At 42.6% G+C, this 72,089-nt stretch overlaps 2 protein-coding genes across 2 annotated transcripts; both read right to left on the bottom strand.

Moving 5' to 3' along the window:
* Positions 1-1,517: 1,517 nt before the first annotated feature.
* On the bottom strand, positions 1,518-9,771 carry LOC140069246 (low affinity immunoglobulin gamma Fc region receptor III-A-like). The gene is made up of 6 exons (XM_072114710.1): positions 9,515-9,771; positions 9,172-9,435; positions 7,966-8,118; positions 5,768-5,842; positions 5,476-5,501; positions 1,518-2,609 (listed from the first exon to the last, which is right to left on the bottom strand). The coding sequence occupies exons 1-6, from the start codon at positions 9,681-9,683 to the stop codon at positions 2,517-2,519; spliced, it is 780 nt and encodes a 259-aa protein (XP_071970811.1). The 5' UTR covers positions 9,684-9,771; the 3' UTR covers positions 1,518-2,516.
* Positions 9,772-21,178: 11,407 nt separating this feature from the next.
* LOC140069224 (Fc receptor-like protein 5) lies at positions 21,179-65,631 on the bottom strand. The gene is made up of 12 exons (XM_072114683.1): positions 65,549-65,631; positions 47,432-47,452; positions 43,088-43,357; positions 38,688-38,945; positions 37,409-37,690; positions 33,720-34,001; positions 32,701-33,012; positions 32,249-32,377; positions 30,373-30,450; positions 22,253-22,321; positions 21,978-22,015; positions 21,179-21,483 (listed from the first exon to the last, which is right to left on the bottom strand). The coding sequence occupies exons 1-12, from the start codon at positions 65,619-65,621 to the stop codon at positions 21,322-21,324; spliced, it is 1,974 nt and encodes a 657-aa protein (XP_071970784.1). The 5' UTR covers positions 65,622-65,631; the 3' UTR covers positions 21,179-21,321.
* Between the last annotated feature and the right edge of the window lie 6,458 nt (positions 65,632-72,089).

Genomic DNA, 72,089 nt, shown 5'->3' with positions numbered 1-72,089 from the left:
CCTTTCCTGTGTGATACTGTCTGCTGAGCTGTGTATCTAATCCTTTCCTGTGTGATACTGTCTGCTGAGCTGTGTATCTAATCCTATCCTGTGTGATACTGTCTGCTGAGCTGTGTATCTAATCCTTTCCTGTGTGATACTGTCTGCTGAGCTGTGTATCTAATCCTATCCTGTGTGATACTGACTGCTGAGCTGTGTATCTAATCCTATCCTGTGTGATACAGTCTGCTGAGCTGTGTATCTAATCCTAGCATGTGTGATATTGTCTGCTGAGCTGTGTATCTAATCCTATCCTGTGTGATACTGTCTGCTGAGCTGTGTATCTAATCCTATCATGTGTGATACTGTCTGCTGAGCTGTGTATCTAATCCTCTCCTGTGTGATACTGACTGCTGAGCTGTGTATCTAATCCTCTCCTGTGTGATACTGCCTGCTGAGCTGTGTATCTAATCCTATCCTGTGTGATACAGTCTGCTGAGCTGTGTATCTAATTCTATCCTGTGTGATACTCTCTGCTGAGCTGTGTATCTAATCCTCTCCTGTGTGATACTGACTGCTGAGCTGTGTATCTAATCCTCTCCTATGTGATACTGCCTGCTGAGCTGTGTATCTAATCCTATCCTGTGTGATACTGTCTGCTGAGCTGTGTATCTAATCCTCTCCTGTGTGATACTGTCTACTGAGCTGTGTATCTAATCCTATCCTGTGCGATACTGTCTGCTGGACTGTGTATCTAATCCTATCCTGTGTGATACAGTCTGCTGAGCTGTGTATCTAATCCTATACTGTGTGATACTGACTGCTGAGCTGTGTATCTAATCCTCTCCTGTGTGATACTGTCTACTGAGCTGTGTATCTAATCCTATCCTGTGCGATACTGTCTGCTGGACTGTGTATCTAATCCTATCCTGTGTGATACTGACTGCTGAGCTGTGTATCTAATCCTCTCCTATGTGATACTGCCTGCTGAGCTGTGTATCTAATCCTATCCTGTGTGATACTGTCTGCTGAGCTGTGTATCTAATCCTATCCTGTGTGATACAGTCTGCTGAGCTGTGTATCTAATCCTATCCTGTGTGATACTGTCTGCTGAGCTGTGTATATAATCCTATCCTGTGTGATACTGCTGAGCTGTGTATCTAATCCTATCCTGTGTGATACTGCTGAGCTGTGTATCTAATCCTATCCTGTGTGATACTGTCTGCTGAGCTGTGTATCTAATCCTATCCTGTCTCAGGGAACTACACATCAGTACAATCCTCCTTCTACATTGCAGTTTAGATGATGATGTTCTTGTTTGTGTTTTTTATATTATTAAGTAAATCTTTATTTTTCTATTTCTATTGTTATTTTCTTCTGATTATAAATCTACAGGACGGTTCTTCTAATGTCACCAGTAAAATCCTTAGGGTTACGACACTGTCAAGGAGAGGAATTTAAGGGAGTGGCCAAAATCCACACTGCGCCTCATGTCATCTGAGGACAAGGTGCCCTCTGGTGGAGAAATGCAAACTATGTTCAAAAACTGGAATTTTTATTTAGAAAATTTTATATTTACAGGAAAAGAAAATGACATCAAAAGAAAACATTTGGTGGTGAGGTCCGGAGAGCATATCCTATAGATTCCTAAGACCTCGAGACCTTCAAAAATTTCTTTGTATCTAATCCTGATTGTCTCATCGTAGGAGATCTTTGGTGAATGAACCCCTCATTGACAGATCAATCCACTTCATAGGTCTGTAGCATGGCTGAATAAATCTAGGAGAATGGTGAGTTGAGCCTCTTGCCTCAGGCAGCACCACCTGAGGCAGCAATATATGGGGCAGCATAAGGGGTGCAGTCACCTAAATGTAGTGTTTCTACACACCTGATTCTCCAAAGTGATGCTCTACAAACTTCTAAATCCTAAATTCCATAGAAACCTATTACAACACAACAATCTTAACAAAGAGTCCACATCTGGACCGTATAACATTGTCCTCATGTCCTCCATAGTCAAGAAGCAATTGAAACCAGCTGTAGTAGATGTTCTAGCCATGTTTGGTGTCATCTACTCATCCAACTCCATCAGGATGGAAGCTCAGTGAAGAACGGTGAAGCTCCGTGAAGAACGATGAAACTCCATGAAGAACGGTGAAGCTCATTGAAGAATGGTGAAGCTCCATGAAGAACGATGAAGCTCGTTGAAGAATGGTGAAGCTCCGTGAAGAACGATGAAGCTCGGTGAAGAATGGTGAAGCTCCATGAAGAACGATGAAGCTCGTTGAAGAATGGTGAAGCTCCGTGAAGAACGATGAAGCTCGTTGAAGAATGGTGAAGCTCCGTGAAGAACGATGAAGCTCGTTGAAGAATGGTGACGCTCCGTGAAGAACGGTGAAGCTCGTTGAAAAACGGTGAAGCTCCGTGAAGAACGATGAAGCTTGTTGAAGAATGGTGAAGCTCCGTGAAGAACGGTGAAGCTCGTTGAAAAACGGTGAAGCTCCGTGAAGAACGATGAAGTTCGTTGAAGAACATCTCTATAGAGTGGTGAATGTGATGCGTCTTCCTTCCACCTCGCTGACTGCTGATGGAGCTTCGGTCACCAGGGAATATATAATGGAGTAGTCATGCTGGAAGTCAGAACAGATGATGTTAATACGATTGCCCCCCCATACACAACATGTCTCATATTCACAAGGTATAACAAAGGGAACTCTTCATCCTAAGGGGCATCTTAGCAGCATAGTCTTCACTAAGAGTTTTTTTTCTTCTGATGGAGCCTTCACTTTCGACAATTTGTTTCTTCACAAGGCGTCTTCTCCTCTTCTGAAAAGTCTCTACTTCTGCTGAAGCCTTGTCTCGTGAGTAAATGCTCCAGTTTTCTGTCTGACGTTGCACTTCTTGTACATGTATTTATCAAGTGTCTAAGCCACAATTTTGCATCTTTAACAAAGTGCACCAAAGAATAATGGTGCCCACTTCCCGAGCAGTGCGGGGGGCACCAGATTCATGTAGACCGTACACCAGTTTTGATGAATCTGGCGCCCCCTGCACACTCCACAGGTAATTGCACCTAGTACATCTAGTTTTGATAAATGTGGACCATTAAGTTTTGCTGAAAGGTCTCATCTTCTAAGAAAGTCTCATCCTAGTTGTTTCTTCTTCCCTTCCATCGGAGGTGAGGGGGGTTTTCTATAAAATAAACTTAAGGCTGCTGTTTGTTATGTTAAGCTGAGGAATATTTTAGGGAACAGGAGACGGTTTTAGTTCCTGAATTTTTAATGCTGCCACATGAGTTCACTGTAAAGGGGCCCACTGATGCTCTGTCGCCCAAGGGGCCCACTGAAACCTGGAGCCGACCCTGTCTAGCTCCCACCATCCTGAGCAATGATTTTCACTATTTTAGCACCCAATGGGGCACATTTACTTACCTGTCCCTGGCGCGTTCCCCCATGTGCATTGTCCGACGATTCACTAAAATCGTGCGCCCATATCCTGCATGTGTCGCTTCCCCGCTCAGGTCCCTGGAGTTCACCTTCTTCTTCCTGGTGCATGTAAGTGCATTGTCCGTGTATAATGCGGTGTGCGGGGAGTCACTAAAATCGTGCGCCCATATCCTGCATGTGTCACTTCCCCGCTCAGGTCCCCGGAGTTCACCTTCTTCTTCCTGGTGCATGTAAGTGCATTGGATTGCGATACAATTTGAATCTTAAATCCCGCGCTCAGTCCGAATCAGTCAGATCGTCTGACGGCACAACCCCCGATTTCTGTCGCATGAAAGCCGGTTAAATACCCGTGAAAGCAGCACAAATCCCAAAAACCTTGGAAAACCTGGCGATCCGCGGACCCTAATTAAATAAGCCCCAATATGCCAACTAGGCCTTCAACTTTCATGTGCTGCTACAAGGGTGTGTGCCTAAGCTCTGGACCATAGCAAATCCCAAATGTTGATGGAGATGGCGGCGCTCGCGATAAGGATCTTCAGTCCTCACCCATCATGTCCTTTTGCATATACAATCCATTACATCCCCGTCAGATGGATTGTATACACAAAAGGACATTATGACGGAGGACTGAAGATCCTTATTGCGAGCGCCGCCATCTCCATCAACATTTGGGATTTGCTATTGTAACTTCTCCGGACCTTGGAACGGGGACAGTGGCAGCAATGGACTGCTGCAATGTTTGATGCCTGATACATATGTGGAAAAGGTGAGAGTCTAACTATCACTCTGGATATAAGAATTTCACCTATGTTATTACACGAGGGTCTGCGCCCCCGTGTCTGCTTCTTTCTTTTACTGCCCGAGGGATCCCCTGATTCGCAGATCCAGGAAATCCAGAATATTTGTAATCTCTGCACCAACCACCTGTAAGGAGCCTAATTAGAATTTTAAAGGAAATGAAACCACTCGAAAACCAAAAAATAACCTACAAATACTCACCTCTGCTCCTCTTCATCTTGATCCCGACACTGTCCGTCTCTAGTCTTGCCACGGCGGGATCACCTCGAAAAGAAACTTATAATTGCAGCACGAAGTGCAGGGACAAGATGTCCGGTGCTCCAGGCTGCTAATTATGCACGCCCCGGCACCTTCCTTTCCCCTGCCTCTCACATGACGTCATCTTTCATACTCCCAGCATGGGAAGGGAAGGTGCCGGGGCGTGCATAATTAGCAGCCTGGAGCACCGGACATCTTGTCCCTGCACTTCGTGCTGCAATTATACATTTCTTTTCTATGTGATCCCGCGGTGTCAAGACTAGCGACGGACAGTGCCAGGATCAAGATAAAGAGGAGCAGAGGTGAGTATTTATAGTTTTTTTTGGTTTTTAAGTTGTTGATTTCTTTTAAGTTTCAAACTTATTGTTACTAATTTCTCAGGAATGGTGAGGGCTAAATTTATGAATCCAATAAGGACCTCGTTACTAATAGGTCTTCTCATGGAGTACTCTGACTTCCTTTCACAGGTCACTTCAATTCAAGTCTCTTCTTCTGTCTGTACTTTTAATCAAGAAGTATATCTTGAGGAGGTCTCCTCTTCATATGAAATGTCTCTTCTGATGGAGCTTCCGACTCTTTTGACACTTCTGCTTTAAGATAGTGGCCTTTCCGTCAAATAGACTTTTCAAGGTCTTTTCTGTGGTCATCCTCTAACCAGCCTCCAATGAGAGTTTTAATTTCTCATAAAGACACTTCTTCTGACATTCTTAGACTGTTTCCTCCTCCTCTGAGGTGCGGGAATGACCTACCTAACGAGATTAACATTTGGACCGTTTCTGGTAAACTCATTGATCTCCTTGCCACCAGTCAATCAGACGAGGTTCACTTGAAAGGACAATATCAAAACTTATCTATGTTACATCTAAAACAAATAGATAATTTTCCATACTATTTATCCCACATGGGCACCACAACCCTTTAGGCCATTTCTTTTTTTTTACCTTTTCGATAACAGTTTAATACAATTCTAAATTAACTTAGAAAAATTACTTACGGTATCTGGTCTGTGAGTGGCTGAAACTGGAATGAAAATTCAAAAAAAATGGATTAATTTTCTCCCCTTTGCTATAACATTATACTGATATGGTTCCCAGAGAACGTCCAACATTTTGACCAAAAAACTATGACCTTATATTGGTTGGAGACATTTTTGGGTGGGGTTTCCGTAGAACATGGTATATGATAGGACTCCATCTAGTGTTGCATTCTCCAGACTCATCGATGATGAAATATCACTGGGACACTCCAACCTGTGTAAGGTTTAAGAATATAAGGAAACCACCAACCTCTCTTTAGATGGTTTATATCTACAGACGTGTAGTACATGTCAACGTCTTCCTCCGAGCATCTTCTCCCAGATTCTGAAAATTCAATCCACAAAGATGATGGTAGTTAATTTCTGGTTGAACACAAAACGTTTCTGAATTGTTCTTATTGGTAAGTGAAATTTCAATATCCTTAGAGGGATCCTGCGTTTAGATGGGATTCTTTATTATTCAAATCCCATGATACAACTAAAAAATCCATTCCAAATATACCCCCTCAAAGACCTACCAGAGAGCACAGGACATTCATGTCCACATAAGCCACTCCCTTTTCGGAGGTGGGAGCTGAGCGGAGTGAGCACAGTTTAGACACAGTGGGGGTCATTTACTAAGGGCCCGATTCACGTTTTTTCCGACGTCTTACCCGAATATTTCCAATTTGCGGCAATTTCCCCTGAATTGCCCCGGGATTTTGGCGCACGCGATTGGATTTTGGCGCATCGGTGCCGGCGTGCACGTGACAGAAATGGGGGGCGTGGCCAAAAGAAAAGCCGACGGATTCGGAAAAACCGCGCATTTAAAAAAAAAAAATCTGTCGCGAAGCTTGCACTTACCTTCACTCAGCCCGAGCCGGTGAACTCCAGCGCGTTCCGATGCTTTTCAGTGCAGCAGCGCCACCTGGTGGACGTTGGAGGAACTACCTTAATAAATCCCGGCCGGACCCGAATCCAGCGCAGAGAACGCTCCGCTGGATCGCGAATGGACCGGGTAAGTAAATCTGCCCCAGTGGAGTCAGCAGGGGCTCTGATGACGCCCCCAGACTCACTTAAATATTTTTTTAAATAACCAAGGGTATATGAAGGATAGTTCTGAAGAGGAGGTAAAAATCTACATAAGTATTAAGAATTGAAACCTGACTTGTGTTATCAGTCAGAATAGAGACCATTTGAAGATGCCTCTAATATGGTTCGTAATCCAAGTCAACGCTCTATGAGGGGTTGGACATTGTCCTAGACGCATCGGGGGTCATTTATGATCAATTTTCAAATAGAAAACTGGAGGAAATTAATTTTTTTCCCTTGCTGCGCTTGTGGCGCCTTCATTTATGAAATGTCAGCACCACGATATTGGTGTTTTCCGACACTCGCAACTTGTGCTTGGTTTGGGCGCAAAATTATGGTGCCACTCATGAATCATAGACTTTTCCAGCGCGTCGATTTTTCCAACTCATTTTTTTGATGCAAAATTAGAAGCTAGAAGCAAGTCGAGGGAGTTGTATTTCACCTTCATAAATGGGGAGACAGTTCTAAACCTTTGTGTTCTTGCGCCGAATCATTAATCCCTTTGCGCAACAAACTTAAATCCCACTGAAAATGATAGCACGCTTCCTGCACCATCTTGCTCCCGAATTAATAAGTGCCCCCAATCTAGTCTTATAGTGACACCAGAAAGAACGTGTTTTTTTTCTTCTGGAGTAGAGAATTTTTTTCTTAGGGTGCATTTTATCATAGGCTTCCCGTGTAGTAGATCTCCACCAGAAGAACCTGTATCTTTCAAAATCTCCATACTGCCATGGGTACTGCAGACATAGGCCCCCAAGAAGTTGTTACCTCTACCATCTGGGCCAACAATGGTGGTGACTGGTGGAGATCCAAAGTATAAAACTTATTCTGTAGGCAGCAATAGCGGTAGAAGGAAAAAACTGTCTTTATGGTAGCATCTAGATGGTCAATGTCAAACTCAGATTATGAGACATATTGTAGATACCCTCATACATTGTCCACCAATTTTTTCCAACATGGCTGATAACCCAAGTCAAGTTTCCATTTTATGAAGGTTCTACTGGGCAGCTACCACTGGAAAGACACTTTTCTTCCTTTTGAAGTAGAAATTTTTGCATAATTTTGACTCCAATCAACAGAACCAGCACCTCCAGAGAGCTAGGTGTCATATACACAATGCTACACTCATCCTGTATCTGCTAAGTTTACTACATAAACTATATAGGAACTAGACCTCAGATAAAAGATCCAAGTAATGTGTAATGGTTTGATGGATATTATTCAATAATATGCACATTAGGATAGTTAGCAAGTCTGGACCCTTTGTATATTTGCTATCAAAGTTGAAAGGAACTTTGCCCACCCATAACTCATGTTGGAGAAAAACATGGATGTACTGTAGATTACTTTAAATACATTGATAATTGGAAGCCTCACCTGTGATGGTAAACTTCTGGTGGCAACAACAATGTCCCAGCTTGTGTCTGCTCCTGAAGATCAGAAGAACGGTAGAGAGCAGGAGAAGAAAGGAGACCACCAAAATCCAAGGAAGTGTTGATGACTTTCCACCAAGATTTGTGTGAGGCTTCTCTGTGGTTACAAAGTCAGGCATCAGTCACTTTACCACAGGTCTAAAAGATTCTTAATGACCACGTACTGATGTACTACTATGCATCTCCAGTTGGACCAACACCTGGTCAACTTGCTTAGGATTCTTAAGATTTCAGCTATCCGCAGTGAGAACAGTCTGGTTGTTGGGTATCCCACTGATATTGACAACAGTAATGACCGTCACATATCCCCTATGCAGGTCCTGTTCTCCGTTCACAGTTTAAGGGATTCATGAAGATGGTTCAACATCTATCCTGTACCCTGGAAACCCTCTATAGCAGGAATAATATATGAATGGAATAACCCAACCTAAGGAAAACCAACTTTGACCTGCCACAGAGGCCTCTCGGTGGAAGGGTGGACCTATTCACTTGGCCCCGAGGGTCTGTTGTAAATGTCTACATGTTGACGTCCAAACTCTACTCTTCTTCACAGAAGACTAGAAATGTTGCTGATTAAGGATTTCGCTCACTTTTTATCTTATGTCCATGTCTACGAGGGGAACTAACCTATATGTAGATTTCTGAAGAGGTTCTTCACACCAGAAATTTATGGCATACAAAGGAGACCAGAGTTCTTTATGCAAGTCATCTAGAACTCTACGGCAAACCCGAAATTGCTGATAACAGAGATAAGCAGAGTGCAGGTTTATAGCTACTTCTATAGATCGTGAGACCTGTAAGACGCCCTGGAGATGTTCTACTAGAGTTCAGCAATCATTATATTTAGACTTACAGGAAGCTCGGCATGAACCAGAACTGAGCATATAATTATCACCTTTCAGGTCCACTACAACATCAAGCTATTATTACATGTGCTTAGATCTACCGGAAGAAGGAGGTCAGAGAAATTACTGTAAGAGAAGTGCGTAAAAAATTTATAAAATCGATAAGAAAGGTTCATTGGAGAAACCTTCCACTGAAATGACTGTATACATTGAGTATGTTGTGACTGTAATATCTCATTTAGCCCCACAGTGTTACTATCAAGGGTATATAGAGGTTACCTGACTGTACAAAGTTATAACTTTACCTTGGACGGACACAGTTGTCTTGGCACTGAACATCTTATACTTCTCATGGAGGAATATTTGTTGGGAGCAGCTGTAGGACCCAGCCACACTCTGGTTGACACTCGGAAAATGTAACTCGTTGTCATCGACGGAAAAGTGGATCATCATTTTATCCTTGAAGAAGGTCGTATTTGTCGATATGTTGTAACTTGCAAAAGTGTGACATCTCAAAGTCAAGGGTTCCCCTATATAAATGAGCGGAGGAGCCTGCAGGATCAGGGGGGCTGAAATAAGAAAGTAAAGAGTTAGAGGAGACAAGAAGCTCAACAGGTCTACGTAAATAGTAAATCCAGGCCAACTTACTGCCAACCACATCTAGTCTGACCGGATCACTTTTGAGACCCACTTCCAACCAACACTGGTAAGTCCCTCTAGTCTCATCAGATGCCGATTCTATCCGGATGTTCTTTTGATGGTGATACAGAAGGTTACCATCTTTGGACCAGTAGTATCTTGTGTTGTCCTCCACCATGGACCCCGTGTTACAGGATATTGTCACGGATTCATATGGGAATATAATTCTCCAGTTGGGTGTGAAGGTCACCACTGGATGGACTCCCGCTGCTAAAAAAACAAAAGCGAAAAATAATAACCAGGAATCTGGTTGGTCCAAGTTTTCTCCATGTTACTTTGTCTGGTTACTTTGTCACATGTACTTTCTCTCATGGCCAACACTGAGGATTCTCCCCTGCCTAATACCTGTGCACCCCCTGTGATACAAGACACATCGCACACTGGGAGATGTCTACATGATAAGGGTCCTAGCTTTTTAGTTCTGTGCAAACGTGTACAACTTCCATAGCGCCATTCAGTACTCTGCTTCTAGTGATTACCTAGCCTGGACCTGATCCTTATCCATATGTTCTTGCACTGCAGCTGCCCTGACCTCTTCTCCTGCTGCCAGCCCTGGCCCCAGCCTGTCCCTGACTATCCTCTACTTATCCTGCTGGTGCTTTGGAGCATCCTCCTCTGACCGGGACTTGTAAGAAGTAGTGGCCTTGTGATCTTGTAGCAGTGAAGTCCTGGTCCTCCGTATGGGAATTAAAGGAAGAATACCAGCAAGGTCACATATATGAAGTCCTTGAGATTATCCCCAAATAAAACCGGTCTAGTCAGGGCCGCCGCCAGAACTGGGCATACCCGGGCAAGTGCAGTGTCCCAGAGCTGCTGGGGGGGGCACATAAGACTGTACATTAGGAATCCATGGGGGTGGGAGGAGTTGTATCTAATGAATCCATAGGAGGTGAGGGGGCCTTTATATAAAATAACCGTGAGGGGTTTGTATATAAAATAACCATGAGGGGGCTGATTGGGATGATAAACCAGGGAATATTTTAGGGAACAGGAGACTGTTTTAGTTCCGGAATTTTTTATGCGTTCACTGCAAAGGGGCCTACTGAGGCTCTGTCGCCCAGGGGCCTTCTGAAACCTGGAGCCGACCCTGGGTCTAGTGACACAGAGGGTCCAAATCCAACTGCTTGTTACACACCTCCTATATTATGCTTGTCAATACTGTGGTGTATTCACACTGAAGTATGAGGGGCGAGAATACGACGGAGCACTGGAGAGGAGGCGGGATGGCCGCTGCTCACCCCTCCTCTCTACATAGGAAATACCGCGGCACGCCCGTACAAACAGGTAGGGATAGAGCATGCGCTATATTTTCCCCATGTACGAAAATATGTGGCACCGTACCTCTGCCAGGTCTTGTGGCCACATATACATCTCCACAACAGCCGTGTGATGGGGCCTTAGTGTCCTGTAACACTATAACTGATAATACCAACTGTAATATCTGGTGCCAAGATGTCCCTTTCTATATCACTAGCTATCTTACATATTTTTTAATATTTAGTTGGTGGCATTTACTGGGTAGACTTGTTTATCAAAAATTCTAGATTATTAGATGCCCAGTGACGGAAATAAAGTGTCATAATATAATTGGACTTGACCAAATTTGGGTCAACAAACTGTGTGTGTATGTGTTGGCCGAATAGACCACCCTGATCCTGGCTCATCCAATCTAAAAAGAAAAAAATGAAACATGAATTGGTCAGTACATTTTTGGGCATTTGGGCACATAAATTTGACAGGCCCTGCCCACCAGGGTCACTGCCTCGTTAACTTTTTATAAAATAGTGGTAAGTAGGGTGCCCAAGTTTTATGTAACAATGGGCCACATTTATCACTTCTGTGCGCCTAAGTGTAGTAGTTGCGCCTAAATTGTGGCGCACTGTTTTGCCAGAATTATCACAAGCTACAACCATCTGTGATAAGGTAATTTCCTGCCTCTTATTAATCACTTTACTTTAAAACAGTTTAGGCGCAATTTTGGCGCAGTTTAGGCGCAATGTTAGATCCGGGCACTTACATGTGATCCTGCTACAAGCTCCTCTCTGCTTCTCCCACAGCCCAGAATGAAGATAACACTCACAGCAGCACCCAGGTGTGTGACACCCAGCACCCAGTGACCTCCTCAGCAGGGGCTTCTCCTGGAGGGGATCCCCCAGTGCTGGTCTCCTGCTGCACCCCTGTAATTCTGCACAGTATCCCCCTCAGACACACTGGTGATACTGTGCAGAATTACATGGGGGACACTTGTATGTAGTATCTGCAACATTCTGCAAACTTTTGCAAAGTTCTGCAAACTTCTCTTCTCTCTTGCTGTGAGCTCAGCGTTTTGCAGAATGTTTTGTAAATAGAAGGTGATGAACTGTAAATAGAGGGCCACATTTATCACTTTTGTGCGCCTAAGTGTAGTAGTTGCGCCTAAATTCGGGCGCACTGTTTTGCCAGAATTATCACAAGCTACAACCATCTGTGATAAGTATATTTTCTGCCTCTTATTAATCACTTTACTTTAACACAGTTTAGGCGCAGTTTAGGCGCAATGTTAGATTCGGGCACTTACATGTGATCCTGCTACAAGCTCCTCTCTGCTTCTCCCACAGCCATGAATGGAGATAACACTCACAGCAGCACCCAGGTGTGTGACACCCAGCACCCAGTGACCTCCTCAGCAGGGGCTTCTCCTGGAGGGGATCCCCCAGTGCTGGTCTCCTGCTGCACCCCTGTAATTCTGCACAATATCCCCCTCAGACACTGTGCAGAATTACATGGGGGACACTTGTTTGCAGTATCTGCAAAATTCTGCAAGCTTCTGCAAACTTCTCTTGCTCTTGCTGTGAGCTCCGGTTTTGCAGAATGTTTTGTAAATAGAAGGTGATGAACTGTAAATAGTCTGCAGCTCCTGTCTGTAATGTATCTAATGTATCTATTATATGTACTAGTGTCTGTAATGTATCTAATGTATCTATTATCTGTTCTAGTGTCTGCAGAGTATCTAATGTATCTATTATATGTTCTAGTGTCTGCAGAGTATCTAATGTATCTATTATATGTTCTAGTGTCTGCAGAGTATCTAATGTATCTATTGTATGTACCAGTACCTGCAGTGTATGTAGTGTCTGTATTATATGTACTAGTGTCTGCAGAGTATCTAATGTATCTATTATATGTTCTAGTGTCTGCAGAGTATCTAATGTATCTATTATATGTACTAGTGTCTGTAATGTATCTAATGTCTGTATTATCTGTACTAGTGTCTGCAGTGTATCTCATGTATCTATTATATGTTCTAGTGTCTGCAGAGTATCTAATGTATCTATTATATGTTCCAGTGTCTGCAGAGTATCTAATTGTATCTATTATATGTTCCAGTGTCTGCAGTGTATCTAATGTATCTATTATATGTTCCAGTGTCTGCAATGTATCTAATGTATCTATTATCTGTTCCAGTGTCTGGCTGAGCTCTGCTGCTAGAAATGAGCTCTTCTGCAAAGGGGCTCAGTGCTTTCTTCTCAGATAACGCCACCTTCGGGCTGGAGTGTTTTTGCGCCCGTTTTTGCGCCTAAATGAAAACGTTGCAAGTGATGAATATCATTAGGCGCAGCAAAACATCTGGAATGGTAAGATAGATGAGGGTAAGCTGGTTATTTTTGCTGCGCGGCTAGTTTGGCGTTTAATCGCAAAAATGGCGCAAAAATGGTGCGCCTGAATGAAAAGGCGCAAAAACAACAGAAAAAACGAGTCATACATGTGGCCCAATGTAAATAAATTGAACTCAAAATGACACAAAAAAAGGACCGAGATTCCCCAACACGTCCCCCGACCATCTGCGAGTAATGACTATCCTGACATAGATGTATGTGGGTCACACGCCCGGCTGCTCACATGAGGTTATAGCCTCTGCTGCTTCCTTCCACCGCAGAACCTTCCACAATATGCAAATAGGTGATAATAACAGACGAGGTCTTCTGGTGAGACGTTACACAGGTGCATGAGGATCTTTATGAGTAATGAGTAAATGTAGGACCTGTGACTCAATGCCCGCACATAGAGTGAATATTTTGCAAATGGCGACTTGAATTCTTCTTGCTGCAAAGCTCAGATTTTATTTGGAGCTAATCCCAAGGGCTTCCGACAAACAGGTATCCCCATCCATGTTCACCATTTAACCCCCCTACAGGGATATAGATTCACCACACCAGGAAAACAAGGCCAAACTCTTGGAGAAGTTCAAGGACGGGTGATACTAAGACACCATGGAACAGAATGCTCAGGCACCGCAATGTTGAATGACTTAGTCTTTGGAGTGGAAGGTGCCTGAGCATTCAGGTTCCTGGTCAATGACTTCCGTCTTCAGTGGTCACTATATACTGACCATCACTCATGACATCAGCTAAAATAATTGCAGTTCTATGACATCATTGAAGAAAAGTAGATGTTGTCACTTACCACAGGGTTTTGTTGCAGCAGCTGTAAAAGATGAAATAGAAAGGTTGGCACAAGGGTTTTGGTAAGCAGACGGGAGCCTACAGGACTAGAAACTTCTATCAGTTCAACATGACTGACTTTTGCTATATGAGACCCAACCAACCAATGAAAAGCTGCTAAATAGAACGAAATATTGTAGAGAGGACGAAAATTCTGTGAAACTAATATAACATGACCAATATCAATAAAAAAAATTCCATATAAATGTCCCATAGACTATGGAAACCAGTAGAGAGCGGGAGCCGCTGGTGGCAGCTGTTAGATGTTCGGGGTCATTATTGTTCTAACATCTCATAACTTGAACATCCAACTATCTATCTATCTCATATCTATCTATCTCATATCTATCTATCTCATATCTATCTATCTCTTATCTATCTATCTCTTATCTATCTATCTATCTCATATCTATCTATCTCTTATCTATCTATCTATCTATCTATCTATCTCATATCTATCTATTATCTATCTATCTCTTATCTATCTATCTCATATCTATCTATCTCCTATCTATCTATCTCATATCTATGTATCTCCTATCTATCTATCTATCTATCTATCTATCTATCTATCTATCTCATATCTATCTCCTATCTATCTATCTATCTATCTCATATCTATCTATCTCTTATCTATCTATCTCTTATCTATCTATCTATCTATCTATCTATCTATCTCTATCTATCTATCTATCTCCTATCTATCTATCTATCTATCTCCTATCTATCTATCTCCTATCTATCTATCTATCTATCTATCTACTATCTATCTATCTATCTATCTATCTATCTATCTACTATCTATCTCCTATCTATCTCTTATCTATCTATCTCCTATCTATCTATCTATCTATCTATCTATCTATCTATCTATCTATCTATCTATCTATCTACTATCTATCTCCTATCTATCTCTTATCTATCTATCTCCTATCTATCTATCTATCTATCTATCTATCTATCTCCTATCTATCTATCTATCTATCTATCTCCTATCTATCTATCTCCTATCTATCTATCTATCTATCTATCTATCTATCTACTATCTATCTATCTATCTATCTATCTATCTATCTATCTATCTACTATCTATCTCCTATCTATCTCTTATCTATCTATCTACTATCTATCTATCTATCTATCTATCTATCTATCTATCTATCTATCTATCTATCTACTATCTATCTCCTATCTATCTCTTATCTATCTATCTCCTATCTATCTATCTATCTATCTATCTATCTATCTATCTATCTATCTATCTATCTCTTATCTATCTATCTCTTATCTATCTATCTATCTATCTCTATCTATCTATCTATCTCCTATCTATCTATCTATCTCTTATCTATCTATCTCCTATCTATCTATCTACTATCTATCTATCTATCTATCTATCTATCTATCTATCTACTATCTATCTCCTATCTATCTCTTATCTATCTATCTCCTATCTATCTATCTATCTATCTATCTATCTATCTATCTACTATCTATCTCCTATCTATCTCATATCTATCTATCTATCTCCTATCTATCTATCTATCTATCTCCTATCTATCTATCTATCTATCTATCTATCTATCTCATATCTATCTCATATCTATCTATCTATCTCCTATCTATCTATCTATCTATCTATCTATCTATCTATCCCATATCTATCTCATATCTGTCTATCTATCTATCTATCTATCTATCTATCTATCTCCTATCTATCTATCTATCTATCTATCTCATATCTATCTATCTATCTATCTATCTATCTATCTATCTACCTATCTATCTCATATCTATCTATCTCATATCTCATATCTATCTATCTATCTCATATCTATCTATCTATCTACCTATCTATCTCATATCTATCTATCTCATATCTCATATCTATCTATCTATCTCATATCTATCTATCTCTTATCTATCTATCTCTTATCTATCTATCTATCTCTATCTATCTATCTATCTATCTATCTATCTCCTATCTATCTATCTATCTCTTATCTATCTATCTCCTATCTATCTATCTATCTATCTATCTATCTATCTATCTACTATCTATCTATCTATCTATCTATCTATCTATCTACTATCTATCTCCTATCTATCTATCTATCTCTTATCTATCTATCTATCTATCTATCTATCTATCTACTATCTATCTCCTATCTATCTCATATCTATCTATCTATCTCCTATCTATCTATCTATCTATCTATCTATCTATCTATCTATCTCCTATCTATCTATCTATCTATCTATCTATCTCATATCTATCTCATATCTATCTATCTCCTATCTATCTATCTATCTATCTCATATCTATCTCATATCTGTCTATCTATCTATCTATCTATCTATCTATCTATCTATCTATCTATCTATCTCCTATCTATCTATCTATCTATCTATCTCATATCTATCTATCTATCTATCTATCTATCTATCTATCTACCTATCTATCTCATATCTATCTATCTCATATCTCATATCTATCTATCTATCTCATATCTATCTATCTATCTACCTATCTATCTCATATCTATCTATCTCATATCTCATATCTATCTATCTATCTCATATCTATCTATCTCATATCTATCTATCTATCTCATATCTATCTATCTATCTCATATCTATCTATCTATCTATCTATCTATCTATCTATCTATCTATCTATCTATCTCCTATCTATCTATCTATCTATCTATCTATCTATCTATCTATCTCCTATCTATCTATCCCATATCTATCTCATATCTATCTATCTATCTATCTATCTATCTATCTATCTATCTCATATCTATCTATCTATCTATCTATCTATCTATCTCATATCTATCTATCTATCTATCTATCTCATATCTATCTATCTATCTATCTCCTATCTATCTATATCCTATCTATCTATCTATCTATCTATCTCCTATCAATCTCATATCTATCTATCTCCTATCTATCTATCTATCTATCTATCTATCTATCTATCTATCTATCTATCTATCTCATATCTATCTATCTATCTATCTATCTATCTATCTCATATCTATCTATCTATCTCATATCTATCTATCTATCTATCTATCTCCTATCAATCTCATATCTATCTATCTATCTATCTATCTATCTATCTATCTATCTATCTATCTATCTATCTATCTCATATCTATCTATCCATCTATCATCTTTGTATAGAAGCCATTGATCAGAGAAGGATTAGACGATTATGACTACTTACAGATGATGAGGATGATAACCTCCACTCTCATGATGATGTGTCAGCTCTCGGTTTTTTGTGCCCAATAAATAATTTCGCTTTTTTAAGCAAATTCTTATTTCCTGTTTGGGGGCTTATGTGAGTTATGTTAGAAAAGTTCATGGAACACGCTTACATTTAATTCATAGTGATGGCCACTGGGGGCAGTATTACATTTGATGTGGTGATTATTACTGGTGATTAATGAAGACTGGACCCAAACTGCTTAGTTTGGGTCCCTACTAGACTACATAAGCTCGGAACCTACTGACCTGCAGCACCAATAGGTGTCACTATTTGGGGTACAGGTCTGTTTTTGGAAAATAAACCCAAAAAGGTGCTTAATTGACTGCAGAAACAGTTGATTAAAGGGGTTGTCTGAGTTCTTTAAAAAAAGCTAAAAGTGGCCGGGACAGGGCTGCTTAAAAAAAATAAAGCTGTACTTACCTCCCGGTGCCCTCCCGTATCCAGCGCTGCTGTCGCTCCGGTCCGGGCGCCATGTAAACAAACATGTCCGCCGGAGCAGCGCTGGATTCAGCTTCCGGCCGGCCGTGGCCGGGTACGCCTATCCGTACAACAGCATTGTGTATGGGGGCCAGAAGGTTGTCGGGTCCGGCCGGAACTGAGTCCAGCGCTGCTCCGGCGGCCATGTTTGTTTACATGGCGCCCGGACCGGAGCGACAGCAGCGCTGGATACGGGAGGGCACCGGGAGGTAAGTACATCTTTATTTTTTTTAAGCAGCCCTGTCCCGGCCACTTTTAGCTTTTTTTAAAGAACTTGGACAACCCCTTTAAGAAGATTTCGGCCACTCAGCAACCACCAGCCATGTACTCTATAGGCATGACTGGGACTGGACGGGCTTGACATATGACCCCGTCATTTAAACAGTAGACAACTACAGAGAGCTTACTACTAATCATACGGCCACTCAACTAGGCAGGGACTTGTGAAACAGCAGCAATTGCCCATGTCAGGGCACTGAGGTGTATATAAAAGGTTTATATTAATAGGAAATCTGAAATAATTGCCCTTGTAAGGGCACTGTGAAGAATAGCATCAGTGCAGGGATATTTTTACTTATTATACACAATTCTCCAGCAATACTTGCAAAGACCAGACCTGATTATTAGAATTTACTGCATCTTCCAGCAAGATCTTGAAGATTCCCTCTCTGTCTATTAATTAGCCACAGAAAAATCATAATTACCAGTCATCCCTTGTCTGCAAAGTTACTCCTGTCAGAGAAAATTATGCTTTCACACGTACTTCAGAAGAGTCTTTCAGAGAATATTGCACTTTCATAACTGGATCATAAAAGTCTTGTTGTCAGTGAATAGAATCCAGTAATATCTGGATTGTAAAGGTTCTGTCACAGTAGTGATTGGTACTGTAGGACTTTAAAAATGAGGAAAGTAGGAATGAAAGGAAAGTGACTTGACCTTGGTGCTGGTGGTGGCGTAGCAGGGAGAACACATGTTCCATCTCTGCATTCTCAAAGTTCCTCTGGAGCACGCAGGCACCAGGGCATGTGGCTCCAATAAGCCACACAAAGTTGAGGCATTGATCAATTACATGACAGACAGAGCATCATCTTCCATGGAATTATCTTTGCCATGCTAATATTGAAGTGCAGAGACCTCCAAGTCATGCAGAAGTCAGTCATAGTGTATGATGAGTCTCCTATCTGGAAATCTCTGGCCAATCCATTTGCCTCTTCCCTAGACATAGAGTTGGAAGATTCCCAAAAATTTTTATTGGAGGATGTGAGTGTAGGTGGTCAACCATCAGAAGACACCTATTTTACAATAAAACATAGAGCTGTACCGAAGGAGAAGGAGTCCTGTGGGGAGGGCTGACGGTGTAAGAAGGGTGATGATGAGATCCTAGACCCGACATGGGTAGAAGGCAGTAATATCTCGGATGAATAGATGGTGGTCAAGAAGCCACGGATAGCAGGTAGGACATTGGAAAGGATATCAAGGTGCAGTGTTCAGCCCATAGCCACATTGTCACCTGCTATTGCCCACGCCCCTGAACCCAGGAAGCAAAGGACATCCCAGTAGGTGTCTGCGGTGTGCCATTTTTTTCTTGCAGAAGACAGAATACGTGTCATTCTCACACTGTGCCACCAGTCCATTAAGTGTGGCCAAAACCTTAGCAATCTGAGCACCTGATGAATGACCAGGTACCTGCCTGGAAACATCTGAGGCTCCCCCTGAGCCTCCAGCCTGTTTCACTACCTCCCAAGTCACAAGGCAACTTGTCTCCCCATTGAGGGAGGATGTGACGACACCAATGCCACCGCCAGCATCAGAAACAACATCACCATGCCTGTCCACAACATTGTTCAGCTCTCCATCTCGCAAATCATGGAGAGAAAGCAAACGTTTAGGTCTTTCACATGCACAAGCTGATGTCTTGAATAGGAGCATTTCCAAATTGCTGGTATTTGAAATGCTCCTATGGTGGAGATGGACAGCTTTAAAGACCTGTTGGCGGTGGCTGTCCAAGAGTATGAAGTTGCCAGCCACCACCACTTTTCCCGGCAGTCCCTGCCCTGCACCAACAGATTGTGGACAAGATCAAAACTGGACTTTGCAAAGGTGCACCTCACAACTGACACGTGGACCAGTAAGCATGGGCGTGGACATTACAGCTCACTAACTGCCCACTGGGTTAATGTTGGGCTGAGGCAGGAAGTGCTCTGGCTCACATTATGCCCCCACCCAGAATTGCTAAACATCACTCATCACTCATACTCTGCCAAGCCAAGCTGACACATGAGGAAGAACAGGAGGAGTAAGTTCCAGGTCAGTCCAACCAAGACTCACAGGGTGGGCTCCCAGACTGGCGGTCTGCTACTGTGCTGTCCAGCAGGGGAACAGTTTTGGAAAGGGATGAAGATGAGGAGAAGTTGCTTGAAACCCAGAACGGCTCACAGGTATCACTGGAGCCTGGCTAGGGAGATGCAGAGGAGGAGGAAACATCTCCCACAGCTTGTCCTTGCCTCTAAGCCGCCTAGGCCACATGAACCACCATATGCTCCAGTGTCTTCTAAATGACACCCTACTTGTCCGGATACCCAACAGTCCCAAATACTGGATGGCCGCCTGGCTGGATCCATGCTACAAGGATACTGTAGCATCCTTCATTTCACTACTAGAGTGTGAGACTAAAATGAGAGATTATGAACGCACTTTGGTGAAGGCACCACTTGCCAACTTCACTGGGATCTCAGTGGTCACTCGAGGAGGAAAAAAATCATGTGGCAGAGTCAGCATGGCCTCAATGTGGAATTCCTCCACTAACATCAGATGGGGTATGTAGTACCAGGGGGCAGAATATGTCCCACACTTCTCCTGGTACTTAATGATGGGTCCTCATAGTTCAATTTGGGGGGGGATTGGGATTCATCACATGGCCCCCTAGACCTTGCCCCTATGCTTTCAAGTGCTGTCCTGCCCTTCGGCTAGTATGCTATTAGAGTGTGTGTTCAGCACACAGTGTGTTCACCTATAACCAAAGTTAATCTATATATATAATGGTTGGATATTTTGGTTCTGTAGTTGCGTGGTTTCTTAACAACCATCAGCATATCGGACATATAGCTTGAAGCTGATGGGCCCCAGTGCAATGTCTGTGCCAGGTCCCCGACTAAGATGTGTGGTTTATAGCACTAGTCTTCCCATATGGGAAAGTAACACCTTGTGGGCCCCTAATCCTCTTGGGCCCGGATACACCCCTGGCTGTTACAAGTTATAGTGTCTGAAATCAAATACATCACATAAGAAGAATAATTAGAAATTTATTTCCACATAGAAATTGGAATATTTTTTATTAAAGCATATAATAAGACTTAATTCTATCTATCTATCTATCTATCTATCTATCTATCTATCTATCTATCTATCTATCTATCTGTGTATTACTGTGTGTACACATTACATTGATATACACATGGGAGGTGCATATTTTACACTATTAGATTGGAATTCTCTATGTCTATAGAAATAATTTCTCAGCCTTCTTTCATGTCTTCCATCAGATTTGGTTGACGATGATTGATGTCATGGGCTGTGATGGTATGGTAGATAGCAGTAGACATCTCCAGAGTCTTTTCATCTGTCGTGGTCTCTGGAGTCACGTCAGAACACTTTACAGTGGAGTACAAAACCTGGAACTGGTGGGACAAATTAATTCTCATCTGTAATCCATAAAAATATACTATGGAAAGACCAAGTACCAAGACCAAGAGCAAATACCAAGACCAAGAGCAAACACCAAGACCAAGAGCAAACACCAAGACCAAGAGCAAACACCAAGACCAAGATGGCTGCAAATATGTACTGTATCTCTAAAGTATTTATGCTTAAAATGTAGTTTATTAGTGAAATATAAGTCCCATAGTAATAGTATGGACCAGAGGTGGACAAATGTTAAGTATTGGTCCAGCAGAAGACCTATGATGGAGAAGATGTTGGGCCACCAGGATGTTCTCCTTATAGAAATAAGGTTATATAGAATTGGTGGGTGTGAGACTGGATTCTGATTTGATGGATCTCCACCATCGAGCATCATGGTTATGTGGGCACCAGGTCGTATCATACAAGAGCATACAACACAAAGGTGATCGAACCTTAGCACCATATGGTTGTATTATATTTCTATACTTACATCGTTGTCTCTGGCAGCAGTTGGGTAAGAGGAAGCAGCTAAAATTAGACATAAAGAAAGATTAGTGGTTGCCAGATGTTCCACATTTTACTGTTAAGGGTCAGATTTGCAGTGGTTGTATCTATGGTCCACAACCGGGACCCTCCATGCCATTTCCTATCTAGCAGTCACATGGCTCGAGAGGATTTTACTGAATATTTTATCACCACTCAACTTCATATAAAGTCGGTTGTATGGTTAGTATCTGGAATAACAGACAATATTGGGGCACTTACCTTGTGGTGCTCTGATATTAATGTAGGCGTAACTCACATCATCATCGATATCCCTCCGTGTTGCTACTGCTAAAAAATAGAAGTCAATCAACTTCTATTATACAAGCAAATACATTACCCTGCCGATGTGTCATCTGTGTGATGACCTACTGTAATAAAGGATGTACCCGGGAAGGGAAGACAGGACAGTGAGCGCTAAACAGATCCCCCAAACACGGATACCTGCCTGCCTGCTTCTGCATATCCTAATATGACAGGGGACAATCCAGAGCAATTCCCTCTCTAGGCCACTGTGCAGACATAAAACAAGACTCACAAACAGAAAATATAGTAAAGTGTGGTCTAAAGTCCTGGTCAAAGCAAAGATGGCAGATAAGGCACAAAATTAGAGTCCAAAGAGATAGTCAAAAGCATGAAAGCCAAGACCAGAAATCCAGAAATATCAGAAGTATAGTAATAGCAGAAAACAGAATAATCTCACAGAATATAAGCAGTTTAATAAGCTAAACTAAAACCAGCTTTGTACTGAATGGGAACCAAACACTTACAGGAGACTGCTCCAGGGGATTGGGGTCGGAAAGAAGGGTTCTCCTTTTAGCACCTTGCAAGAATGTAGAGACTTATAGCCTTTGATGCTACGTTAGGGGATTCTGAGAAATATGCAAATACAGTTTCCAGAATGGGACAAGGAAAACAATGGGCACATTTACTAAGGACCTTGCGCGAGTTTTCCGTCTGACTTTGCACGTTCTTTCTAGTGCAAACTGCTTACACAGGTATTTAAAGGACATCAATCACCACATTTAGGGGTGGTAGACTGTCACCAAATGCATGCTTGTTACTTTACGGTTAAGTGGGAGTACTCCTGCCACTGTCCGACCCATCTGCTACATCAAAATAAAGGGGGGACATTAATCATAGGGGGTCTCAGGTTCGCCTATTTTTGCTCCTGGTTTGTTCTTCTTTTTGGCTCCTGATCTATGATGGATCTGGTTCTGCCTTAGTAAATGCAGTTTGGATTTGTCGCATGTCCCATTCATTTGCGCCTAAATTTGCGCCAAATTTGTCTCTAATCGTTAGATCTCATTTGTGAGCAATAATGAAAGGAGACTGAGAAAATGTGACGGAACGTTCAGGGCGTCATCTCTGCACAAAAACTATCATTGTGATGTAACTGCAGGGACTAAAAGTTACAGGGATGGGAAAAAAAAAAAAAATTCTTGCTGAAATGAGTCTTTTCCTTTTTTCTTATAATATACAGGAAATGGAGACTGATAATATTCTCAGATCTGTACAATAAGACAATAATCACTCCCAGAGATGATCCCATAGACAATAATCACTCCCAGAGATGATCCCATAGACAGTAATCACTCCCAGAGATGATCCCATAGACAGTAATCACTCCCAGAGATGATCCATAGACAATAATCACTCCCAGAGATGATCCCATAGACAATAATCACTCCCAGAGATGATCCCATAGACAATAATCACTCCCAGAGATGATCCCATAGACAGTAATCACTCCCAGAGATGATCCATAGACAATAATCACTCCCAGAGATGATCCCATAGACAATAATCACTCCCAGAGATGATCCCATAGACAATAATCACTCCCAGAGATGATCCCATAGACAATAATCACTCCCAGAGATGATCCCATAGACAATGATCACTCCCAGAGATGATCCCATAGACAATAATCACTCCCAGAGATGATCCCATAGACAATAATCACTCCCAGAGATGATCCCATAGAAAATAATCACTCCCAGAGATGATCCCATAGACAATAATCACTCCCAGAGATGATCCCATAGACAGTAATCACTCCCAGAGATGATCCCATAGACAGTAATCACTCCCAGAGATGATCCCATAGACAATGATCACTCCCAGAGATGATCCCATAGACGATAATCACTCCCAGAGATGATCCCATAGACAATAATCACTCCCAGAGATGATCCCATAGACAATAATCACTCCCAGAGATGATCCCATAGACAATAATCACTCCCAGAGATGATCCCATAGACAATAATCACTCCCAGAGATGATCCCATAGACAATAATCACTCCCAGAGATGATCCCATAGACAATAATCACTCCCAGAGATGATCCCATAGACAATAATCACTCCCAGAGATGATCCCATAGACAGTAATCACTCCCAGAGATGATCCATAGACAATAATCACTCCCAGAGATGATCCCATAGACAGTAATCACTCCCAGAGATGATCCCATAGACAGTAATCACTCCCAGAGATGATCCCATAGACAATAATCACTCCCAGAGATGATCCCATAGACAATAATCACTCACAGAGATGATCCCATAGACAATAATCACTCCCAGAGATGATCCCATAGACAATAATCACTCCCAGAGATGATCCCATAGACAATGATCACTCCCAGAGATGATCCCATAGACAATAATCACTCCCAGAGATGATCCCATAGACAATAATCACTCCCAGAGATGATCCCATAGACAATAATCACTCCCAGAGATGATCCCATAGACAATAATCACTCCCAGAGATGATCCCATAGACAATAATCACTCCCAGAGATGATCCCATAGACAATAATCACTCCCAGAGATGATCCCATAGACAATGATCACTCCCAGAGATGATCCCATAGACAATAATCACTCCCAGAGATGATCCCATAGACAATAATCACTCCCAGAGATGATCCCATAGACAATAATCACTCCCAGAGATGATCCCATAGACAATAATCACTCCCAGAGATGATCCCATAGACAATAATCACTCCCAGAGATGATCCCATAGACAATAATCACTCCCAGAGATGGTCCCATAGACAATAATCACTCCCAGAGATGGTCCCATAGACAATAATCACTCCCAGAGATGATCCCATAGACAATAATCACTCCCAGAGATGATCCCATAGACAATGATGAAGTCGTCACTGGAGACATTTTATCCTGCTCCGAAGTATTTTTCATTTTGGAACCTAAAATTTATGTTTTCAGTAATGTAAAGTGATTTTTTTTTTGGAAGTGCAGCTGCTCAGAGTAGGTGCATTTTTGCCTTTTTAGGTGCAAATTTGTGATAGATCCCGCGCAAACATCTGTATAGCAGCTGCTCACTATGTCAGATAAGGCGCAGGGACTCAAAAGCACTAAGTGCCGAACTTTGCCGTGCGCCAGAAAATGGCGCATAAATGCGCCTAATTAACGAGATGCGTCAGATTTTTGCACTAAAAAATGCTCAAAACAGTCTAACAGACTATGATCAATGTCCCCCAAAGACTTTATAACCTTATGCAAATGAGCCAGAGGCGAACACTCCTCCACTAGCCGAGTACGTACGAAGATAAAATATGCACACCCCCTCATTGATATTCCCCCTTGTCGCCGGCCATAAGCGCTGCAGACAGCTGAGTATGTCAATCTCCTCCTCTTGGCCGGACGAAGTCGAGTCTGTATTTCCTTGTGCAGCCACACTTCTCTCCGTCTATCTGCCCAAGGTAGTAAGCTCACGTGCATGCGCAAAATTAGCAGACAGCTGGATAATGTCACTAGCTGTCTGCAGTGCTTGCGGCCTAGGAATATGGGGGAATATCAATGAGGGGGCGTGCATATTTTATTTTCGGACGGAGCCAGAAGTGGCTCGGCTAGTGGAGGGGTGAGCGTCTCTGGCTCATTTGCATACAGTTATAAAGTCTTTATTTTGGTGTAGACGTTCATTTGGTGACAGCTGCCTGTTCTTAGTAATGTGCCCCAATGTCTCTATTTGGTACCTTGTAACGTAGTCCTCTTAACATCAAGTGTGACTATCTGGAAGGTTAATTACAACTTGTGGGATTAAGGTAAAAAAAAGTATATATATCCCAGAAGAAACAGATTACCTGCTGCAGACAGAGCTGTTTTGATCTGGTTGCATCTCATCAGTGCAGCGCAGGAACTGGTTTGGTTGAGTGAGAGGCTATTGACAAGGGTCAGGAAGTAACAGTTCTCCTTATGGAGACTTTGCCAATTAAGGCCACCTTGCAGGTGTGTGGAGACTTATAACCAGTAATGCTCCAAAAGGGAAATTGGGAAATATGGAAATATGTTTTCCAAGATAGGACAAGCAAAATAAAGCCTTTTTTATGCGGAAAGAGGGATTGTTTTCCTTGCCTCATCCTGGAAAATGTATTTGTATATTCTCAGACAATAGGAGCAGAAGTCTGTCAATTAAAACATTGGCCATGGCTGGGCAGAGCAGACGGCAAGAGGATAAGAGTGGGGTGCAAACAACTCCAATTCAGACAGAAATTTAGTATTTGCTTTTATGCATTGTGAACCAAAAAAACCTTCAGAATGCTGTAGCTACACGGATGCAGAAACATATCTTATTTGATCCTTGAACCGAGTGGTATTGCTCAAAAAACAATTATAAAATTCAGGATCTTGGGAAAGCTTGGTGTAGGCTGGCTGCTGTACATTACATGGAACTCTCTTAACTGTCCAGACAGGACTAATCAACCTGAGCTGGGTGACTCATACACAGCAGCTGGGGGATGGTGCCGCGATTGATTACTTCTTCCTATCAGGGACAACACAGTGATGACGTATTCTTGGCTTATGCTGGGCGGGACAAAGCTGGACAGTGCATAATCAGGGTAGGAGAAGCTCTGGGGCAGCCACAGGAGCGACATAATTTTATAGATGTTTTTTGAGCAGAACAAGTTGGTTAAGGAATTAAACAAGATATGTTTCTGCATTGCTTCATAATGCATAAAAGCAAATAGTAGGTTTCCTTTAATTGAATGTTGACATAGGCAACGGACAAGTGTAACACAAAAACAAATATCAACACCACCTGAGCTAAATTCTGCAGAGAGAGGAAGACTTAAGCATGGATGTTACACCTACACTACCAACAAAATGAAGAAGTCACATCACTACATTCATTTGTTGATGAAAAATTATATTTGTGGCACAAACTTTCTGTTCTTCGCCTCAAAGAGTCAGTGACAGGTTGCTACTCCGGAGAAGAATGGAAGAAACAACAGGCAATGTTAGAGGAAGTGATAAGAAGAGAAAAGAAAGGAAGAAATAGAAGCAAAAGGAAAAGGATAAGATGATGGAAGTGAAAAGGCAGAATAGAAAGTGATAGGAACAGAAAAGAAAGAGAAAAGGATGGAAGAGAAAGAGAAGAAGATGGAAGAGAAAGTGATAGGAACAGAAGAGAAAGAGAAGAAGATGGAAGAGAAAGTGATAGGAACAGAAGAGAAAGAGAAGAAGATGGAAGAGAAAGTGATAGGAACAGAAGAGAAAGAGAAGAAGATGGAAGAGAAAGTGATAGGAACAGAAGAGAAAGAGAAGAAGATGGAAGAGAAAGTGATAGGAACAGAAGAGAAAGAGAAAAAGGAAGAGAAAGTGATAGAAACAGAAGAGAAAGAAGAAGATGGAAGAGAAAGTGATAGGAACAGAAGAGAAAGAGAAGAAGATGGAAGAGAAAGTGATAGGAACAGAAGAGAAAGAGAAGATGGAAGAGAAAGTGATAGGAACAGAAGAGAAAGAAGAAGATGGAAGAGAAAGTGATAGGAACAGAAGAGAAAGAGAAGAAGATGGAAGAGAAAGTGATGGAAACAGAAGAGAAAGAGAAAAAGGAAGAGAAAGTGATAGAAACAGATGAGAAAGAAGAAGATGGAAGAGAAAGTGATAGGAACAGAAGAGAAAGAGAAGAGGATGGAAGAGAAAGTGAAAGGAACAGAAGAGAAAGAGAAGATGGAAGAGAAAGTGAAAGGAACAGAAGAGAAAGAGAAGATGGAAGAGAAAGTGATAGGAACAGAAGAGGAAGAGAAGATGGAAGAGAAAGTGATAGGAACAGAAGAGAAAGAGAAGAAGATGGAAGAGAAAGTGATAGGAACAGAAGAGAAAGAGAAGATGGAAGAGAAAGTGATAGGAACAGAAGAGAAAGAAGAAGATGGAAGAGAAAGTGATAGGAACAGAAGAGAAAGAGAAGAAGATGGAAGAGAAAGTGATAGAAACAGAAGAGAAAGAAGATGGAAGAGAAAGTGATAGGAACAGAAGAGAAAGAAGAAGATGGAAGAGAAAGTGATAGGAACAGAAGAGAAAGAGAAGATGGAAGAGAAAGTGATAGGAACAGAAGAGAAAGAGAAGAAGATGGAAGAGAAAGTGATAGGAACAGAAGAGGAAGAGAAGATGGAAGAGAAAGTGATAGGAACAGAAGAGAAAGAGAAGAAGATGGAAGAGAAAGTGATAGGAACAGAAGAGAAAGAGAAGAAGATGGAAGAGAAAGTGATAGGAACAGAAGAGAAAGAGAAGAAGATGGAAGAGAAAGTGATAGGAACAGAAGAGAAAGAGAAGAAGATGGAAGAGAAAGTGATAGGAACAGAAGAGAAAGAGAAAAAGGAAGAGAAAGTGATAGAAACAGAAGAGAAAGAAGATGGAAGAGAAAGTGATAGGAACAGAAGAGAAAGAAGAAGATGGAAGAGAAAGTGATAGGAACAGAAGAGAAAGAGAAGATGGAAGAGAAAGTGATAGGAACAGAAGAGAAAGAGAAGAAGATGGAAGAGAAAGTGATAGGAACAGAAGAGAAAGAGAAGAAGATGGAAGAGAAAGTGATAGGAACAGAAGAGAAAGAGAAGAAGATGGAAGAGAAAGTGATAGGAACAGAAGAGAAAGAGAAGAAGATGGAAGAGAAAGTGATAGGAACAGAAGAGAAAGAGAAAAAGGAAGAGAAAGTGATAGAAACAGAAGAGAAAGAAGAAGATGGAAGAGAAAGTGATAGGAACAGAAGAGAAAGAGAAGAAGATGGAAGAGAAAGTGATAGGAACAGAAGAGAAAGAGAAGATGGAAGAGAAAGTGATAGGAACAGAAGAGAAAGAAGAAGATGGAAGAGAAAGTGATAGGAACAGAAGAGAAAGAGAAGAAGATGGAAGAGAAAGTGATGGAAACAGAAGAGAAAGAGAAAAAGGAAGAGAAAGTGATAGAAACAGATGAGAAAGAAGAAGATGGAAGAGAAAGTGATAGGAACAGAAGAGAAAGAGAAGAGGATGGAAGAGAAAGTGAAAGGAACAGAAGAGAAAGAGAAGATGGAAGAGAAAGTGAAAGGAACAGAAGAGAAAGAGAAGATGGAAGAGAAAGTGATAGGAACAGAAGAGGAAGAGAAGATGGAAGAGAAAGTGATAGGAACAGAAGAGAAAGAGAAGAAGATGGAAGAGAAAGTGATAGGAACAGAAGAGAAAGAGAAGATGGAAGAGAAAGTGATAGGAACAGAAGAGAAAGAAGAAGATGGAAGAGAAAGTGATAGGAACAGAAGAGAAAGAGAAGAAGATGGAAGAGAAAGTGATAGAAACAGAAGAGAAAGAAGATGGAAGAGAAAGTGATAGGAACAGAAGAGAAAGAAGAAGATGGAAGAGAAAGTGATAGGAACAGAAGAGAAAGAGAAGATGGAAGAGAAAGTGATAGGAACAGAAGAGAAAGAGAAGAAGATGGAAGAGAAAGTGATAGGAACAGAAGAGGAAGAGAAGATGGAAGAGAAAGTGATAGGAACAGAAGAGAAAGAGAAGAAGATGGAAGAGAAAGTGATAGGAACAGAAGAGAAAGAGAAGATGGAAGAGAAAGTGATAGGAACAGAAGAGAAAGAAGAAGATGGAAGAGAAAGTGATAGGAACAGAAGAGAAAGAGAAAAAGGAAGAGAAAGTGATAGAAACAGAAGAGAAAGAAGATGGAAGAGAAAGTGATAGGAACAGAAGAGAAAGAAGAAGATGGAAGAGAAAGTGATAGGAACAGAAGAGAAAGAGAAGATGGAAGAGAAAGTGATAGGAACAGAAGAGAAAGAGAAGAAGATGGAAGAGAAAGTGATAGGAACAGAAGAGAAAGAGAAGAAGATGGAAGATAAAGTGATTGGAACAGAAGAGAAAGAAGATGGAAGAGAAAGTGATGGAAACAGAAGAGAAAGAAGATGGAAGAGAAAGTGATAGAAACAGAAGAGAAAGAAGATGGAAGAGAAAGTGATAGAAACAGAAGAGAAAGTGATAAAGACAGCAGCGAAAGAGATGAAGTAGAAAGAGAAAGTGATGGGAATAGAATGATATATTTGATCTTTCTTACTATTTTGGTAAATTCCTTCAGAACCGCTTGTATTATTCTGTTGGCCGTCATCTCCATTGTCCTTCTGTGTCTCCCGTCCTGTAGATGAGGGAAATTTGGTCCAGGTTTAGGTGATTATTTCCATGTGAAGGCAGTTTTCTTGCAGACCTCATTGTGTAGGTTCTCTGGCCATTCAGTGTAAAAAAAAAAGTTTATCTTGCGACGAGGAGGTGAAGGAAAAGTAAGTATTTTTCTATTCTTAGCAGATGTGGTCATCATAGCTGAGAAGGGGATTGGTAATAAATAGAGATGAGCGAGTATACTCGTCCGAGCTTGATGCTCGTTCGAGTATTAAGGTACTCGAAACGGCTCGTTGCTCGGACGAGTATTTCCCCTGCTCGAGATCGAGCATTTAATTAAAAAAATACAGTGAAGAACAATGAAGAATAGAATAAAAACAGTGAACACAGTGACCACAGGATCATGTAAGTGAAAAACACAGTAAAGAACACAGTGAAGAATAGATTACAGATGTTCGGCACATCTGCTTACTTGTCGGAAGATACGCGCGGAACGGTGCGAACAAAATAGCATGTGAAGAACACTATATATGTGTGAAGAACACATTGAAGAACACGGTGAGCAGGACAGAGACACCGGGGAGCAGCACAGAGACACCGGGGAGCAGCACAGAGACATCGGGCAGTGGCACGGAGACATCGGGCAGCGACACGGAGCGGCACGGAGACATAGGGGCACGGAGACATAGGGGCACGGAGACATCGGGGCACGGAGACATCGGGGCACGGAGACATCGGGGCACGGAGACATAGGGGCACAGAGACATAGGGGCACGGAGACATAGGGGCACGGAGACATCGGGGCACAGAGACATAGGGGCACGGAGACTTCGGGGCACGGTGACATCGGGGCACGGTGACATCGGGGCACGGTGACATCGGCGCACGGTGACATCGGCGCACGGTGACATCGGCGCACGGAGACATCGGGCAGCGGCACAGAGACATCGGGGAGACTTCAGTGGAAGAAGAGCAGCGGATCCCGGGACAGCGTATCTCCCGACAAGTAAGCAGATGTGCTGAACATCTGCAATCTATTCTTCACTGTGTTTTTCACTTAAATGATCTTGTGTTCACTGTTTTTATTCTATTCTTCACTGTTCTTCACATCTGCTAACTTGTCGGGAGATAATATACGCGCGGAACAGTGAAGAATAGATTGCAGATGTTTGCATACATCTGCTAACTTATCAGAAGACATTCTTTTTCAATTTATTAACACATTTTATTCCCGAACCATGGTCCCTTTGAAAAATGCTCGAGTCTCCCATTGACTTCAATGGGGCTCGTTATTCGAGACGAGCACTCGAGCATCAGGAAAAGTTCGTCTCGAATAACGAGCACCCGAGCATTTTAGTGCTCGCTCATCTCTAGTAATAAACATCACTTCAGTCCCTTCCTGGTATAGTCCCATATCTCTGTATTGTGGCAGGGTCTTGTGGAAGGTGACATGGGATCTCTTGTGCAGCAGTGGGATGTAATAACCAGCACCCACCATGCAGCTTAGTGCCGTTGTGGTGGCGGCTTCTAAACTACAGTTGGAGTAGGATGCAGATATCTATCCATAGTGCATCTAACCCCAGGGGGTCGACCATCCTACTCCGCTGCATATATAACTCCTATTAGAGTGTTACAGCCAATATACTATGGAAGCAGCTTTCTTCCCACTATGTCCACAGTCTGCTGGATCCTAGAAAAGGAACCATGAAAATCCTCTGAAGGTTGAAGAATATAACTCAAAGTTGAACCCAAGAACAGGAATTTGTTTTTGTCTGACCTGTAGTTTTATTAAGAGTATAGATAAAAATAGTCAAAACCTGTAGATGATGGAGTCTTGTGACCTCTTCCAGGACACACAATATTTTCTCGGAATTTGAAGATCAGGGCAATAATAAGGATGAGGACAAACAGCAGAACCCCAAGCATCGCCCATTGGAAACTATGATCTGTGGAAGAGAAGAAAGTGATTAGAAGAGGGGGATCAACGGCTTGAGAAGAAAAGTGAGAAGACAACAACAATGAGGTACATGAAGAAAACAAAGAAGAAGTCAAAGAAGAAAAGTAGGAGAAAGAAAAGACAAATGTTGTAGGAGATAGTTAACGGCGATAAAGAGGAAAGTTTTGAAGAAGTAAAATTAATGGTCATAAATGGAGAAGACAAAGTAGAAAACAAGGATAAAGATGACATAAAACGAGAAGGAGAATAAGTCGAAGTAAAAGTAGACGAAGAAGAAGACAAGATCATCTACTGAAGTATAACTAGTCATACCAGCAGCACTTATGTCCACGATGTTGATGTTTCGGGTTTCGCTGTACACAGAGAAGGTTCTGTTGAGTGCATTGTTGGCATGGCACTGGTAGGTTCCTTTATGGTGGTTCTGAAGCGAATCTATGTACAAGACTTTCCCATTGTCTTGAAGTTGATAATGGTCAGAACTTTCCTCCACCAAAGACTCATTGTGTTTCCAGAAGACTGAGATAGAGGAGCCACGCTGGATGGAGCAGGTGAATGTCAAGGATTGTCCAGGTGCAAAATCCTCACCTCCCTTATCTGCCGTAATAGTAATGCCTTCTACCGGCTCTATGGAGAGAGGAATGTAGAAAGCAAAATGTAATACAAATGAATAAGGTATGTGCTAGGTATGATGCAGTACCCAAGTTAGGGGTGGCCCCATTACTATGCTGCGTCCACAAGGCACTTTTGTTGCTGCTCTCTGGAAGCGATAGTAAGGTGTGGTGCACCCTAATGGGAAATAAGTCCAGAGAACAGTTTTCTTCTTTATTGAAGAAATTCAGGTACAAAGCAATACAAGCAAATCATAGGACTGACTTCTCCAATCTCCCCCCTGACAGAAGAAGGGTTAATGCTGAGGAAAGGCCTGGGCTAGCTGTCCCTCTTTCTCAGAAGGCTGGTACCCTGGTCATGGGTTAGGAGCCCAGGGTCCATGGCAGATTATCCCCATCTCAGCTTCTCCTTCTGGTTATTCACTTAGACTGGCAGTCTTCTCCTCCACACTCTATTCCCTAACCGCATGACACTAGGACCTGGTTTATACTCTTTATTTACCTTATACTGACGGAGGAGTGGATACATTTTAGCACATTCTTCAATAGCAGCAAGTTTCTAAGTTGGTAAACAACTTTCCAGACAGCACCTGTCATTTCCAGACAGCACCATGTACAGGAGAATGGATTTTACTGGTGGCCCCTTGATATCCCAGTGTGATACTGAGTACAAGGTCATTACTCCAATTTAGACTACATACACACACAGTATCCAGCACTTACCAATCACCAGCAAACTGACTACCTCGCTTTGTTGTTGTTGTGTATGGAAATCGTTCTGTGAAATACAGTAGTAGACTCCTCCCATGGTCAGTGACTTAATGCTCAGTCTTAGCTCTGCCGCCCCCTTTTGGCGGGTGGTAATATTTCCTATAAATGTCTGGTTGTGATAGAACCGGTAGTATATAGGGACGGATCCTTTGGAGGACTGACATCGGAGTAGAACATCTCTTCCCACAGCCACTGTGCTTGGTAAGAGCGTCAAGTTAGGTTTATTCACAGCAGCTGTAAAACATTTTTTTAAGAAAAAAACTTTTTAAATGATATGTTTCATACAATATTTTAAAATTTTTCAATTGTCAAACACTGGACACAGCCACTTTTGAGGTTCCCTGGATCTGTCCACTTCCTTTTTGAAATTGTCTACTGTAACCATACATTTAGTGTCTATTACTCATTGACCACCCTCTGACCTGCCCCCTCTGTGATGATGTCCCACAAAGTTCTATCCTGGGACCCTTACTCATCTTCTTCTACACCTCTGGCCTAGGGCCCCTACTCTTCTCCATCTACACCTCTGGCCAAGGACCCTACTCTTCTCCATCTGCATCTCTGGCCTAGGGACCCTACTCTTCTCCATCTACACCTCTGGCCAAGGCCCCTACTCTTCTCCATCTACACCTCTGGCCAAGACCCCTACTCTTCTCCATCTACACCTCTGGCCAAGGCCCCTACTCTTCTCCATCTACACCTCTGGCCTAGGGCCCCTACTCTTCTCCATCTACACCTCTGGCCAAGGCCCCTACTCTTCTCCATCTACACCTCTGGCCAAGGCCCCTACGCTTCTCCATCTACACCTCTGGCCAAGGCCCCTACTCTTCTCCATCTACACCTCTGGCCTAGGGCCCCTACTCTTCTCCATCTACACCTCTGGCCTAGGGCCCCTACTCTTCTCCATCTACACCTCTGGCCAAGGCCCCTACTCTTCTCCATCTACACCTCTGGCCAAGGCCCCTACTCTTCTCCATCTACACCTCTGGCGTAGGGCCCCTACTCTTCTCCATCTACACCTCTGGCCAAGGCCCCTACTCTTCTCCATCTACACCTCTGGCCAAGGCCCCTACGCTTCTCCATCTACACCTCTGGCCAAGGCCCCTACTCTTCTCCATCTACACCTCTGGCCAAGGCCCCTACTCTTCTCCATCTACACCTCTGGCCTAAGGCCCCTACTCTTCTCCATCTACACCTCTGGCCAAGGCCCCTACTCTTCTCCATCTACACCTCTGGCCAAGGCCCCTACTCTTCTCCGTCTACACCTCTGGCCAAGGCACTCTATACGTAGTGGGTGCTCAGTGTAGTGTTCTCAATCCCTTATACATTCAGGTTGGACATGGCGCACATCAAGTTGGCACTTTCCTTTTTTTATTTCATACAAACAAGTGTAATCCATAAATAATTCTTCACCATAATGAGTCTTTTTAAGCAGGAGTAGATAAAAGACAGAATACAAGGAAATCTACCATTAGAATAAAGCATGGATAAACCATGGACCCTCAGCCATAGAACCAGGCACAATGACTGGAGATCTTCTTATATTTATTACCCCTGGCGTCCTTCCTTCAAAAAAATAAACTTTTATAATTATGGCAATGGACCTGAAGGGCTCCAGGAGGTGTAACCAGACCCCCTTTCACAGGCTGTTACACTGTCTCACCCTACCCCCTGCTCCCTCAGCACTTTCCCCTCCCTCTGCTTGATGTAATCTCCCACAGTGGGTGGGGCAAAGCTAGAGCACTGAAGTTCTATGGTAATTCCCCCAGAAGCCCTTCAGTCTCATTAACATAAATTGTAAAAATTGATTTTAGAAGGGGAACTACAAGAAGATTACCACAGTTACGGTGCCTTGGTCCATGAGTAATGTCTATGGTTTATCATGATGTTAGATTCCCATTAAGTATCACATCTAGGTCCTCATTACACCCAGCCATCTTCACCTCAAGAACATCTGCTGCGTCTGAACCTTTCTCGACCAAGAGTCTACAAAATTTCTAGTCCATGCCCTCATCATCTCCTGGTTGGACTACTGTTATATTCTCCACTGGGGTCTCCAAGCTAACTTCCATAAATGTCTCCATTAATGGACTTACCAGACTGCATTATGGATCTGATACATGTACTGGTGAAACCAGAGATACCCAGTGGTGGCTAAAACCAAGGTCACATCCCAAGGCTCTTTATGTGGTTACAATTGTATGGAGTGGTCTCTATTGCTAGAGATCCGTTGGACTACCCTTTTGGTCCTGGAAAAAGACCCGGCGCACTCTTCCAATATAAAAACCATTAAAATGTATTATTGCTTTTAAATACATTTTAATGGTTTTTATATTGGAAGAATAAAATCTTTTTTCTGGAACAGAGTGCGCCGGGTCTTTTTCCAGGACCAAAAGGGTAGTCCAACGGATCTCTAGCAATAGAGACCACTCCATACACTCTATGGTCACTGTGTCTCCTTCCTCAACTCTTCCCGGACGGATCTGTAGTTTTGGTCTCCTGAACAACTCTAAAAAATATATATTAAAATAAAACACTGTAAAATACAATGAGAACATGTAGCAATTATTGGCAAAATCTGGAACGAAAGAAAAAGCATCGTGACTACTTAGGCCTCAGGTAAGTACCTAAGAGCTTATGGTCAGAGGAAGCCACAGCCCTTGTGGACCATTAAAAAACTTGTCTGTAGTTAAAAGGGCAGAGTTTGGAAAAAATTAAAGAGAACCCGTCATGCAAAATAACCCCCTAAACTAAATATATTTTCATAAACTGCCATTAGAGAGCATTGCCTCTATCCCTTCATTGTCCCTCTACATGCCAGTAAACCTAAGCAATGAGGTCCTAAAGCTGTATGCAAATGACCTGTGAAATGTCCAATGAAGCATTAGCATATTCAAGCTGTCCACTCTGTTCATAAGTGGGAGGCACAGCCACACCCCCAGTGCATGACTGACAGCCTGTATAATGATGTGAGGCTGTATAATGATGTGCTTCCTGGTGCTGGCGCCCCCTGCAGCCTGTGTGTGCATGTGTGTGTGTGTATAGGAGAGATACAGCAGCTCCAGGCAGCCATGTTATAGCAGAACATGTCAGATTCATGTGTAGCTGATGTCTGTGTCTCTGTATATTAGGAGGATGCAGCATGTCAGCAGATGCAGCACACACACTAGCAATGCTTTACTATACATTACACACAGACATGAGCAGGGGGAGGAGAGGGGAGGGGTAACAGGGGTGACATCACTGCCTCTGACCATGTGACCAGCCTCATTTACATAATAAAGAATAGATGCTTTTACAATGATTAATGTATGAAATGACTAGATAAAGGCTGGGATGGGATCCTTGTGAGCTGCTCCAACAGGTAGAGGTGACAGGACTAGTGGCAGAGACCTGATGACAGGTGTCCTTTAACTATTTTTGCGTCAAGTATGAACCAAACTCACTTTTTATTTTGTGGACCCACCATTTACATCATGTGATCCGTCCTCTCTCGAGCTTTACGTGGCACCCGCCATTTTACAGATTCATTCAAAACAAATCCTAAAAAGTTTTATGTTTGCCAAATTCAGATCTTCGGGAGGATTTCGGTCATCTCTAAACCACATCCATATATGTTGTGAACAGACCATTTTACCAACCTCTTATGTTGATGTGTAACACATTACTCATCTTCCTGACAGCGTCTTTTGGAGTCCGCACCCGGCAGTTATAATTCCCAGAATCCTCCAGCTTAGCGGGTTGAACCTTATATGTTCTTGTTGGACCGAATTCCTGCACTTTATCTCCATTTTTATAAAAGGAAAATTCCAGCGCTGTGTCCTCTCGGAGAGGATTGAGCCTGGTGTCACATGTCAGGGTCATGGCATCTCCTTCTTTGATGTTGATGGTGGTGGCTCTGATTGTTGGACTTGTAAAAAGATCTAAAACATAATAATAACCTCTGTATTTATAATAATAATAAAAAGTAGTCCATGCTCCACATTGGATGGTCTTAAATGGGGCCCGGGGTGGGAAATAAAGAGCACATTCTTACCAGCTCCCGGTTCCCGCATTGCTCCGAAACTTCCTGTTTTTGGGCCTGTACCCAGTTGAAGGTTTCTGGGGGTCACAGTGTTTTCTGCATTCAAGGAGTGACCTCCTCAGACCAGGGGACAACAAAGGAAGTAAAGTGCATTGGAAAAAGGAAGTGACATCCCATGGTCTGAAGCGGCCACTCATTTTTTTGGTGGGGTAAGGATATGGGCTCTTTTATTTCCCTCCCTATCACGGCCCCTGGAGTTTTACCTGATTCCTGAAAACTCCCCTGGTCTGGAGTCTGACTTAATTTCAGGGTCTGTTTGATTATTTTGGAGGTTTTATATTTGGTATGATTCAGGTCAGCTCAGGAACACCCGGCTGTCACAATTTCGGGATGTAGCATAGGGTCTAAATTAATACATAATTCAACATTTTCCAGATAAATCTAGTTCGGGATTTGATGTCTTTTGTGTCTCATCTCCCATGACTATTTATAAAACTGATATTTTATGGCATTATTTTCCCACAATTCTAACCCTGAACCCAGAGGAACCAATCATCCAAGATTAGATTAATTTTTCGAAAGATTCAATTTGTGCCCAAATATATTCAGCCTAAACAAAAGTTCCTCTAATTATCCTGGAAATTGGTACATATCCCTCTCTAGTACATTTATTTTTCCTTTCTTCCTCATCTATGACCCCTCCCTAGGCGCTTGGACTGATGACGGCAGTAACTAGCCACAATTTTAAGAGAATCGTCTGAAGAAAAGCAAAAAAGATTTGGTGCTTAAATAACAGATTTCTGCCATATCCATGAATCAATGAATACATTGGCTTGTCTCTACCTGTACCTTGAGAATATTTGGTAATGTTGTAATTTGGACCCTATAAGTTTTACCTTGGACAAATATAAATGTTTCATCTGATTTCAACAATTTTCCATTTCCAATAGTTTTTTCACACCGGTAGATCCCGCTCATAGATTTATTCACGTTTGGCAGATGAAAATTGTGTCGTGGTCTCTGGATAACGGCCGCATCTTTATAGAATGTTGTGTCCTCCTTCTTATTATAGCCTGAAGAACTGTGACATCTCATATCCAGGGCGTCGCCTTCCACTATATTGGGGGGAGATTGTAGGAGGAGTTTATGTTTTCCTGGAATAGAAGATGTAGGAAATACTTATATAACGTGTCTCTCCTTGTCCATGCATCTTAGGCCAGAGTGGACATTTACCTTTTGAGTAAACATCGAGTTCTACAGGAAAACTGCTGCCACATCTATAACTCCCCCTCACCAATTGAATGGGGGGAACAGTGATCGGCACTTTGGTGGGGCATGTGTCCACGTATCGGCCAGTGTCGGCCCCCCAATGGTCAATTATTACTGAAGAACAGCTAAATAATGGTCAGTCCAATTAATGTTCTTTTGAGGCCAACTTATGGTAGTGACAATTATGTGTCTACTAGGCATCTTTGTTTACTACTGTATAGTCATCAATGTGTGTGGACACAACCGTGAATACTTTACTTAGCCCCCACACTCATCAGATGTTATGCCTGGCATAGATAGACACAGAGGTATTAATGAATTTAGTGCATTTCATATGACAAGGTGCCGTCACACTTCACACACTGACGTGACCCTTGGAGTAGAGACATTTAAGAAGGTTCAAGTGATAAATATATCCAGTGTCAGACTGTGGTGCATAGGACCCACCAGCAAAACTCATCCTTGGGGTCCACCAACTCTACATCCAGATGTTACCTGAAGCCCCTTCTCTTGCAACAAATACATTGTTAAAGTTTGTTAATCTTCCTAAATGATTATTCAAATGCATATTATGCTGTATATGTATAAAGTCAAGTGAGTGTAATATGTTATCTACCCAGGACTGGATGAAATGCACCTGGGGCAGAAGCCCCGTGGCCTCAACCAGTGAGCGGGAGGAGGGGCCACCACCATCCTGCCTGCCCCCTTTCCTGCTGCATCAGCCATTTGATGTGTTAAGGGGACACTGATACTTTCAAATCCCATAGAGTACAGGGAGTAATACATTCCCTCTGCTATCCGAGTCCCTAGACGAGTGAAGAATGGGCAGTGCTATGCAAGTGGAGGGGTGTGATCTCGTAGGTACCATGGCATTGTTGTGAGTATTAAACTTGTACTGTGACATCACTGCCATGTACTATCCCTGTACCTGTGACTATCCCTTTCCTGAAATGGTTTTTGTGTACGAGGATCGAGAGCATGATCAGATGTACAAGGATTTCATGGGTTAACGTCCTTCTCAGTATCAAATTTGGTGGGTGGTTTGGGTGGCCATGGGCCCCCTAGAAGGCTTGAGCACTGAGCTACCACCCTAACCACCTGGTGGCATCACTGTACTGTGACATCACTGTGTGTATGATGACGTCACTGTGTGTATGATCTCTCTACTGTGACATCATTGTGTATTATCTCTGTTCTGTGATGTCACTGTGTGTATTATCTCTGTATCAAAATCATTGGGGCACATTTACTAAGACCAGTGCAGTGTGTACTATGTGCAGGGTGTGTACTACGTGCAGGGTGTGTACTATGTGCAGGGTGTGTACTATGTGCAGGGTGTATACTATGTGCAGGGTGTGTACTACGTGCAGGGTATGTACTATGTGCAGTGTGTACTATGTGCAGGGTATGTACTATGTGCATTGTGTACTATGTGCAGGGTCCTGTGTACTATGTGCAGGGTGTGTACTACGTGCAGGGTGTGTACTATGTGCAGGGTGTATACTATGTGCAGGGTGTGTACTATGTGCAGGGTGTGTACTATGTGCAGGGGGGTGTACTATGTGCGGTGTGTACTATGTGCAGGGTGTGTACTATGTGCAGGGTGTGTACTAAGTGCGGGGTGTACTATGTGCGGGGTGTACTATGTGCATGGGGTGTACTATGTGCGGGGTGTGTACTGTGTGCGGGGTGTACTATGTGCAGGGTGTGTACTATGTGCAGGGTGTGTCCTATGTGCAGGGTGTGTACTACGTGCAGGGTGTGTACTATGTCCACGGTGAGTACTATGTACAGTGTGTACTAATTACAGTGTGTACTATGTGCAGTGTGTGTATTACGTGCAGGGTGTGTACTATGTGCAGTGTGTACTATGTGCAGTGTGTACTATGTGCAGTGTGTACTATGTGCAGGGGGTGTACTATGTACAGCATGTACTATGTGCAGGGTGTGTACTATGTGCAGTGTGTACTATGTGCAGGGGGTGTACTATGTACAGCGTGTACTATGTGCAGGGGGTGTACTATGTACAGCATGTACTATGTGCAGGGTGTGTACTATGTGCAGTGTGTACTATGTGCAGGGGGTGTACTATGTACAGCGTGTACTATGTGCAGGGTGTGTACTATGTACAGTGTGTACTATGTACATGATGTGTAATATGTACAGTGTGTACTATGTGCAGTGTGTACTGTGTGAAAGGGTGTGTACTATGTACAGTGTGTACTATGTGCAGGGTGTGTACTATGTGCATTGTGTAATATGTGCAGGATGTGTACTACGTGCAGGGTGTACTATGTGCAGGGTGTACTATGTGTGGTGTGTACTATGTGCAGGGTGTACTATGTGTGGTGTGTACTATGTGCAGTGTGTACTATGTACAGTGTGTACTATGTGCAGGGGGTGTACAGTGTGTACTATGTGCAGTGTGTACTATGTGCAGGGTGTACTATGTGCAGGGTGTGTACTTTGTACAGTGTGTACTTTGTGCATTGTGTAATATGTGCAGTGTGTACTATGTGCAGTGTGTACTATGTGCAGGGTATGTACTATGTGCATTGTGTACTATGTGCAGGGTGTGTACTATGTGCAGGGTGTGTACTATGTGCAGAGTGTGTAATATGTGCAGGGTGTTTACTATGTGCAGGGTGTGTACTATGTGCAGTGTGTACTATGTGCAGAGTGTGTAATATGTGCAGGGTGTTTACTATGTGCAGGGTGTGTACTATGTGCAGGGTGTACTATGTGTGGTGTGTACTATGTGCAGTGTGTACTATGTGCAGTGTGTACTATGTACAGTGTGTACTATGTGCAGGGGGTGTACAGTGTGTACTATGTGCAGGGGGTGTACTATGTGCAGGATGTACTATGTGCAGTGCCCTGTGTACTATGTGCAGGGTGTGTACTATGTACAGTGTGTACTATGTGCAGGGTGTGTACTATGTGCAGGGGGTGTACTATGTGCAGTGTGTACTATGTGCAGGGGGTGTACTATGTACAGTGTGTACTATGTACAGGGTGTGTACTATGTACAGTGTGTACTAAGTGCAGGGTGTGTACTATGTACAGTGTGTACTATGTGCAGGGTGTGTACTATGTGCAGTGTGTACTATGTACAGTGTGTACTATGTACAGTGTGTACTATGTGCAGGGGGCGTACAGTGTGTACTATGTGCAGGGTGTGTACTATGTACAGTGTGTACTATGTGCAGGGTGTGTACTATGTACAGTGTGTACTATGTGCATTGTGTAATATGTGCAGGGTGTTTACTATGTGCAGGGTGTGTACTATGTGCAGGGTGTGTACTATGTGCAGGGTGTACTATGTGTGGTGTGTACTATGTGCAGTGTGTACTATGTGCAGTGTGTACTATGTGCAGGGGGTGTACAGTGTGTACTATGTGCAGGGGGTGTAATATGTGCAGGATGTACTATGTGCAGTGCCCTGTGTACTATGTGCAGGGTGTGTACTATGTACAGTGTGTACTATGTGCAGGGTGTGTACTATGTACAGTGTGTACTATGTGCACTGTGTACTATGTGCAGTGTGTACTATGTACAGTGTGTACTATGTGCAGGGGGTGTACTATGTGCAGTGTGTACTATGTGCAGGGGGTGTACTATGTACAGTGTGTACTATGTGCAGGGTGTGTACTATGTACAGTGTGTACTATGTGCAGGGTGTGTACTATGTACAGTGTGTACTATGTGCAGGGTGTGTAATATGTGCAGTGTGTACTATGTGCAGTGTGTACTATGTACAGTGTGTACTATGTGCAGGGGGTGTACAGTGTGTACTATGTGCAGGGTGTGTACTATGTACAGTGTGTACTATGTGCAGGGTGTGTACTATGTACAGTGTGTACTATGTGCATTGTGTAATATGTGCAGTTGCCTGTGTAGTGTGCGGGGGGTATGAAAGTGCGCATGCGAACCTTAGTATATAAGCCCCATAGCATAGCCCCATAATTGATGACATATAATGCACCGCACCAGACATATACAATACAGCATGAGTGTAGGAGCTCACCTCTGCTCACATCCAGCTGGACCGGCTCGCTCTTGTCACTGGTGCTGGTCTTACACTGATATTCTCCACTGTTAGATGTTTTCGCCCTTCTAATATGCAGTTTCTGCTCCTGAGAAAGAACTTGCTCATTGTTTTTGTACCAGTAAAAACCGTCGTCATTTGTTCTGAGCCGATCAGGAACATTACAGGTTAAAGTCATTTCATCATCTTCGAATATTGTTCTCCAGTCCGGATCCATCGTCACGTAGGGTCGTAGTGCGGCTTCTGCAACTGAACAACAAGACATGGAGAAGGGTCATACATCATGTGCGGGAATCACAGCAATAATCCTACATGAAATAGTGGCAGAAAACTAAATAAACTTGAAATTATATTTCTATTAGGTCTTTCTACAAAAACTTGCAGGGGTCGTCCACCCTGTCAAAAATGTTTCTTCTTTTTAATGTTATTTATGATGCACAAAGATACGTGGAAAAAATTAAATAATGATAAAACTATGTCACAAACAGGCTCAATCAGAAAAGTTTGAAAGCCTGGAAAGCCTCCGACTTACTGACCCCTTTGTTGGCCCAGTCAGATCCCTCTCATCCCGATTCGGCTCCTCCGCCAAATGTATCCCAAACTGGCTGGCCTGCATGGTGTGGACAGAGCTTTGTAGGCTTAGTCCTTAGTCCCTCCCCCATCAAAACTTGGAGCCCAGCGCAGGCTCCATCCCGCAACCCTGCCTCAGCTCTGGTGCAGGCAGAGCGCACACGGCGCTCTGCTAAGGCTAAGAGCCAAGTGTCGGCCGCAGCTGGCGGACCGACAGCGACGGGAGCTGTAATGGATCCGCGCGGGGAGGAGACGCAGGGCATGATCGCTCCTGCGTCTCCTTACCTGGACAACATGGCTGTGCCTGTGAGCATAGTGCAGGTTTCTGTTGCTGATCCTGCTGGCCCACCACCCAAACAGCCTGGCCATTTGGCCAGGTGTTTTGGGTTGGGCGCCAGCAATTCTACTGTGTGCAAAACACCCACACCGGCCACACACACATCTCCACTTCACATGTTAGTGCAGTGGCTCAGCAGCCGCCGCTTGCACCAAGCACTCCACATGCCCCCTAACATATATTCACCCCTCTGCCCCCCCCCCCCCCCTTTCATTTTTCAGCAGGACTGGCGACACAGATGATACTGATGAACCTGCGGTCCACTGGTATGCAGTTTCGGCTGCAGGCGGTACGTGGGGCCGATGCAACAGGGGCCATAGCCGATCCACCTTAGCCTGTACCTTTTTGGATTGTCCACAACATGGGCACCGTTCGAGGGCTGGTTCTCATACGCATAGTCCTGAGGGACGGTGTTGACACCGATCTCGCTCAGCACAATCCTTTTACCGGCTTCTCTCATGCCAGCCAAACGCGCTCTCGCAGCAGAGACAGCAGATGTCTTGGTAGATCCAGTTGGGGCCAGACATATTCCAGGCGCTCTTTGTCCTCCTCCAGTGGTGATTACACCTGTCCCCAAGAGAAGCGGTCTTGGAGATGGAAGCACACTTCTGCTCCATACCGGGTGGATGAAGCTAGGGTACCGATAACGGTCCCGCCCTCAGTGTTGCCCAGCGCACCTATGGCGCCTCCCCCTTCAGTAAATCTTCTGTTACAGGTGATGATGTGGTCGAAGCCCTTAAGGCGGTTTTAGCCATAATGGAGGCTGGTGCTCCCGGGGAGTTCCTAGGAGTGACATCGTTGCCACCTGAGCAGACTCCGGGGTCAGCTGGGATGCTGTTTAGGGATTCTTATTTTTGGGCACGTTGCAGCTGACCTCAGGAAAAAAAAATTATTAAATTGAATATATTGATATTTGGTCACTGATATTTCCTGATCAATTACTGGTGGATAAGGAGAAGCCTTCCGGTGCCATTCGGTGCTCCGATGTTTTAAGAGGCAAAAACCCTCCTCCAAATCCGCTAGCGGCAGATGGGGCGACTCCAGTGCAGGTTTAAAGCATGCGTCCGTTGCTAGACAACTACCATCTAAAGCAGGAGGCAAAGGTGCTGCTTGATGGTTTCACTTTGATTTTGTTATTCCCTTCGTACCACTCGCAGGATTGTTGTTGTCTGACAATCTTAAATCGGTAAGTGATAACAAGGTTTAGGTTGAGGAAAAATTGTTGAAGGAGGTTGAGTTGGGCAGAATGGCGGGCCCCTTTTCTGCTCCACCTTTTGAGAATCTGCAGGTCTCACTGCTGGCTTTAGTTCCAAAGAAAGAGTCGGGTGAGTTTAGGCTGATACACCATCTTTCATACCCATCAGGAGACTCCGTTAACAATGGTATTCCTTGGGAGGAGGTGGCCGTTTCTTATACTTCCTTTGACAAGGCGGTGCTTTTGGTGATTAAAGACGGGCCCAAGGCCTTTATTGCCAAGTCAGACATTGGGGCAGATTTATCAAACTGTCTGAAAGTCAGAATATTTCTAGTTGCTCATGGCAACCATTCAAAGCTCCCCTTTAAAATTTTTATGAGCACTGGTAAAATGAAAGCTGAGCTGTGATTGGTTGCCATGGGGAATATTCTGACTTTCAGACAGCTTGATAAATCTGCCCCGTTTAGTCAGCCTTCCTCCTCCTCCTGGTGCATCCGTCCTGTTTTCATCTGTTGGGTTGCAAATTTAACGAGTCTTTCTTTGTCGACATGTGCCTACCGATGGGTTGCTCCATTGCTTGCAGATTTTATGAGATGTTCAGTAGATTTTTGGAATGGGTTGTTCATCTGGAGTCTGGTTCGAATTGGGTCATCCATTATTTGGATGATTTCTTGTTTGTAGGTTTGAAGGGTTCTCCGGATTGCTTGAGGCTGCTGAACCTGTTTCATTACTTTGCAGAGTATTTTGGTGTTCCTTTGCTGGCTGAGAAGACTGTACATCCTGTGTGAGAGGTAGTCACAGCCCCGCCCCCTGCCTGTATATCCTGTGTGAGAGGAAGTCACAGCCCCGCCCCCTGCCTGTATATCCTGTGTGAGAGGTAGTCACAGCCCCGCCCCCTGCTTGTATATCCTGTGTGAGAGGTAGTCACAGCCCCGCCCCCTGCCTGTATATCCTGTGTGAGAGGTAGTCACAGCCCCGCCCCCTGCCTGTATATCCTGTGTGAGAGGTAGTCACATCCCCGCCCCCTGCCTGTATATCCTGTGTGAGAGGTAGTCACAGCCCCGCCCCCTGCCTGTATATCCTGTGTGAGAGGTAGTCACAGCCCTGCCCCCTGCCTGTATATCCTGTGTGAGAGGTAATCACAGCCCCGCCCCTGCCTGTATATCCTGTGTGAGAGGTAGTCACAGCCCCGCCCCCTGCCTGTACATCCTGTGTGAGAGGTAGTCACAGCCCCGCCCCCTGCCTGTATATCCTGTGTGAGAGGTAGTCACAGCCCTGCCCCCTGCCTGTATATCCTGTGTGAGAGGTAGTCACAGCCCCGCCTCCTGCCTGTATATCCTGTGTGAGAGGTAGTCACAGCCCCGTCCCCTGCCTGTATATCCTGTGTGAGAGGTAATCACAGCCCCGCCCCTGCCTGTATATCCTGTGTGAGAGGTAATCACAGCCCCGCCCCCTGCCTGTATATCCTGTGTGAGAGGTAGTCACAGCCCCACCCCTGCCTGTATATCCTGTGTGAGGGGTAGTCACAGCCCCACCCCTGCCTGTATATCCTGTGTGAGGGGTAGTCACAGCCCCGCCCCCTGCCTGTATATCCTGTGTGAGAGGTAGTCACAGCCCCGCCCCCTGCCTGTATATCCTGTGTGAGAGGTAGTCACAGCCCCGCCCCCTGCCTGTATATCCTGTGTGAGAGGTAGTCACAGCCCTGCCCCCTACCTGTATATCTTGTGTAAGACGTAGTCAGAGCCCCGCCCCCTGCTTGTATATCCTGTATGAGAGGTAGTCACAGCCCCGCCCCCTGCCTGTATATCCTGTGTGAGAGGTAGTCACAGCCCTGCCCCCTGCCTGTATATCCTGTGTGAGAGGTAGTCACAGCCCCGCCTCCTGCTTGTATATCCTGTGTGAGAGGTAGTCACAGCCCCGCCCCCTGCCTGTACATCCTGTGTGAGAGGTAGTCACAGCCCTGCCCCCTGCCTGGACATCCTGTGTGAGAGGTAGTCACAGCCCCTCCCCCTGCCTATATATCCTGTGTGAGAGGTAGTCACAGCCCCACCCCCTGCCTATATATCCTATGTAACAGGTAGCAAAATCCCAAATCCCTAACATAGCCACCACTAGGGGGAGCTCAGAAGCTTACTGCATACATACCATTTTATTATTATTATCATCATATAATATGTACATTGACCTTCTACATCATAATTATCATAAGTGAGTAACTTACCTGTATTTTCCATGATTGATGCTGTAATAAAAGAAAGGTAGAACTTAATACAGTTCTTAATACTTAATGCATTTCTGCAGCACTGAATAGAATTGGATCTACATGGATTTAATGATCCTCAGGGGCGGTACTAGTGATGTCATAGCTGCCAAAATCACTATTTTTGTCTGGAATTGAACCTTTTCTTGCTTTAAATAAACCTACACCTAACAGTGAATGATAGAAGTAAAGATAAGTACCCGTGTTTGTGCTCTTGAGGCTTTTTGGATGATCTTTTTTTATACATACAAGTCTTAAAAACTAAAAATCTTCTAATGATCTGCTTTGTCTGGTGATGCTGCTCTCGGGATCATAGATAGACTTTTGTTATGACGGGGGATTATAGTGATCAGTAAGTCCTTTATAGGAAGGGGGGTTAATTGAGTGGGTGGGGCTTTATTTAATACTAGACAGTGCAGAGGGGGATGACTCCGCCTCCAGCCAGTTGTCTTACAGCTTGATTATAAGTGAACACAGAACTTACTTTATAAATTTATTTTCTATATTTCCTAATTTACTAAATCTTGCCATCGGTAAGGACAAAGTGGGGGAAAAGAGTTATGATTCTGTCACCCTGTGCCGCCATTTACCTGTCCTGCTGTCTCCCTGTCCTGCTGTCCCCTGTGCCGCTGTCCCTTTATGCTGCTGTCTGTCTCCCCATGCTGCTGTCTCACTATGCTGCCGTGCCCCTGTCCTGCTGTCTCCCTGTGCTGCCGTCTCCTTGTCTTTCTGTATCCCTGTGCCGCTGTATCCCTGTGCCGCTTTCTCCCTGTACTGCTGTCTCCCTGTGCCACTGTCTCCCTATGCTGCTGTCTCCTTGTGCTGCTGTCTGTCTCCCCATGCTGCTGTCTCACTATGCTGCCATGCCCCTGTCCTGTTGTCTCCCTGTGCTGCCGTCTCCTTGTCCTTCTGTCTCCCTGTGCCGCTGTCTCCCTGTACTGCTGTCTCCCTGTACTGCTGTCTCCCTGTGCCGCTGTCTCCCTGTACTGCTGTCTCCCTGTACTGCTGTCTCCCTGTGTTGCTGTTTCATGTGCTGCTGTCACCCTGTCCTTCTGTCTCCCTATCCTGCTGTCTCCCTGCACTGCTCTCTCCCTGTACTGATCTCTTTCTGTCTTACTGTCTCCCTGTGCTGCCGTCTCCCTGTGTTGCTGTTTCTTTGTGCTGCTGTCTCCCTGTGCTGCTGTCTTCCTGTGCTGCTGTCTTCCTGTGCTGCTATCTCTTTGTGCTGCTGTCTCCTTGTGCTGATGTCTCCTTGTCCTGCACTCTCCCTGTCCTCCTGCCTCCCCGTGCTGTCTCCCTGTCCTGCTGTCTCCCTGTCCTCCTGCCTCCCCGTGCTGTCTCCCTGTACTGATCTCTCCCTGTCATGCTGTCTCCCTGTCCTGCTGTCTCCCCGTGCTGTCTTCCTGTACTGATCCCTCCCTGTCCTGCTCTCTCCCTGTCCTCCTGCCTCCCCGTGCTGTCTCCCTGTCCTGCTCTCTCCCTGTCCTCCTGCCTCCCCGTGCTGTCTACCTGTACTGATCCCTCCCTGTCCTGCTGTCTCCCCGTGCTGTCTCCCTGTAGTGATCTCTCCCTGTCATGCTGTCTCCCTGTCCTGCTCTCTCCCTGTCCTCCTGCCTCCCCGTGCTGTCTCCCTGTACTGATCCCTCCCTGTCCTGCTGTCTCCTGTGCTGCTGTCTCCCCGTGCTGTCTTCCTGTACTGATCCCTCCCTGTCCTGCTGTCTCCTGTGCTGCTGTCTCCATATGCTGCCGTGTCCCTGCGCTGCTGTCTCCTGTGCTGCTGTCTCCCTGTCCTCCTGTCTCCCTGTCCTGCCATTTCCCTGTCCTGCTGTATCCCTGTCCTGCTGTATCCCTGTCCTCCTTTCTCCCTGTGCTGTCTCCCTGTACTGCCATGTCTCTGTGCTGCCGTCTCCATGTCCTGCTGTTTCCCTGTCCTGCTGTATCCCTGTCCTCCTTTCTCCCTGTGCTGTCTCCCTGTACTGCCATGTCCCTGTGCTGCCGTCTCCATGTCCTGCTGTCTCCCTGTCCTGCTGTTCCCTGTGCTGCCGTCTCCATGTCCTGCTGTCTCCCTGTCCTGCTGTATCCCTGTCCTCCTTTCTCCCTGTGCTGTCTCCCTGTACTGCCATGTCTCTGTGCTGCCGTCTCCATGTCCTGCTGTATCCCTGTCCTCCTTTCTCCCTGTCCTGCTGTCTCCCTGTCCTGCCATTTCCCTGTCCTGCTGTATCCCTGTCCTGCTGTATCCCTGTCCTCCTTTCTCCCTGTGCTGTCTCCCTGTACTGCCATGTCTCTGTGCTGCCGTCTCCATGTCCTGCTGTCTCCCTGTACTGCCATGTCTCTGTGCTGCCGTCTCCATGTCCTGCTGTCTCCCTGTCCTGCTGTCTCCCTGTCCTGCTGTCTCCTTGTCCTCCTTTCTCCCTGTGCTGTCTCCCTGTACTGCCATGTCTCTGTGCTGCCGTCTCCATGTCCTGCTGTTTCCCTTTCCTGCTGTATCCCTGTCCTCCTGTCTCCCTGTGCTGTCTCCCTGTCCTGTTGTATCCTTGTCCTGCTGTCTCCCTGTCCTGCTGTCTCCCTGTGCTGCCTCCCTCCCTTCAAGAACACGAGTGAGCAGCATATCGGTCCCCATTGACATCTATGGCGCCCGGTCACATTGCGGTGGGCACATGTTGTCTCACCCCACCGGGACCTTGTATGGTGAAATATTGGACATGTTCTATATGTCGCCCTGTTACGGCAGATGCCCTGCGCTGCTCTGTGGAGAGGGGAGGGATGAGGATGCTGACGTGTGCCCGCTTATCTGCCAGGCTGGGCACGCGCTCGTCAGACTGTACCCTTATATATATAATATACTGGGGTCATTCATCTTAGTCTTCCTTCATTTATTACTTATTTATGACTTTATCCTTAAAATCCAGGTGTTGCCGTACAAAAAAAAGAAATGCACATGTTTGTGCAGTTGAGTCAAAGAAATACCAAAAATCTGCTCAGCTGGTGCAGGAAAAATGTTTGGTAGGGGTCGCTAAAGACTCATGTGAGAGATACATCATACTAATAATCAAACAACCCCTCGCCACCTCCCCAAAAAAAGGCAAGCACGCATCTCTAGACTAAACATACATGACCCCCACTGACTATCAGTTTCTCTCTTTTAAACTTTACAAGAAAGTAACAAGGAGAAGCTGCACCACAAAGGATAAGAATAGAGAGAAGGTAGGTAGGTAGGTAGAAAGGTAGATGATAGATTGATAGAGATAGATATGAGATAGATAGATAGATAGATAGATAGATAGATAGATAGATAGATAGATAGGAGATAGATAGATAGATAGATAGATAGATAGATATGAGATAGATAGATATGAGATAGATAGATAGATAGATAGATAGATAGATAGATAGATAGATAGATAGATAGATACAAAGATAGATAGATAGATAGATAGATAGATAGATAGATAGATAGATAGATAGATACAAAGATAGATAGATAGATAGATAGATAGATAGATAGATATGAGATATATAGATAGATATGAGATAGATAGATAGATAGATAGATAGATTAGATAGATAGATAGATAGATAGGAGATAGATAGATAGATAGATAGATATGAGATAGATAGATAGATAGATAGATAGATAGATAGATAGATATGAGATGCATAGATAGATAGATTAGATAGATAGATAGATAGATAGATAGATAGATAGATAGATAGATAGGAGATAGATAGGAGATAGATAGATAGATAGATAGATAGATAGATTAGATAGATAGATAGATAGGAAATAGATAGATAGATAGATAGATAGATAGATAGATATGAGATGGATAGATAGATAGATAGATATGAGATGGATAGATAGATATGAGATAGATAGATAGGAGATAGATAGATAGATAGATAGATAGATAGATAGATAGATAGATAGATAGATATGAGATGTATAGATAGATAGATAGATAGATAGATAGATAGATAGATAGATAGATAGGACATAGATAGATAGGAGATAGATAGATAGATAGATAGATAGATAGATAGATAGGAAATAGATAGATAGATAGATAGATAGATAGATAGATATGAGATAGATAGATATGAGATGGATAGATAGATAGATAGATAGATAGATAGATAGATATGAGATAGATAGGAGATAGATAGATAGATAGATAGATAGATAGATATGAGATAGATAGATAGATAGATAGATATGAGATAGATAGATAGATAGATAGATAGATAGATAGATAGATAGATAGATATGAGATGGATAGATAGATAGATAGATAGATAGATAGATAGGACATAGATAGATAGGAGATAGATAGATAGATAGATAGATAGGAGATAGATAGATAGATAGATATGAGATAGATAGATAGATAGATAGATAGATAGGTGATAGATAGATAGATAGATAGATAGATAGATAGATAGATAGATAGGAGATAGATAGATAGATAGATAGATAGATAGATAGATAAATTTTTGGAAAGTCCAGAGCAGCACAGCAACTAGGTCGGGTGCAAGTCCTTGACACTTTGGCTGAAGCGTCCTAAGTATATAGTTCCACAAATAGGCAGCACTCCTGGTTAGTGTTCAAAAAAGCGGTGGGGTATCTTTATTCCATGTGCAACGTTTCAGCTCACGCAGAGCCTTTATCAAGCATAGTGTGTATGGCCAGTGAACAAACATATAAGGGCCAACATTACATCTCATTGGTCCACAACCGGACCGTGCCAATTACATTCAATAGGTTACAAAACATAATAAAGTGCTTAATACAAGTGCAAGGGTAATACATCAACGTTAATCAAAAGTTGGTATTGTGAAAATATGCCATTTAAACCAGTGAACAATGTGAGAGTATGTATAGTTGAGTGAGTAAATACCCTCCCATCTAGGATCGGACCACCCACAGTCTCGGCATTCCATTGATAAAATGTGATGAGCAGCTGGATCTGGGCGTCAAGGGGATTAGTGTCCAATGATATTCAAGCAGCGTCACCGGAAGTCAACGAGGTCACATGAGCGGGCTCCCTCCACGTGATCTTGGCGCATGCGCACTCGCTATCTGTGTAGCGGACGCCATTTTGTTTGAGGGAAAGAACCACACAGTCACAGTCAGATCCCGTGTCAGGATATGAACGATGTTGTGACACTCCAAAACTGGGTGCATGTGGGTGACAACAGGTAGTGGTAACACCGCCGTTGTTCTCCTGCTCGGATTAACGGGATTTCATACGGTATCCTACATGAGGACCTCCGTTGTTCAATCCCTTCATCCTACCTGGTATTCCTGGAGTAAGATGTCACGGGCTGAGGTAAAAACCTCTAACGTTCTCCTTTAGGGTCACGACTGGAATTTTTGTGTGTGTATACATAAACTATACATAGATTTGGTGTGACCAGAAGTTGTATAATGATTGTGGTGATGCAACTTTCAACAATATAAACTGCATACGTGGGAGGCACGAGACTTGCGGGGGTTAACGATCCATACGATGTGGGTCAAAAGATCCAAATAAATCTGGAAAAAACAATAAATAAATAAATAAATAAATAAATAAGAAAGGTCAAATGTTACAATGCTAAACATATGTAGACCAAAATGTCTTGAGACATAAGTTATTCTGGCAAAGAGATTCTCTCAAGACTATACTTAACACCTACACAAAAGAAAGACCAGAGGGCTATACAATGAGCTATTGAGCGACCATTTCCTCAAAAGGCACTCCGATCCGGTCAAACTATACTAAGCTTGTTGTAATGATTAAATGAGTCCACTTAGGTTGTATTCGACATTCAAACCGTGGGGTTGCAAAGTCCCCAGTCTGTGTATCCACCTTAGTTCACATCTCCTGAGTATGGCTTCCCTGTTACCTCCTCTTCTCAGTGTGGGGATGTGATCTATGATCATGAATTTGAGATCACTCTCCTTGTGTCCTGTCTCAGCAAAATGCCTACTAACTGGTAAGTCCTTTTTCTTCTTACGAATAGTATACCTGTGTTGCGTAAATCGCGTCTTAAAATCTAATGTAGTCTCGCCTACATACTTTAGGTCGCATGGGCAACTCAGTAGATATATAACATGGTCGCTATTACAATTCAAGTGGTGTTGTATTTTGTGTTGTACTCCTTTATGGGTGAATGTGTCGCCTTTAATGACATAAGAACAGTTGATGCAGGACCGGCATGGATAGCATCCCTTCCGGATGGGGCCTGCAATGCCCCTTTGTACCAGTGTCCTGGTTGGACCTGTGTCAGTTTTTACTACTCGGTCTCTAATGTTCCGGGCTCTTCTGTATGAAAGTATTGGGGGTTTATGTAGTGCTGGTACCCCCGTGGGGTCGCTCTGTAGAATTTTCCAATGTTTTTTCACTATGGATGCTATCTTAGTGCTTGTATCACAATAGGTGGAAATAAAGGGGATCCTCTCTTCTTTACTTTTTGGTTGTGTAGGTGATAATAGTTCGTCCCTGCTTTTTTTCTCCAACCTTTGCTTGTTGTCCAGGAGTACCCTAGTGGGGTAACCCCTCTGTTTAAATCTGGAAAACATTAATGAGGTGTTTTTCTGTAATTTGTCTTCTTCACTAGCTATACGTTTGACCCTATATAGTTGACTAAGGGGAAGAGAATTAACCATGGGGCGTGGATGACTGCTGTCAAACCGTAAAATGGTGTTTCTGTCAGTTGGTTTATAAAAAACGTCTGTAGTCAGGCCTTGTTGCGTGTTCTCAATGAGTACGTCTAAAAATTGTAAGTTCTGTTGTGACTGAACCATAGTAAACTTGATGTCACTGTCCACTGTATTTAGGTATTCGTGAAAATCAGTCAATTGTTTTGTGTCGCCTGTCCACAGGAGGAAGACATCGTCTATGTATCGCCACCACCCCATGACGTGCTGGAAGTGGTGGGACACATAGACGAAGTCCTCCTCAAGTGTAGTCATGACTATGTTGGCGTAAGTGGGGGCCATATTGGCCCCCATAGCCACACCCTTAAGCTGCACATAAAAGTCACTGCCAAACAAAAAATAGTTATTAAATAATACCAATCTGAGTAGATCCAGAATGAACACTGTCTCAGATTGTTTAAAGTTAGATCTGCATAATTGTCTCTCCACACATTTGAGTCCCATTTCGTGATCTATAGATGTGTACAAAGATGTTACATCAAAAGAGACCAGAGTAAGATGTGTCGGGTCAGCTGGTTGTAATTGTTTCAACTTGCATAGAAAATCTGTGGTGTCCCTTATATAGGATTGTCCCTTAGTGGATATGTCTCTTAAGGCCTGGTCAAGAAAAATAGCAATGTTTGATGTAATAGACCCCCTACCTGACACGATCGGTCTCCCCGGGGGGTGTGACAGACTCTTGTGTATCTTAGGGAGGGTGTATATGATGGGGGTACGTGGGTGTGTGACAGTCAGGAACTTATGCATGTTATCGCTGATGGTTCCCATGGCCACAGCTGTGTCCAATATCTGTGCAATGCGGCATCCCAAATCAAACTTAGGGTCTGTTGGGACAAGTTTGTACACTGAAGTGTCATCCAATTGACGTCTTATCTCAGCGTTGTAAGACGTCGTATCCATTACTACGACCGCCCCACCGTTGTCGGCTGGGCGGATCGTGATTTCGTTATCACGGGCAAGTCGTCCCAACGCAGAGATTTCTTCTGAGCAGAGGTTAGCACGTGTTAACGTGCTACCTCTGGTCTGCTGTAACGTTATTATATCTTGTTGTACCGCGTTCTTGAACGCTAAAATGGCTGGAACCTCTATATTGGGGGAGAAATTACTTTTGGTTGACAAACCAAACTGTTTCGGGTCAAGATTAGTGTAAACCTTAGGGGTGGCAGGGTTGTTATGAAACCAATGTTTTAAACATATATTACGATATAACCTATGTAGGTCAACATCTAGTTGAAACCAATCAGTATTAGTACACGGACAGTAGGTTAGGCCTTTTTCTAATACAGATAATTCACTCACAGATAATTGTTTAGAGGAAATATTTACCACCACCGGTTTCACTTTCTCTTGTTGCTGTTCACAGCCCTCGATGGTAGAGTCCTGGAACATTAGAGACCGAGTAGTAAAAACTGACACAGGTCCAACCAGGACACTGGTACAAAGGGGCATTGCAGGCCCCATCCGGAAGGGGTGCTATCCATGCCGGTCCTGCATCAACTGTTCCTATGCCATTAAAGGCGACACATTCACCCATAAAGGAGTACAACACAAAATACAACACCACTTGAATTGTAATAGCGACCATGTTATATATCTACTGAGTTGCCCATGCGACCTAAAAAATGTAGGCGAGACTACATTAGATTTTAAGACGCGATTTACGCAACACAGGTATACTATTCGTAAGAAGAAAAGGGACTTACCAGTTAGTAGGCATTTTGCTGAGACAGGACACAAGGAGAGTGATCTCAAATTCATGATCATAGATCACATCCCCACACTGAGAAGAGGAGGTAACAGGGAAGCCATCCTTAGGAGATGTGAACTAAGGTGGATACACAGACTGGGGACTTTGCAACCCCACGGTTTGAATGTTGAATACAACCTAAGTGGACTCATTTAATCATTACAACAAGCTTAGTATAGTTTGACCGGATCGGAGTGCCTTTTGAGGAAATGGTCGCTCAATAGCTCATTGTATAGCCCTCTGGTCTTTCTTTTGTGTAGGTGTTAAGTATAGTCTTGAGAGAATCTCTTTGCCAGAATAACTTATGTCTCAAGACATTTTGGTCTACATATGTTTAGCATTGTAACATTTGACCTTTCTTATTTATTTATTTATTTATTGTTTTTTCCAGATTTATTTGGATCTTTTGACCCACATCGTATGGATCGTTAACCCCCGCAAGTCTCGTGCCTCCCACGTATGCAGTTTATATTGTTGAAAGTTGCATCACCACAATCATTATACAACTTCTGGTCACACCAAATCTATGTATAGTTTATGTATACACACACAAAAAGTCCAGTCGTGACCCTAAAGGAGAACGTTAGAGGTTTTTACCTCAGCCCGTGACATCTTACTCCAGGAATACCAGGCAGGATGAAGGGATTGAACAACGGAGGTCCTCATGTAGGATACCGTATGAAATCCCGTTAATCCGAGCAGGAGAACAACGGCGGTGTTACCACTACCTGTTGTCACCCACATGCACCCGGATTTGGAGTGTCACAACATCGTTCATATCCTGACACGGGATCTGACTGTGACTATGTGGTTCTTTCCCTCAAACAAAATGGCGTCCGCTACACAGATAGCGAGTGCGCATGCGCCAAGATCACGTGGAGGGAGCCCGCTCATGTGACCTCGTTGACTTCCGGTGACGCTGCTTGAATATCATTGGACACTAATCCCCTTGACGCCCAGATCCAGCTGCTCATCACATTTTATCAATGGAATGCCGAGACTGTGGGCGGTCCGATCCTAGATGGGAGGGTATTTACTCACTCAACTATACATACTCTCACATTGTTCACTGGTTTAAATGGCATATTTTCACAATACCAACTTTTGATTAACGTTGATGTATTACCCTTGCACTTGTATTAAGCACTTTATTATGTTTTGTAACCTATTGAATGTAATTGGCACGGTCCGGTTGTGGACCAATGAGATGTAATGTTGGCCCTTATATGTTTGTTCACTGGCCATACACACTATGCTTGATAAAGGCTCTGCGTGAGCTGAAACGTTGCACATGGAATAAAGATACCCCACCGCTTTTTTGAACACTAACCAGGAGTGCTGCCTATTTGTGGAACTAGATAGATAGATAGATAGATAGATAGGTAGGAGATAGATAGATAGATAGGAGATAGATAGATAGATAGATAGATAGGAGATAGATAGATAGGAGATAGATAGATAGATAGATAGATAGATAGATAGATAGAAGATAGATAGAAGATAGATAGATAGATATGAGATAGATAGATAGATAGATAGATATGAGATAGATAGATAGAAAGATAGTATAAAGAAAGCGGGCAGCACTCCGTTGTAGATAAAAGTAAAAAAGTGTCTTTATTCCATAGTGAGCAACTGTGACAGCGACGTTTCGGCTCTGCAAGAGCCTTTCTCAAGCCATTCAAACAGTGAAATGGTGGCCATATTTAAATACAACAGGTGATCACATGACAAATTGGGATACTCCCACCATTTTTGTATAACTGTGATATAATGCATATTACATAGTCAAATTACATATCGTGAACATTAAACATAGTGCACAATGTAAAATACATGTATATGTATGTGATAGACATTAAAATTGTGTTATATATAACAAACAGCTTTATTAGTGACACAGATTAGTCCAGCCATTGGTCTTGTCTGTGTAAAGGTGCTCAAGTGCTTCTGTGTTGACAGCAATGCTTCCCAGTTGTTTCCACGTGTCGACCTTCCCTGATCAGCAACAATGTACTCCGATACATGTAAAAAAAATTTCTTTGAAAAAAAATTTTTTTTGAAAAAAGGAAAAAAGGAAGAAAAATGCTACATGGAACGCAAGCTGAGCGCCAAAATGTGCGCATAAAAAATATGTCGCACGGTGGGACACACGCTATGCGCCTGGTTCTGCGCATGTGTATTATGCCCCAGCAAGAGCGTCTGGTGCTATGGAAACCAAAAATGAAAATTTATCAGATAAAACATAGATGATTCTGGAATGCAATATTCATGCAATTTACATAAAGGAAAAGTCCACGATGTGTCAGCCATAAATCAGGACCAATTGGCTGTGATAACAACCATGTTGGATGCACGTTGATATTGATTCACCAACGATTGTATAACTCGCAAATATAAGGGACGACCTTGCTGAATATACCCCTAATAATAAACGGGGCAGACGGCATCATCAATCCCCTAAGTTTTTGACTGTACTTGTATAAAAGACAGTGTGGTCCCTGGCTAGACACACCAACCGTAACCTATGAAAGAACAACAATATACAAAATATAAGGGAATGGATGGAAATACGTTTACCATAGCACTTGACAATTGCATGAACGGCGCATCAATTTGCGCTCTTGAAGCACCAAATGACAAAAGAATATTTTGGGAGTTGTGTAGGGAGGCTTCCACGAGGAGACATCTGGGATAGGCTCATATTCTAAAAGAAAAAAAAGACATATAATGTCAAAATTATTATATCACAGAAAGTTACTCATTGCTACTCTGATGATGGACTATACAAAAGGAACTACAGCTGGATCAACAGGATCATAGGGACCAAAGTTTAAAATCCACATTGAGACCCTGTGGTCTCAGTGTGTCAAGGGTATAGATCCAATGTAACTCACGCTTTTTTAGAATAGCTACTCTATCACCACCACGTATAGGAGGTGGCACGTGATCAATGAGACGGAAACTGAGGTGTTTCTCTAGATGTCCAGCTTCTGAAAAGTGTTTCGATATCGGGAGATCTTTGCGGTTGGATCGTATCGTGTATCTGTGTTGGTTGAGGCGCGTCTTAAATTCAAGTGTCGTTTCTCCCACATATAATAGCCCACATCCATTTATTACGCTTGGTAAGTTCTTGTTCAGATTTGCCAGTTTTCACATGCGTCTGAACCGTAGCAAAAAAAACGTTATACTCATCTGTGGTCAAAATCGACTTCAATTGTGTGTCCATCTCAGGAAGATTAGTTTCCAATGCAGTGATCTCCTTAATGTGATGAGATGCAACTGTAAGCTGGTGAGTCTTTTGGATTCATTTTCAAATTTACGTATGAGTTCAGCCGTTCCAGGCGTAGTGAGGAAAGTGGAATCACCTGTTAGGCCATGTAGAATCCTTTCGCCGTCCGCATCAGTGTAAGCAAAACTCTGGAATCCATAGCTGTGGGTAGACTGTTCCATTGTGATGAAACCGAAGAAAACAAAGAAAAAAGTTCTAGGGTGCACGCTTTTAGCAGCCAAAAAATACAAAAAGAAAGTCCAAGCAGCACAAACCTTCAGAGAAAAAGAAAAAGAAAATTGGGTGCAGGCAACCTAGGACCGGGCCTCAGGTCCTCCAGTAATAGTATAAAGAAAGCGGGCAGCACTCCGTTGTAGATAAAAGTAAAAAAGTGTCTTTATTCCATAGTGAGCAACTGTGACAGCGACGTTTCGGCTCTGCAAGAGCCTTTCTCAAGCCATTCAAACAGTGAAATGGTGGCCATATTTAAATACAACAGGTGATCACATGACAAATTGGGATACTCCCACCATTTTTGTATAACTGTGATATAATGCATATTACATAGTCAAATTACATATCGTGAACATTAAACATAGTGCACAATGTAAAATACATGTATATGTATGTGATAGACATTAAAATTGTGTTATATATAACAAACAGCTTTATTAGTGACACAGATTAGTCCAGCCATTGGTCTTGTCTGTGTAAAGGTGCTCAAGTGCTTCTGTGTTGACAGCAATGCTTCCCAGTTGTTTCCACGTGTCGACCTTCCCTGATCAGCAACAATGTACTCCGATACATGTAAAAAAAATTTCTTTGAAAAAAAATTTTTTTTGAAAAAAGGAAAAAAGGAAGAAAAATGCTACATGGAACGCAAGCTGAGCGCCAAAATGTGCGCATAAAAAATATGTCGCACGGTGGGACACACGCTATGCGCCTGGTTCTGCGCATGTGTATTATGCCCCAGCAAGAGCGTCTGGTGCTATGGAAACCAAAAATGAAAATTTATCAGATAAAACATAGATGATTCTGGAATGCAATATTCATGCAATTTACATAAAGGAAAAGTCCACGATGTGTCAGCCATAAATCAGGACCAATTGGCTGTGATAACAACCATGTTGGATGCACGTTGATATTGATTCACCAACGATTGTATAACTCGCAAATATAAGGGACGACCTTGCTGAATATACCCCTAATAATAAACGGGGCAGACGGCATCATCAATCCCCTAAGTTTTTGACTGTACTTGTATAAAAGACAGTGTGGTCCCTGGCTAGACACACCAACCGTAACCTATGAAAGAACAACAATATACAAAATATAAGGGAATGGATGGAAATACGTTTACCATAGCACTTGACAATTGCATGAACGGCGCATCAATTTGCGCTCTTGAAGCACCAAATGACAAAAGAATATTTTGGGAGTTGTGTAGGGAGGCTTCCACGAGGAGACATCTGGGATAGGCTCATATTCTAAAAGAAAAAAAAGACATATAATGTCAAAATTGTTATATCACAGAAAGTTACTCATTGCTACTCTGATGATGGACTATACAAAAGGAACTACAGCTGGATCAACAGGATCATAGGGACCAAAGTTTAAAATCCACATTGAGACCCTGTGGTCTCAGTGTGTCAAGGGTATAGATCCAATGTAACTCACGCTTTTTTAGAATAGCTACTCTATCACCACCACGTATAGGAGGTGGCACGTGATCAATGAGACGGAAACTGAGGTGTTTCTCTAGATGTCCAGCTTCTGAAAAGTGTTTCGATATCGGGAGATCTTTGCGGTTGGATCGTATCGTGTATCTGTGTTGGTTGAGGCGCGTCTTAAATTCAAGTGTCGTTTCTCCCACATATAATAGCCCACATCCATTTATTACGCTTGGTAAGTTCTTGTTCAGATTTGCCAGTTTTCACATGCGTCTGAACCGTAGCAAAAAAAACGTTATACTCATCTGTGGTCAAAATCGACTTCAATTGTGTGTCCATCTCAGGAAGATTAGTTTCCAATGCAGTGATCTCCTTAATGTGATGAGATGCAACTGTAAGCTGGTGCATCTCATCACATTAAGGAGATCACTGCATTGGAAACTAATCTTCCTGAGATGGACACACAATTGAAGTCGATTTTGACCACAGATGAGTATAACGTTTTTTTTGCTACGGTTCAGACGCATGTGAAAACTGGCAAATCTGAACAAGAACTTACCAAGCGTAATAAATGGATGTGGGCTATTATATGTGGGAGAAACGACACTTGAATTTAAGACGCGCCTCAACCAACACAGATACACGATACGATCCAACCGCAAAGATCTCCCGATATCGAAACACTTTTCAGAAGCTGGACATCTAGAGAAACACCTCAGTTTCCGTCTCATTGATCACGTGCCACCTCCTATACGTGGTGGTGATAGAGTAGCTATTCTAAAAAAGCGTGAGTTACATTGGATCTATACCCTTGACACACTGAGACCACAGGGTCTCAATGTGGATTTTAAACTTTGGTCCCTATGATCCTGTTGATCCAGCTGTAGTTCCTTTTGTATAGTCCATCATCAGAGTAGCAATGAGTAACTTTCTGTGATATAATAATTTTGACATTATATGTCTTTTTTTTCTTTTAGAATATGAGCCTATCCCAGATGTCTCCTCGTGGAAGCCTCCCTACACAACTCCCAAAATATTCTTTTGTCATTTGGTGCTTCAAGAGCGCAAATTGATGCGCCGTTCATGCAATTGTCAAGTGCTATGGTAAACGTATTTCCATCCATTCCCTTATATTTTGTATATTGTTGTTCTTTCATAGGTTACGGTTGGTGTGTCTAGCCAGGGACCACACTGTCTTTTATACAAGTACAGTCAAAAACTTAGGGGATTGATGATGCCGTCTGCCCCGTTTATTATTAGGGGTATATTCAGCAAGGTCGTCCCTTATATTTGCGAGTTATACAATCGTTGGTGAATCAATATCAACGTGCATCCAACATGGTTGTTATCACAGCCAATTGGTCCTGATTTATGGCTGACACATCGTGGACTTTTCCTTTATGTAAATTGCATGAATATTGCATTCCAGAATCATCTATGTTTTATCTGATAAATTTTCATTTTTGGTTTCCATAGCACCAGACGCTCTTGCTGGGGCATAATACACATGCGCAGAACCAGGCGCATAGCGTGTGTCCCACCGTGCGACATATTTTTTATGCGCACATTTTGGCGCTCAGCTTGCGTTCCATGTAGCATTTTTCTTCCTTTTTTCCTTTTTTCAAAAAAAATTTTTTTTCAAAGAAATTTTTTTTACATGTATCGGAGTACATTGTTGCTGATCAGGGAAGGTCGACACGTGGAAACAACTGGGAAGCATTGCTGTCAACACAGAAGCACTTGAGCACCTTTACACAGACAAGACCAATGGCTGGACTAATCTGTGTCACTAATAAAGCTGTTTGTTATATATAACACAATTTTAATGTCTATCACATACATATACATGTATTTTACATTGTGCACTATGTTTAATGTTCACGATATGTAATTTGACTATGTAATATGCATTATATCACAGTTATACAAAAATGGTGGGAGTATCCCAATTTGTCATGTGATCACCTGTTGTATTTAAATATGGCCACCATTTCACTGTTTGAATGGCTTGAGAAAGGCTCTTGCAGAGCCGAAACGTCGCTGTCACAGTTGCTCACTATGGAATAAAGACACTTTTTTACTTTTATCTACAACGGAGTGCTGCCCGCTTTCTTTATACTATTACTGGAGGACCTGAGGCCCGGTCCTAGGTTGCCTGCACCCAATTTTCTTTTTCTTTTTCTCTGAAGGTTTGTGCTGCTTGGACTTTCTTTTTGTAGATAGAAAGATAGATAGATAGATAGATAGATAGATAGATAGATAGATAGATACAAAGATAGATAGATAGATAGATAGATAGGAGATAGATAGATAGATAGATAGATAGATAGATAGATAGGAGATAGATAGATAGATAGATAGATAGGAGATAGATAGATAGATAGATATGAGATGGATAGATAGATAGATAGATAGATACAAAGATAGATAGATAGATAGATAGGAGATAGATAGATAGATAGATAGATAGGAGATAGATAGATAGATAGATAGATAGATAGATAGATAGATATGAGATGGATAGATAGATAGATAGATAGATAGATAGATAGATATGAGATAGATAGATAGATAGATAGATAGATATGAGATAGATAGATAGATAGATAGATAGATATGAGATAGATAGATAGATAGATAGATAGATAGATAGATAGATAGGAGATGGATAGATAGATAGATATGAGATAGATAGATAGATAGATAGATAGATATGAGATAGATAGATAGATAGATAGATAGGAGATGGATAGATAGATAGATAGATAGATAGATAGATAGGAGATGGATAGATAGATAGATAGATAGATAGATAGATAGATAGGAGATGGATAGATAGATAGATAGAAAGATATGAGATAGATATATAGATAGATAGATAGATATGAGATAGATAGATAGATAGATAGATATGAGATAGATAGATAGATAGATAGATATGAGATGGATAGATAGATAGATAGGAGATGGATAGATAGATAGATAGATAGATAGATAGATAGATAGATATGAGATGGATAGATAGATAGATAGATAGATATGAGATGGATAGATAGATAGATAGATAGATAGATAGATATGAGATAGATAGATAGATAGATAGATAGATATGAGATAGATAGATAGATATGAGATAGATAGATAGATAGATAGATAGATAGATAGATATGAGATGGATAGATAGATAGATAGATAGATATGAGATGGATAGATAGATAGATAGATAGATAGATATGAGATGGATAGATAGATAGATAGATAGATAGATAGATAGATATGAGATAGATAGATAGATAGATATGAGATAGATAGATAGATATGAGATAGATAGATAGATAGATAGATATGAGATGGATAGATAGATAGATAGATAGATAGATAGATAGATAGATAGATATGAGATAGATAGATAGATAGATATGAGATAGATAGATAGATATGAGATAGATAGATAGATAGATAGATAGATAGATATGAGATGGATAGATAGATAGATAGATAGATAGATAGATAGATATGAGATGGATAGATAGATAGATAGATAGATATGAGATGGATAGATAGATAGATAGATAGATATGAGATAGATAGATAGATAGATATGAGATAGATAGATAGATATGAGATAGATAGATAGATAGATAGATAGATATGAGATAGATAGATAGATAGATAGATAGATAGATAGATAGATAGATATGAGATAGATAGATAGATAGATAGATATGAGATGGATAGATAGATAGATAGGAGATGGATAGATAGATAGATAGATAGATAGATAGATAGATAGATATGAGATGGATAGATAGATAGATAGATAGATAGATAGATAGATATGAGATGGATAGATAGATAGATAGATAGATAGATAGATAGATAGATAGGAGATGGATAGATAGATAGATAGATAGATAGATATGAGATAGATAGATAGATAGATATGAGATAGATAGATAGATATGAGATAGATAGATAGATAGATAGATAGATAGATAGATAGATAGATAGATATGAGATGGATAGATAGATAGATAGATAGATATGAGATGGATAGATAGATAGATAGATAGATATGAGATGGATAGATAGATAGATAGATAGATATGAGATGGATAGATAGATAGATAGGAGATAGATAGATATGAGATAGATAGGAGATAGATAGATAGATAGATATGAGATGGATAGATAGATAGTTATCGCCTTATTTTGTTGCTTACTACATGGGAAATATTGGATGGTTTGTTAATACAGGGCATCACCGACACAAAGAAATCCAACTTACATACACCTCTAGTTACAGACAAATCTCTCTGCCCCCGATGACCTCAGTTGATGTCTCTGGATGCTGATAATTTACTGAAAAGCGTTACTCACCTCCTCCGGGGAACCCGATGTCCCGAGCTGCTGGAAAGCTTCCATTTTTTGTAAAAGCCTTTAAGAACAAACCTCCAGAACCTGCACATTACCTGGGGACTGGCTGTATATAGGTTCTCCAGGACAATGAGGAAAGTCCTGAGAGGTGTATGGTGATGGGGGCTCCGCACCATGTGACTGGTGTTACACGTTATCCCATAACCTACATCACTACACATCATGGAGGACCTAATGCCCCAGCACCTGGCACTCCCCCCAGTGGCCGGGCTATGGGCTCAGGCAGATTATAGCGCATTATATGACTACTTACAGAAGAGGGTGAGGAGGGTGAGGACGGGCATGGTGCCCCCCGCTATGTGCCCGCGCTGCTCTCCGCTCGCCATGACGATGTTCTCTGCTCCTTTCACTTCCCCTTTATGATAAATCTTCTATTATATGAGAAATGTGAGGGGAGTATCTGCTAATTACTATGACTTCCTCTAAGCACAGAAGATCCAGAAGTGACAGATGCAGAATATCAGCCCGAGAAAGAGGGGGGGATATATATATATATACCTGACCCCCCCCCCCCCCTGTCCTATACATCTCTATATAGATTATATATACATCTGTACACCTGATCCTCCCCTCCCCCCATCATATACATCTCTATATAGATTATATATACATCTGTACACCTGATCCTCCCCTCCCCCCATCATATACATCTCTATACAGAATATATACACCTGTACACCTGATCCTCCCCTCCCCCCATCATATACATCTCTATACAGAATATATACACCTGTACACCTGATCCTCCCCTCCCCCATCATATACATCTCTATATAGAATATATACACCTGTACACCTGATCCTCCCCTCCCCCTGTCCTATACATCTCTATATAGAATATATACACCTGTACACCTGATCCTCCCCTCCCCCCATCATATACATCTCTATATAGATTATATATACATCTGTACACCTGATCCTCCCCTCCCCCCATCATATACATCTCTATACAGAATATATACACCTGTACACCTGATCCTCCCCTCCCCCCATCATATACATCTCTATACAGAATATATACACCTGTACACCTGATCCTCCCCTCCCCCATCATATACATCTCTATATAGAATATATACACCTGTACACCTGATCCTCCCCTCCCCCCATCATATACATCTCTATATAGAATATATACACCTGTACACCTGATCCTCCCCTCCCCCCATCATATACATCTCTATACAGAATATATACACCTGTACACCTGATCCCCCCTCCCCCCATCATATACATCTCTATACAGAATATATACACCTGTACACCTGATCCTCCCCTCCCCCCGTCCTATACATCTCTATATAGAATATATACACCTGTACACCTGATCCTCCCCTCCCCCCATCATATACATCTCTATATAGAATATATACACCTGTACACCTGATCCTCCCCTCCCCCCATCATATACATCTCTATATAGAATATATACACCTGTACACCTGATCCTCCCCTCCCCCATCATATACATCTCTATATAGAATATATACACCTGTACACCTGATCCTCCCCTCCCCCCATCATATACATCTCTATATAGAATATATACACCTGTACACCTGATCCTCCCCTCCCCCCATCATATACATCTCTATATAGGATATATACACCTGTACACCTGATCCTCCCCTCCCCCCATCATATACATCTCTATATAGATTATATATACACCTGTACACCTGATCCTCCCCCCCATCATATACATCTCTATATAGAATATATACACCTGTACACCTGATCCTCCCCTCCCCCCATCATATACATCTCTATATAGGATATATACACCTGTACACCTGATCCTCCCCTCCCCCCATCATATACATCTCTATATAGATTATATATACACCTGTACACCTGATCCTCCCCCCCATCATATACATCTCTATATAGAATATATACACCTGTACACCTGATCCTCCCCTCCCCCCATCATATACATCTCTATACAGAATATATACACCTGTACACCTGATCCTCCCCTCCCCCCATCATATACATCTCTATATAGAATATATACACCTGTACACCTGATCCTCCCCTCCCCCATCATATACATCTCTATATAGAATATATACACCTGTACACCTGATCCTCCCCTCCCCCCATCATATACATCTCTATATAGAATATATACACCTGTACACCTGATCCTCCCCTCCCCCCATCATATACATCTCTATACAGAATATATACACCTGTACACCTGATCCTCCCCTCCCCCATCATATACATCTCTATATAGAATATATACACCTGTACACCTGATCCTCCCCTCCCCCTGTCCTATACATCTCTATATAGAATATATACACCTGTACACCTGATCCTCCCCTCCCCCCATCATATACATCTCTATATAGATTATATATACATCTGTACACCTGATCCTCCCCTCCCCCCATCATATACATCTCTATACAGAATATATACACCTGTACACCTGATCCTCCCCTCCCCCCATCATATACATCTCTATACAGAATATATACACCTGTACACCTGATCCTCCCCTCCCCCATCATATACATCTCTATATAGAATATATACACCTGTACACCTGATCCTCCCCTCCCCCCATCATATACATCTCTATATAGAATATATACACCTGTACACCTGATCCTCCCCTCCCCCCATCATATACATCTCTATACAGAATATATACACCTGTACACCTGATCCCCCCTCCCCCCATCATATACATCTCTATACAGAATATATACACCTGTACACCTGATCCTCCCCTCCCCCCGTCCTATACATCTCTATATAGAATATATACACCTGTACACCTGATCCTCCCCTCCCCCCATCATATACATCTCTATATAGAATATATACACCTGTACACCTGATCCTCCCCTCCCCCCATCATATACATCTCTATATAGAATATATACACCTGTACACCTGATCCTCCCCTCCCCCATCATATACATCTCTATATAGATTATATATACACCTGTACACCTGATCCTCCCCCCCATCATATACATCTCTATATAGAATATATACACCTGTACACCTGATCCTCCCCTCCCCCCATCATATACATCTCTATATAGTATATATACACCTGTACACCTGATCCTCCCCTCCCCCCATCATATACATCTCTATATAGAATATATACACCTGTACACCTGATCCTCCCCTCCCCCATCATATACATCTCTATATATAATATATACACCTGTACACCTGATCCTCCCCTCCCCCCTGTCCTATACATCTCTATATAGAATATATACACCTGTACACCTGATCCTCCCCTCCCCCCATCATATACATCTCTATATAGAATATATACACCTGTACACCTGATCCTCCCCTCCCCCCATCATATACATCTCTATATAGAATATATACACCTGTACACCTGATCCTCCCCTCCCCCCATCATATACATCTCTATATAGAATATATACACCTGTACACCTGATCCTCCCCTCCCCCATCATATACATCTCTATATAGAATATATACACCTGTACACCTGATCCTCCCCTCCCCCCTGTCCTATACATCTCTATATAGATTATATACACCTGTACACCTGATCCTCCCCTCCCCCCATCATATACTTCTCTATATAGAATATATACACCTGTACACCTGATCCTCCCCTCCCCCCATCATATACATCTCTATATAGAATATATACACCTGTACACCTGATCCTCCCCTCCCCCCATCATATACATCTCTATATAGAATATATACACCTGTACACCTGATCCTCCCCTCCCCCCTGTCCTATACATCTCTATATAGAATATATACACCTGTACACCTGATCCTCCCCTCCCCCCATCATATACATCTCTATATAGAATATATACACCTGTACACCTGATCCTCCCCTCCCCCCATCATATACATCTCTATATAGAATATATACACCTGTACACCTGATCCTCCCCTCCCCCCATCATATACATCTCTATATAGAATATATACACCTGTACACCTGATCCTCCCCTCCCCCTGTCCTATACATCTCTATATAGAATATATACACCTGTACACCTGATCCTCCCCTCCACCCATCATATACATCTCTATATAGAATATATACACCTGTACACCTGATCCTCCCCTCCCCCCATCATATACATCTCTATATAGAATATATACACCTGTACACCTGATCCTCCCCTCCCCCCATCATATACATCTCTATATAGAATATATACACCTGTACACCTGATCCTCCCCTCCCCCCATCATATACATCTCTATATAGAATATATACACCTGTACACCTGAACCTCCCCTCCCCCCATCATATACATCTCTATATAGAATATATACACCTGTACACCTGATCCTCCCCTCCCCCTGTCCTATACATCTCTATATAGAATATATACACCTGTACACCTGATCCTCCCCTCCCCCCATCATATACATCTCTATATAGAATATATACACCTGTACACCTGGTCCTCCCCTCCCCCTGTCCTATACATCTCTATATAGAATATATACACCTGTACACCTGATCCTCCCCTCCCCCCATCATATACATCTCTATATAGAATATATACACCTGTACACCTGATCCTCCCCTCCCCCTGTCCTATACATCTCTATATAGAATATATACACCTGTACACCTGATCCTCCCCTCCCCCCATCATATACATCTCTATATAGAATATATACACCTGTACACCTGATCCTCCCCTCCCCCCATCATATACATCTCTATATAGAATATATACACCTGTACACCTGCTCCTCCCCTCCCCCCATCATATACATCTCTATATAGAATATATACACCTGTACACCTGATCCTCCCCTCCCCCCTGTCCTATACATCTCTATATAGAATATATACACCTGTACACCTGATCCTCCCCTCCCCCCATCATATACATCTCTATATAGAATATATACACCTGTACACCTGATCCTCCCCTCCCCCCATCATATACATCTCTATATAGAATATATACACCTGTACACCTGCTCCCCCCCCTCCCCCATCATATACATCTCTATATAGAATATATACACCTGTACACCTGATCCTCCCCTCCCCCCATCATATACATCTCTATATAGATTATATATACATCTGTACACCTGATCCTCCCCTCCCCCCATCATATACATCTCTATATAGAATATATACACCTGTACACCTGATCCTCCCCTCCCCCATCATATACATCTCTATATAGAATATATACACCTGTACACCTGATCCTCCCCTCCCCCCATCATATACATCTCTATATAGAATATATACACCTGTACACCTGGTCCTCCCCTCCCCCTGTCCTATACATCTCTATATAGAATATATACACCTGTACACCTGATCCTCCCCTCCCCCATCATATATATCTCTATATAGAATATATACACCTGTACACCTGATCCTCCCCTCCCCCCATCATATACATCTCTATATAGAATATATACACCTGTACACCTGATCCTCCCCTCCCCCATCATATACATCTCTATATAGAATATATACACCTGTACACCTGATCCTCCCCTCCCCCCATCATATACATCTCTATATAGAATATATACACCTGTACACCTGATCCTCCCCTCCCCCCATCATATACATCTCTATATAGATTATATACACCTGTACACCTGATCCTCCCCTCCCCCCCATCATATACATCTCTATATAGAATATATACACCTGTACACCGGATCCTCCCCTCCCCCATCATATACATCTCTATATAGAATATATACACCTGTACACCTGATCCTCCCCTCCCCCTGTCCTATACATCTCTATATAGTATATATACACCTGTACACCTGATCCTCCTCTCCCCCATCATATACATCTCTATATAGAATATATACACCTGTACACCTGATCCTCCCCTCCCCCCATCATATACATCTCTATATAGAATATATACACCTGTACACCTGATCCTCCCCTCCCCCATCATATACATCTCTATATAGAATATATACACCTGTACACCTGATCCTCCCCTCCCCCCCATCATATACATCTCTATATAGAATATATACACCTGTACACCTGATCCTCCCCTCCCCCCATCATATACATCTCTATATAGAATATATACACCTGTACACCTGATCCTCCCCTCCCCCTGTCCTATACATCTCTATATAGAATATATACACCTGTATACCTGATCCTCCCCTCCCCCATCATATACATCTCTATATAGAATATATACACCTGTACACCTGATCCTCCCCTCCCCCCATCATATACATCTCTATATAGAATATATACACCTGTACACCTGATCCTCCCCTCCCCCCATCATATACATCTCTATATAGAATATATACACCTGTACACCTGATCCTCCCCTCCCCCCATCATATACATCTCTATATAGAATATATACACCTGTACACCTGATCCTCCCCTCCCCCCATCATATACATCTCTATATAGAATATATACACCTGTACACCTGATCCTCCCCTCCCCCCATCATATACATCTCTATATAGAATATATACACCTGTACACCTGATCCTCCCCTCCCCCCATCATATACATCTCTATATAGAATATATACACCTGTACACCTGATCCTCCCCTCCCCCCATCATATACATCTCTATATAGATTATATATACACCTGTACACCTGATCCTCCCCTCCCCCCATCATATACATCTCTATATAGAATATATACACCTGTACACCTGATCCTCCCCTCCCCCCATCATATACATCTCTATATAGAATATATACACCTGTACACCTGCTCCCCCCCTCCCCCCATCATATACATCTCTATATAGAATATATA

Source organism: Engystomops pustulosus, chromosome 7, assembly GCF_040894005.1.
Source record: "Engystomops pustulosus chromosome 7, aEngPut4.maternal, whole genome shotgun sequence".
Classification (NCBI taxonomy): domain Eukaryota; kingdom Metazoa; phylum Chordata; class Amphibia; order Anura; family Leptodactylidae; genus Engystomops; species Engystomops pustulosus.
This window is presented reverse-complemented; position numbering and strand designations above follow the sequence as displayed.

Excerpts from the sequence above, each read along its gene's own strand:
- LOC140069246 (XM_072114710.1), bottom strand. The coding sequence starts at position 9,683 with ATGGTGGAGGACAACACAAGATACTACTGGTCCAAAGATGGTAACCTT. Across the intron at positions 8,119-9,171 it reads GACAACTGTGTCCGTCCAAG|AGAAGCCTCACACAAATCTT; the intron begins GTAAAGTTATAA and ends TTGTAACCACAG. Across the intron at positions 5,843-7,965 it reads CCAGAAGTTTACCATCACAG|AATCTGGGAGAAGATGCTCG; the intron begins GTGAGGCTTCCA and ends TTGAATTTTCAG.
- LOC140069224 (XM_072114683.1), bottom strand. The coding sequence starts at position 65,621 with ATGGCGAGCGGAGAGCAGCGCGGGCACATAGCGGGGGGCACCATGCCC. Across the intron at positions 38,946-43,087 it reads CCAGCTGGATGTGAGCAGAG|GAAAACATAAACTCCTCCTA; the intron begins GTGAGCTCCTAC and ends CTTCTATTCCAG. Across the intron at positions 22,322-30,372 it reads TGAAGGAATTTACCAAAATA|CAGTAGCAACACGGAGGGAT; the intron begins GTAAGAAAGATC and ends TCTATTTTTTAG.